At 50.2% G+C, this 60,948-nt stretch overlaps 4 protein-coding genes across 6 annotated transcripts in view; 2 read left to right on the top strand and 2 right to left on the bottom strand.

Annotated features, from left to right (window-relative positions):
• Positions 1–836: 836 nt before the first annotated feature.
• Positions 837–34,966, bottom strand: LOC133355793 (bromodomain-containing protein 9-like). Of its 2 annotated transcripts, none has more exons than XM_061573151.1 (17): positions 34,594–34,966; positions 31,072–31,526; positions 29,706–29,844; positions 28,462–28,519; positions 25,432–25,576; positions 24,684–24,794; positions 23,121–23,353; positions 22,357–22,543; positions 21,475–21,550; positions 20,657–20,764; positions 17,489–17,657; positions 16,693–16,804; positions 10,537–10,602; positions 9,642–9,729; positions 8,271–8,354; positions 7,074–7,298; positions 837–958 (listed from the first exon to the last, which is right to left on the bottom strand). In XM_061573151.1, exons 1-17 carry the CDS (start codon positions 34,640–34,642, stop codon positions 855–857), a joined length of 2,409 nt encoding a protein of 802 aa, XP_061429135.1. In that variant the 5' UTR covers positions 34,643–34,966; the 3' UTR covers positions 837–854. The 2 variants fall into 2 exon arrangements, with proteins under 2 accessions (XP_061429135.1, XP_061429136.1); XM_061573152.1 differs by having other exon boundaries at positions 10,537–10,599.
• Positions 34,967–38,983: 4,017 nt separating this feature from the next.
• On the top strand, positions 38,984–52,553 carry TRIP13 (thyroid hormone receptor interactor 13). 2 transcript variants are annotated; one of them, XM_061573206.1, is made up of 14 exons: positions 38,984–39,113; positions 40,789–40,933; positions 41,321–41,486; positions 42,324–42,453; positions 43,189–43,244; positions 43,350–43,440; positions 44,432–44,504; positions 45,095–45,158; positions 45,566–45,652; positions 47,825–47,931; positions 48,392–48,545; positions 49,510–49,619; positions 50,503–50,572; positions 51,409–52,553. In XM_061573206.1, the coding sequence occupies exons 2-14, from the start codon at positions 40,848–40,850 to the stop codon at positions 51,493–51,495; spliced, it is 1,281 nt and encodes a 426-aa protein (XP_061429190.1). In that variant the 5' UTR covers positions 38,984–39,113; positions 40,789–40,847; the 3' UTR covers positions 51,496–52,553. The 2 variants fall into 2 exon arrangements, with proteins under 2 accessions (XP_061429190.1, XP_061429191.1); XM_061573207.1 differs by having other exon boundaries at positions 39,026–39,158.
• A 1,211-nt stretch (positions 52,554–53,764) lies between these two features.
• MRPL36 (mitochondrial ribosomal protein L36) lies at positions 53,765–57,583 on the bottom strand. The gene is made up of 2 exons (XM_061573258.1): positions 57,477–57,583; positions 53,765–54,211 (listed from the first exon to the last, which is right to left on the bottom strand). The coding sequence occupies exon 2, from the start codon at positions 54,198–54,200 to the stop codon at positions 53,910–53,912; it is 291 nt and encodes a 96-aa protein (XP_061429242.1). The 5' UTR covers positions 54,201–54,211; positions 57,477–57,583; the 3' UTR covers positions 53,765–53,909.
• Positions 57,584–57,763: 180 nt separating this feature from the next.
• NDUFS6 (NADH:ubiquinone oxidoreductase subunit S6) overlaps positions 57,764–60,948 on the top strand; it is a 4,518-nt gene continuing 1,333 nt past the window's right edge. Inside the window, exons 1-2 of the mRNA XM_061573299.1 lie at positions 57,764–58,563; positions 58,594–58,787. Of these exons, the coding sequence (XP_061429283.1) occupies positions 58,614–58,787 (174 nt within the window). The 5' untranslated portion in view covers positions 57,764–58,563; positions 58,594–58,613. The remainder of the gene's footprint in view (positions 58,564–58,593; positions 58,788–60,948) is intronic.

Raw genomic sequence — 60,948 nt, 5'->3', positions numbered from 1 at the left:
TGCTCAGCACTACGATCCAATCAGCGTCGCCCACTACGATCCAATCAGCGTCGCCCGTTATGATCCAATCAGCGTTGCTCGTTATGATCCAATCAGCGTCACTCGCTACGATCCAATCAGCGTCGCCCGTTATGATCCAATCAGCGTTGCTCGCTATGATCCAATCAGCGTCGCTCGCTACGATCCAATCAGCGTCGCCCGTTATGATCCAATCAGCGTCGCTCGCTATGATCCAATCAGCGTCGCCCGTTATGATCCAATCAGCGTCGCTCGCTACGATCCAATCAGCGTCGCCCGTTATGATCCAATCAGCGTCGCCCGTTATGATCCAATCAGCGTCGCTCGCTATGATCCAATCAGCGTCGCTCGCTACGATCCAATCAGCGTCGCTCGTTACGATCCAATCAGCGTCGCTCGTTACGATCCAATCAGCGTCGCTCGCTACGATCCAATCAGCGTCGCTCGTTACGATCCAATCAGCGTCGCTCGCTACGATCCAATCAGCGTCGCCCGTTATGATCCAATCAGTGTCGCCCGTTACGATCCAATCAGCATCGCCCGTTACGATCCAATCAGCGTCGCCCGCTACGATCCAATCAGCGTCGCCCGCTACGATACAATCAGCCTCGCCTGCTACGATCCAATCAGCATCGCCCAGTGCGATCCAATCAGCGTCGCTCGACACAGCCATCGCTAATGGGCGCTCGCTACGATTCTACCCAACGTCCTCCGGCCCGTGACCTCATTGACGTCGCGTGTCCTTACGAACGGGCAGCAGAGTTGGGGGGGAAGGGTGGGAGGGGGACGACATCACAACGCCGGCGCCCGCCCGCCCACCCGCCCGCGTGGTGCCGCTACGACGCGGCGCTGTCGGAGCCCGGGGACTGGAGGAACTCGCGCAGCTCCCGGTCGATCTCGTCGTCTTCCACCTCGTTGGCGCTCAGCTGCGACGGCGACCCTGCCGGGCAGACGCGGGGGTCGCACCGTCACGGGGTTTTTTAATTGTACGTATCGGCTTCTTATTTTATGACCGCGATGTTCGTCTTTTGGTCTTCCTCACCAATTGCATTCAACGTTGTCCCGATCGTGGCAATCGCGCCGTGAAAATACGAGGAGAACAGCGCAATTGCGAGAAAAGTTGAAACGATTACGAGGCGTGGGAAACCACAGACAAGCGGAAGGCGGCCAGAACCGGGGCTAACAATTGCCCAAGCTTTGCGGTCCTATATTATGTGGGTGGAAACCCGAGTACACGGAGGACACCCAAGTGCGCGAGGGAGTGGGGGGGTAACCGCCAACCCCCGCACAGGTGGAGTACACTTTGGTTCTTTGAATAAAGTCACGTACAAAGAAATAATAAATTAAATAATAGCACACGACGTTTCGATTGCAACACAAGCAATCATCATCAGGTACAAATGAAAGAGAAAACAAACCTAGTAAAATATAATGCGATACAACACAGAGATGATTGCTTGTGTTGCAATCGAAACGTTGTGTGCTATTATTTAATTGATTTCTCTTCCCACGTGACTTTACCCAAAGAACCAAAGAGTCATTCCTGCAGTCACGAAAGCTCCCAATCAAGCTGGAGTGCAATCCGCTTGCTGTGCTGCCGTATCGCAGCAGGCCAGGAGGTGGCAACCACAGGAGGTGGCAACCACGATACTCCGTGGGAGGCGAGGGTTGGTGATCCCTCTCCACCCTTGGCTTATGGCCAGGGCACGGCACGTTGATCAATACGTTTATCTGTACGGGAATTTAGTGTTACACCCCTCACACTCATACCCATCCACCCACCCACCCATACCCACCCACCCACCCATACCCACCCACCCATACCCACCCACCCAGCCATACATACTCACCCATACCCATAGCCACCCACCCACACCCATACCCACGCACCCATACCCACCCACACCCATACCCACCCATCCACCCGAACTCAGAGGTCAGGGGTTTCAAGGCAGTGGAGCAGGCAGAATGAGCTGTCAGAGAGCAGCAAGGGGCAGAGATTCAGCGGCCGGGCACGAATGCTCACGCACTCAGACTCACGCACTCAGACTCACGCACTCAGGCTCACGCACTCAGACTCACGCACTCAGGCTCACGCACTCGGGCTCACGCGCTCAGGCTCACGCACTCGGGCTCACGCACTCAGGCTCACGCACTCAGGCTCACGCACTCAGGCTCACGCGCTCAGGCTCACGCGCTCAGGCTCACGCGCTCAGACTCAAGCACTCAGGCTCACGCACTCAGGCTCACGCACTCAGACTCACGCACTCAGGCTCACGCACTCAGGCTCACGCACTCAGGCTCACGCACTCAGACTCACGCACTCAGGCTCACGCACTCAGGCTCACGCACTCAGACTCACGCACTCAGACTCACGCACTCAGACTCACGCACTCAGACTCACGCACTCAGGCTCACGCACTCAGGCTCACGCACTCAGACTCACGCACTCAGGCTCACGCACTCAGACTCACGCACTCAGACTCACGCACTCAGACTCACGCACTCAGGCTCACGCACTCAGGCTCACGCACTCAGACTCACGCACTCAGACTCACGCACTCAGGCTCACGCACTCAGACTCACGCACTCAGACTCACGCACTCAGGCTCACGCACTCAGGCTCACGCACTCAGGCTCACGCACTCAGGCTCACGCACTCAGGCTCACGCACTCAGGCTCACGCACTCAGACTCACGCACTCAGGCTCACGCACTCAGGCTCACGCACTCAGACTCACGCACTCAGGCTCACGCACTCAGGCTCACGCACTCAGACTCACGCACTCAGACTCACGCACTCAGGCTCACGCACTCAGGCTCACGCACTCAGACTCACGCACTCAGGCTCACGCACTCAGACTCACGCACTCAGACTCACGCACTCAGACTCACGCACTCAGGCTCACGCACTCAGGCTCACGCACTCAGACTCACGCACTCAGACTCACGCACTCAGGCTCACGCACTCAGACTCACGCACTCAGACTCACGCACTCAGGCTCACGCACTCAGACTCACGCACTCAGGCTCACGCACTCAGGCTCACGCACTCAGGCTCACGCACTCAGGCTCAAGCACTCAGGCTCACGCACTCAGACTCACGCACTCAGACTCACGCACTCAGGCTCACGCACTCAGACTCACGCACTCAGGCTCACGCACTCAGGCTCACGCACTCAGACTCACGCACTCAGACTCACGCACTCAGGCTCACGCACTCAGACTCACGCACTCAGGCTCACGCACTCAGGCTCACGCACTCAGGCTCACGCACGCAGGCTCACGCACGCAGGCTCACGCACTCAGGCTCACGCACGCAGGCTCACGCACGCAGGCTCACGCACTCAGACTCACGCACGCAGGTTCACGCACTCAGGCTCACGCACTCAGACTCAAGCACTCAGGCTCAAGCACTCAGTCTCACGCACTCAGGCTCACGCACTCAGACTCACGCACTCAGGCTCACGCACTCAGGCTCACGCACTCAGGCTCACGCACTCAGACTCACGCACTCAGGGTCACGCACTCAGGCTCACGCACTCAGGTTCACGCACTCAGGCTCACGCACTCAGACTCACGCACTCAGGTTCACGCACTCAGGCTCACGCACTCAGACTCACGCACGCAGGTTCACGCACTCAGGCTCACGCACTCAGACTCAAGCACTCAGGCTCACGCACTCAGTCTCACGCACTCAGACTCACGCACTCAGGCTCACGCACTCAGACTCACGCACGCAGGCTCACGCACGCAGACTCACGCACTCAGACTCACGCACTCAGGCTCACGCACTCAGACTCACGCACTCAGGTTCACGCACTCAGGCTCACGCACTCAGACTCACGCACGCAGGCTCACGCACTCAGACTCACGCACTCGGACTCACGCACTCGGACTCACGCACTCGGACTCACGCACTCGGACTCACGCACTCAGACTCACGCACTCAGACTCACGCACTCAGACTCACGCACTCAGACTCACGCACTCAGACTCACGCACGCAGACTCACGCACTCAGGCTCACGCACTCAGACTCACGCACTCAGGTTCACGCACTCAGGCTCACGCACTCAGACTCACGCACTCAGACTCACGCACTCAGGTTCACGCACTCAGGCTCACGCACTCAGGCTCACGCACTCAGACTCACGCACGCAGACTCACGCACTCAGGCTCACGCACTCAGGCTCACGCACTCAGGCTCACGCACTCAGACTCACGCACTCAGACTCACGCACTCAGACTCACGCACGCAGACTCACGCACTCAGGCTCACGCACTCAGACTCACGCACTCAGGTTCACGCACTCAGGCTCACGCACTCGGACTCACGCACTCGGACTCACGCACTCAGGCTCACGCACTCAGACTCACGCACTCAGACTCACGCACTCAGGCTCACGCACTCAGGCTCACGCACTCAGACTCACGCACTCAGACTCACGCACTCAGACTCACGCACTCAGACTCACGCACTCAGACTCACGCACTCAGACTCACGCACTCAGACTCACGCACTCAGACTCACGCACTCGGGTTCACGCACTCGGGCTCACGCACTCGGACTCACGCACTCAGACTCACGCACTCAGGCTCACGCACTCAGACTCACGCACTCAGACTCACGCACTCAGGCTCACGCACTCAGACTCACGCACTCAGACTCACGCACTCAGGCTCACGCACTCAGGCTCACGCACTCAGGCTCACGCACTCAGGCTCACGCACTCAGGCTCACGCACTCAGGCTCACGCACTCAGACTCACGCACTCGGACTCACGCACTCGGACTCACGCACTCGGACTCACGTACTTAGACTCACGCACTCAGACTCACGCGCTCAGACTCACGCACTCGGACTCACGCACTCGGACTCACGCACGCAGACTCACGCACTCTGACTCACGCACTCAGACTCACGCACTCTGACTCACGCACTCAGACTCACGCACTCTGACTCACGCACTCAGACTCACGCACTCGGACTCACGCACTCGGACTCACGCACTCAGACTCACGCACTCAGACTCACGTACTTAGACTCACGCACTCTGACTCACGCACTCGGACTCACGCACTCGGACTCACGCACTCAGACTCACGCACTCAGACTCACGTACTCAGACTCACGCACTCAGACTCACGCGCTCAGACTCACGCACGCAGCATCACGCACTCAGGCTCACGCACTCAGACTCACGCACTCAGGCTCACGCACTCAGTCTCACGCACTCAGACTCACGCACTCAGGCTCACGCACTCAGTCTCACGCACTCAGATTCACGCACTCAGGCTCACGCACTCAGGCTCACGCACTCAGGCTCACGCACTCAGGCTCACGCACTCAGGCTCACGCACTCAGGCGCACGCACTCAGACTCACGCACTCAGGCTCACGCACGCAGGCTCACGCACTCAGGCTCACGCACGCAGGCTCACGCACTCAGGCTCACGCACGCAGACTCACGCACTCAGACTCACGCACTCAGACTCACGCACTCAGACTCACGCACTCAGACTCACGCACTCAGACTCACGCACTCAGGCTCACGCACTCAGGCTCACGCACTCAGGCTCACGCACTCAGGCTCACGCACTCAGGCTCACGCACTCAGACTCACGCACTCAGGCTCACGCACTCAGGCTCACGCACTCAGACTCACGCACTCGGGCTCACGCACTCGGACTCACGCACTCAGACTCACGCACTCAGACTCACGCACTCAGACTCACGCACTCGGACTCACGCACTCGGGCTCACGCACTCAGACTCACGCACTCAGACTCACGCACTCGGACTCACGCACTCGGACTCACGCACTCAGACTCACGCACTCAGACTCACGCACTCAGACTCACGCGCTCAGACTCACGCACTCGGACTCACGCACTCGGACTCACGCACTCGGACTCACGCACTCAGACTCACGCACTCAGACTCACGTACTCAGACTCACGCACTCAGACTCACGTACTTAGACTCACGCACTCTGACTCACGCACTCGGACTCACGCACTCGGACTCACGCACTCAGACTCACGCACTCAGACTCACGTGCTCAGACTCACGCGCTCAGACTCACGCGCTCAGACTCACGCACGCAGCATCACGCACTCAGGCTCACGCACTCAGACTCACGCACTCAGGCTCACGCACTCAGTCTCACGCACTCAGACTCACGCACTCAGTCTCACGCACTCAGACTCACGCACTCAGGCTCACGCACTCAGGCTCACGCACTCAGGCTCACGCACTCAGGCTCACGCACTCAGGCTCACGCACTCAGGCGCACGCACTCAGACTCACGCACTCAGGCTCACGCACGCAGGCTCACGCACTCAGGCTCACGCACGCAGGCTCACGCACTCAGGCTCACGCACGCAGACTCACGCAATCAGACTCAGACTCACGCACTCAGACTCACGCACTCAGACTCACGCACTCAGACTCACGCACTCAGACTCACGCACTCAGACTCACGCACTCAGACTCACGCACTCAGGCTCACGCACTCAGACTCACGCACTCAGACTCACGCACTCAGACTCACGCACTCAGGCTCACGCACTCAGACTCACGCACTCAGACTCACGCACTCAGGCTCACGCACGCAGACTCACGCACTCAGACTCACGCACTCAGACTCACGCACTCAGACTCACGCACTCAGACTCACGCACTCAGACTCACGCACTCAGACTCACGCACTCAGACTCACGCACTCAGGCTCACGCACTCAGACTCACGCACTCAGACTCACGCACTCAGACTCACGCACTCAGACTCACGCACTCAGACTCACGCACTCAGACTCACGCACTCAGGCTCACGCACGCAGACTCACGCACGGGAGGGGTAGCGGAACTTGGCCCTGAAGCCCTCAACGTCGTGGGGGCTTCCCCTTGCGTTGGCTGTCACAGCGAATAGGCCGCTTCACTGCCACGTCGTCGTTGCGGTCACTGACATCAATCCATACCCACCCACTCCCAATATACAGCCACCTATACCCACCTATACTCACCCACACCCACCCACACCCACCCCCACCCACCGAGCGAGGGAGTGAGAGGTGGTGGTGGCGGCGGTGGTGGTGGTGGTTGGGGCACGAGCCTCGGGGGTGGCACCTCCTCGGGGCACGGCCGGGCCCCGGTGCCGGCAGCCGACATGGCGACCATCATCTTCGTCATCGTCGTCGTTGTCGTCTTCGCCTTGGGAGCCACGTCGCCCGCGGCCACCGCGGCGGGGGCGGCAACGAGGCCCGCGGCCGGGCCGTCGCCTGGCGGGCGGGCGAGGGGAGGCCACCGCTAACCCGGTCAAATCGAGCGAGCGAAACGCTCGGTGAAATGATTAACGCGACGAATGAAGCGATCGACTGCTTCCGAGAGAAAACGATCGGTAAATAAATAAAGGCAACAACCGGCGAAACAATGAAGAAACATTTCCGCGCGCTCGTGGATTATGCGGCCGCGTTCCAACGTGCGTTTGTCGCTGAATGAGCGATAATGACGTCACGTTTGAAGCTGCACGATGGGATGGCATCACGTGTAACGATGTCACGGCCTTCGGACGCGAAGGTGTTTTGGGGTCGCGTTCTCTCAACGCAGCCGGTTTCCTTTTCGGGGGAGTCCCGAATAGCAACTGACAACTTCACACCAAAATTGGGTTCACATTGGGTCGTATTTCCAAAAGTTATCACGACTCCATGTTGTAGGCAGATATTAGGAATAAAACACTATGTTTAACGAGCACATATTTTAACAATCGGATGGACAGAGATATGGACAAAGATTCCGCATTCTCCAGACACTCTGGGTGGCTTCCCACAGTCATGAATTAAAAAATCTTTAGTTGGCAAAGGAGGGAATTTACACGAGAGGTGCATGCTTGGAAACTACACCAACAGACAGAGAGAGGAACACAATGGTTCGCAGGACGTACGCATCAAACTGACCGCTACTAGACAACATATGAGCCGTTAGAAAAGTAAGCGGACTTGGGCTGGGACACATGGCAAGGAGGGATGATTTGCCAGTGGTGAAGACTGGCGATAGAGTGGCAGCCAAAGAAGGGAGCATTCTCAAGAGCGTGTCCGCCGTGGAGATGGAGCGATACAATCAGCTCGTTCGCAGGTGCTGGGCGGATTGAATGTGATATCGTGCGACTGTGAGAGACGGCGACGGCCTGAAGAGTCCTTCATCCAGCAGTGGATTGATCATGGCCGATGATAAATGTGGTGACAAGGCCTCACCATGGTTGGCCCCAGGCACCTGCGGCTCCTGCAAGATGGCGGACGTTGGCCTGGCCTGTTGGCTCCCTTCAGCCTTCTCCTTGCCTGAAGAAAGAAGTGTCAAAATGCGCGGTGACATAGCGGGGCTCCAACGCACGCAATCGTGAACACGCGGCCGAGCAAACACACACACACACGTCTAACATATCAAAGATTTCCTGTATAGCCTTAACAGACTTTTAGGGCAAGTGCTGTTTGCGAGCACATATGAAGGAAGGCTGCCCTGGCACACGAGGGGGTGGGTGGCCAGCACCACGCCCGACCGCCTTTGTCTCCCCAGTAGCGATGTTTACACACCACACCAGGTACTCATTTGAGGCTGAGTCGACCTAGGGGAGGCCCAGGACCGGTTCAGATAATCGTCACTGGTGTTGGCCGTGAGCGGGAATTGAACCCGGGTCATTGGGTTCATAGCGCAGCGTGCTGACCACTACACTACCGCTCCCCACTACACACACACGCTCACACACATGGATGTGTTAAATGCTCACACGAGAAGTAATTCGAAAATCCGCCAAATAGGACGTTCACCACGGAGATGGAGCAATGAAATCAGCCCGTGTGCAGGCGGGTAGGTGGACCGTTACATGACACACGGCGGCGGCGGCTTGTAGGAGGCCTTCTTCAGGCAGCAGTGGATAGATCATGGCTGACGATGAAGATGACGATGATCGCGAGGAGGGCGGCCGCCCCTCCGCCGCGGTCGGAGCTGGAATGCGGAATTCAAATCTGGGTTGGACCCGACGGTGGCCACGTGGCGGTGGAGTGGCCCAGTGATTTGTCTTTTGCACTGTGATGGCCAACATCCTGAAACCTTCATCCGAAATCTCAACTATTTTATATTTTGCCAAGTAAGGCCCACTGAGCTACATGAACTGGCCATGAATGATAGCTCAACGAAGTGGCTTTACCACTTGGAAATGTACAGCTTATCATCGCGTGGAAATGTATAGCAGCCAAATACTCGAAACACACTTTTCTAAATGCGGAGGGAAAGGCCGGAGGACCCAGAGAAAAATCCACGCGACCACGGGGAGAGAGAGAGACACGCAAACTCCAAATATACAGCAGCAGGCGTCAGGGTTGGGATCAAACCCACGACCTCCTGTATACCAGGCGAGGTAGTTAACATCTCACCACTGTGACATCCGGCCAGCAGTAGATTTATCATGGCTGATTATGGCTGATTATGAAACTAAATTATTACGTTCTGCCACTCTGAAACCTGCCGTGGATGCGATTCCGCTATGTACGTGTGTTGAACTTCTTTCGCGCCGTGTGTAGCCAGCAGTGCTAATCGGAAGCGTGACAGTGCGCGCAACGTCCTCTTACCAAACGGCTCAAGCAGCGACAGTTCAAACGATGCAAAATCAACGGCGCTCGGGTGGCAGACTTTTCTGACGCCCGGGTCGGCCTTTATCTGCACGAAAGTAGTCAGAGCAAATAACCCGGGGTTAGTGCAGCGCCCCGCTCCTGTACCCAAGCCGGCAGGCCCACCATCCGATGAAAGGAAAAAAGGCACAGCCCCGGGCAATTGCTCGCTCGTGCCACCGCTGACGGAAGGGACCCTTGCCCACCACAGCGGAGCTCCACAGATTGTATTTGGTGCTACTCTCCCACGGCGACGCGGTGCATTCTGCCAGCCAGCCGGTGGGCGTAGCCGCACTTGACCCCCACCACACGTGACCTGCCGACTGATTTGACTGTGGTGGTGGTGGTAGTGGCGGTGACCCCATTCGTGCTGCTGCTGCTGGGTGGACAGAGTTCCGTTGCTGGGGGGATTTTAAGAAACTTTGCCCCCCCTGCTTTGTTTTACCCAGCAGGCGCCGGGAGATCGAGTCGAGCCGGGCGACACCTCCGGATCGCAGGTCCAGTAAGCCGACCGTTGCCCCAGGGCAGGTCGGCCGAGTCGATTAACAGGGAGCCTCAACTGACCCCGGGTTAGATTCCCGGCCATGGCTGGCATCAACATCTGAAGCAATCTTCCCCTGGTTTGACGGGGACTCAACTTAGTAGCTGGTGCGGTGTGTAAACATCACCACTGGGGAGACAAAGGCGGCCGGGTGTGGTGACGGCCACCCAACCCCTCGTGTGCTGTGCTGGCCTTCATAGGTGCTGCGTGTGCGTACTGTGTACAGCAGCCTGTGTGGGCCATACGGGGGGGGGGGGGGGGGGAGGGTATGCGTGTTCTTGTCTTTGGTGGTGACAGCGAGCGGTGGCGTCTCACCTGCGTTTCTTCTGCCAGGGCAGCGACGATGACCTGTTCCACTTTCTCCTTCTGCTGCTGCTGCTTCTGTAACGGCAGCGTGGGAATCTGCGGGTGAAGGTGTCACTGGAGTAACCCAGCACGTGATTTTCTCTCGCTCTAGGAGGGAATAAAACCTGTGCTCGTTACAAATTCTAATTTGTTAGGAAATTATTTACATGCCAATGCAGCTTGACATCTCGGCGTTCTGTTGACTGCGCCAGCCAATGGAGCGGCATTAATAGGTGTCTTTATTTGACTTTTTCAACTGTTCAAATTATTTTTGTAACATGTAAACATTTACATTTAAATATTTTCTCAAATTTCTTATCACGATCCCGCCATCCGTGTTATGTCATGGGCCGGGAAAAAAAATCCATCAGCTTTTGTTACAGAGCAGCAAAACCCACGGTGCCAGAGAACAGCCCGCGGAAGTGGACACTGCAGAGCTACCTCTGAAACCCCTTCAAGTGACCTCTCCACTCGGCGAGGGTAACTTTCGTCGCATGACAAGGAATCCGATTTTTTCTTTACTCACGGAGCAGAAACGTAGCCAAACTATGGGAAGAACTTCATTTAATTAAAGTGTTTGTTGTTGTTGCTGCGCAGTAATCGCCTGGACCGAGCCGATACCATCAACTCGTCGCGCTTGAGATCCGATGCCTACGTATTTACATCACGGACGGGTGACTGAAGCCCGGATTCCAACCCCGAGTCTTAGCGGTGCCGCCTCAGCGGCTCCGACCTCTGACCTCACCCAAGTGACCCCTTTCACAGCTGTTTTGACAACCGCAGCCTGCAGCGGTGGTGAGGGAGAGGGTGACCGGTTCGGTTGTCAAACGTTGGCCGGACGTTGCAGCGTTAACCGAGCCGGGTGTCGGGAATTTCCCACGTGTGTGCCGCGGTGACTTCCTGTTGTGAAAAACTTTCAAATGGGCGCTACGTGAGCGTTTTATTCATTAAAGCACCGTTCTTCGTCGCAAGGCCCTGGCGGCCCCTGGTGGCCTTTACTGCGGGCCTCTGATGTGCGGCCCCCAACGATACACAAAATAGAAAACACCCCCCATCATCATCATCATTGTGTTGCCAAACCCCAGCGGTTTCAAATGTGTGGCGGCCCTCACACTGATGATGTCCTTATCGGCGAAAGTGACCCCCCTCCACCCCCGCCTCTGAAAATGGGTGAAGAATACCGACCCAAACAGTGAGCGAACGTGAAACCACAGCCACGTATCGCTCCCTCCCCCTCTGCGGAGAAATCACGCAACCGAGTTTGTTCAGAAATGATCACTGCGGTGTAAAACTTTACTGCACGCGGTGCCTTTTGTTTTGAATTATCTCTTAACCAAAAAAAATTTGCATTCATTTTCGTTCCCATCGTAACCGGCACCGGTGCGTGAGTCGTCAGCTGTGCGTGGCTGCCTTGATGGACGACGCTGGGGGGGGGGGGGGGAGCAGATGAGCGAGGAGGCATCGTCTGCTGTCAAAAATAAGTTCAACAAATATTTTCAACAAATATTTACATATTTGTAAAAACAAATATTTACATATTTGTAAAAAAAAAAGTTAAACAATTATTTACATAGGTGCCTTTTGTTTTAATTATCTCTTAACCAAAAAAATTACATATTTTACATAATTGTTGAACTTTTTTTTTTTACATATTTGTTGAACTTCTTTCGCACCGTGCGTAGCCAACTGTGCTGAGCGGAGATGCAGGGTAAGAGACAACAAATAAAACACACAAACCAGCTCTAAAGAAATCAGTTTTCAATCTAAAAACATGCCGCATGTTTTAAATGGGACGCGCCACCATCATCATCATCATCAGCCATGCTCAATCCACTGCTGGATGAAGGCCTCCCCACGATTCTGCGATGTGGCAAGCCGTCCAGAGCCTGTTAAACTCAGCGAGCTGATTTCAATTGCTCCATCTCCTCCGCCGGACGTCCCTCTCCCCTTCGGCCACATTCCATTCCTTGGCTGCCACTTGACTTTTCGTCACGGTTTGAACTCCGTCCGTGTCAACCTGCGCAAGTTCTCTCACGCATGTGCTGCTCCCCCCCATGCCCCCCCTGCCCCCCTCTGTCCGCCAACGTAACTCCAAACACGAGCGGGCGTCGCGTGCCGTATCGGAACATTCCGAAGGGAACGCTTTGTCAAGGGGGCGGACAAATTGAGAGTGCCACCTTCTCAGTCAACATACCCACAGCTGACAATTAGGCGCGGTTTTACGTTCCGAAACACTGAAGGGCACTTACGCGGTTAATTAGAACGTCCCCGACAGCGAGCGGATGACGAACGACAGCCAATGTGTGCCGTCGCCCCATTAGGTGATGAGGGTTGAACTAAACTGAGGTCATTCTTGCAATTACGTCTAATTCAGATTAACGGGGCGGTGGTGATGCGGGCCGAGTCGGGCGGTCACGGGGTTTGCCACGGTGGCTAGGAGATGTTAACTACCTTGCCTGGTACGCAGGAAGTCGTGGGTTCGATCCTGACCCTGACGCCTGCTGCTGTATATTCGGAGTTTGCGTGTCTCTCTCTCATCATCATCATCACGGTGGCTAGGAGATGTTAACTACCTCGCCTGGTACGCAGGAAGTCGTGGGTTCGATCCTGACCCTGACGCCTGCTGCTGTATCTTCGGAGTTTGCGTGTCTCTCTCTCATCATCATCACGGTGGCTAGGAGATGTTAACTACCCTCGCCTGGTACGCAGGAAGTCGTGGGTTCGATCCTGACCCTGACGCCTGCTGCTGTATATTCGGAGTTTGCGTGTCTCTCTCTCTCTCATCATCATCACGGTGGCTAGGAGATGTTAACTACCTCGCCTGGTACGCAGGAAGTCGTGGGTTCGATCCTGACCCTGACGCCTGCTGTATATTCGGAGTTTGCGTGTCTCTCTCTCATCATCATCACGGTGGCTAGGAGATGTTAACTACCTTGCCTGGTATGCAGGAAGTCGTGGGTTCGATCCTGACCCTGACGCCTGCTGTATATTCGGAGTTTGCGTGTCTCTCCCTCATCATCATCACGCTGGCTAGATGTTAACTACCTTGCCTGGTATGCAGGAAGTCGTGGGTTCGATCCTGACTCTTACGCCTGCTGTATATTCGGAGTTTGCGTGTCTCTCTCTCATCATCATCACGGTGGCTAGGAGATGTTAACTACCTCACCTGGTACGCAGGAAGTCGTGGGTTCGATGCTGACCCTGACGCCTGCTGTATCTTCGGAGTTTGCGTGTCTCTCTCATCATCATCACGGTGGCTAGGAGATGTTAACTACCTTGCCTGGTACGCAGGAAGTCGTGGGTTCGATCCTGACCCTGACGCCTGCTGCTGTATATTCAGAGTTTGCGTGTCTCTTTCTCCCCGTGGTCGCGTGGATTTTTCACGTGGGCCCTCTGGTTTTTCCCTCCACATTTAAAACCAATGTCACTCGTCTCGAGTATTTGGCTGCTATAAATTTCCACGCGATGACAAGCCACTTCGTTCAGCTTTCATTTGTGACGGCCAGTTCGCTTCTGAAATAAGAGCTACATCGCTCACTGGGCCTCACCTGGTAAAATAAAAACACCTTAGTTAACATTATGGGACCTCCTTTGCCAGTATCAAAATATAAGAATAGGTTTTCCCCTCTCTGGCAATAAAACAGTTGTGTTAAGATGTTAAAACACCAAACTGAAACCTTTTGCAAGGAATCATGTCATTACACACACAACACACACACAGTACACACACACAGTACACACACACAGTACACACACGGTACACACATTACACATACACATTACACACAGTACACGCACACAGTACACACACAGTACAAACCGTATGCACACAGTACACGCAGAGCTCACAGAGTACACACACAGTACACACAGCACCCACACAGTACACAGAACGCACACAGTACACCCACACACAGTACACAGTATGCACACGGTACACAAGGTACACACATTACACACACAGCACACACACAGCACACACAGTACGTGCACAGCTCACAGAGTACACACACAGTACACAGAACGCACACAGTACACCCACACACAGTACACAGTATGCACACGGTACACAAGGTACACACATTACACACACAGCACACACACAGCACACACAGTACGCGCACAGCTCACAGAGTACACACACAGTGCACACAGTACGCACACAGTACACCCACACACAGTACACACACAGCACCCAACGCTGTCCCACATCCGAACATGCAGCCGCATGTGGAGTGAATTCAAGGCGCGTAACATGATAGATTTTGCACAGAAATAAGTTAGCCACACACAAACACATATATACAGATAGTCCCCGAGTTACGATGGTCCGACTTACGATATTTCGATCTTACGATGGCGATAGCGATATGACAAAATGGTAAAATAATTTAAATTTCGAGTGGCAGGCAAACGCAGCAGTGTACGAGGTACGATGCTGTATGTTGGGACGCTGCCGGGATGTTCTGTACGCATCTCCCGCCTGGTGCGATGCAGATAGGATTGTTTCCTGAAAAAACTTTCTATTAAATTGCAGTTCATATAGGTCGGCTAAGAATTGACCTTGTTTTTTTCACTTTACATTTTACTGTGCAATACAGTATTGTAATTAATAAATACATACAGTATATAGTTTATACAGTACGGTACTATAAATTGCTCTGTTTTGCTAAATGATCACCATTCTTTAAGACTCCTGAGTAGGTAGGGCCATCTTCGACTTACGATCTTTTTGACTTACGATGGGGTTGTCGTAACGTATCTCCATCGTAAGTAGAAGACTGCCTGTAATCGTGAAATCGCACAAACCGAACCCGCGTAGAGCGAGGGAAACCTGTGCCAGGGACATGGGAAAGCGCAGTGCCTTTAGCGTGGGAGCTCAGAAGTAGTTCTGGGATCTCTCGTTCTGTGGGCCATTCTCGAAGACACGGGGTGGGTGCACTGCCCTGTGAGGGATCCGATTGGATGCTTTCACCTCACGGCATGGTGCCAGGAGCACAATCGGAATGAGCTTGAAGAGACGAACAAAATGAAACTACAAGGGTCAAAATAAAATCGTGTAAGTCTCCCCGACACTTACTGCCTACGGCCAATCCCATACTCGATACATCTCGGAAGCGAAGCAGGTTTTGAGCGCTTGGACTGGCGAAGGCCATGCATACACAGGTGTGTTAGGTTACTGTGGGGCTACATTGTCAGCAGAGGGCATGAGGTGCTGACCAGTACGTGGAGTGGGAGCACCCATATCGAACAGGGAGGGTCCTTGCCTATAACTATAAACTATTTTATTTTATTTGACCAGGTAAGGCCCACTGAGCTGTATATTTATTCTTCTTGGTTCTTTCGGTAAAGTCACGTAGAAGGGAAATAATAAAATAATAAAAATAAAACATAATAAAATACAATTCTCACGACGTTTCGGCCACAACGCAAGCAGCCGTCCTCAGGTGAAGAACAGGGCTGTCGGAAAGACAGCGTCATCTACTGAAAGAACCAAGAAGATGAATCCCTGCAGTTAAGACAGCTTTAAATCGAAATGTATATTTATTCTTCAGAAGCGACCTGGCTATCGCGAGTGATAGCTCAACGAAGTGGCTTATCACGTGGACATTTATAGCAACCAAATACTCTTAAACCAATAAACTGGCAGTTCAGCGACATTGATTCAAGCGATCCTGAGCCTGCTGACGAGGCAGTGGACGTCAAAGCCGGTCCTCAGTTTTCTTGTGCTGAGTCAATGCTCCTAGAAGTCATCTTCTTGGTTCTTTCGGTAAAGTCATGTAGAAGGAAAATAATAAAATAGGTGACTTTACCGAAAGAACCAAGAAGATGAATCCCTGCAGCCACGAAAACTTTAAATCGAAATTTAAGCTCCTAGAATTATTCGCTCCCAGAAGGCCGTGGGACTGATGGGATGTGTAGAGAGAGAGAGAGATGCTGTGAAGGAGCTATATTATCCGCTTGTTTATTTTACGACGGTAAAGTTCTTCATAGGTTTTGTGAAGAATACTTTACGTCATGTTTCAGTATGCGGAGTGGACTGGCGAAATAACTGCGCGTGTTCATTGAAAAAAACAAATTTGCTACTCCCCGTTGTCCCACAATCCCTTGGGGTGGGGTCGTGACCTCGTGTAGCAGGCGCAGCGTGCGTGAGTGCTCCCCGCTGGTGAGGGCGTCGAGAAGATCATCCACCACACGCGCCGCGTACTCCCCACAGCCCTTGGCGAACTCCTGCAGACTGCACAAAGACAAAGATCCACCGTATAGCCTTGGACAGACTGTTGGGGCAAGTGCAGTTACTGCACCTCATGGGCCAGCACCACGCCTGGCCACATTTGTCGCCCCGATGCTGATGTTTACACACATCGCACCGGGTAATCATTTTAAGGCTGAGTCGACCCAGGAGCGGTCCCAGCACCGGTGCAGACATCCGTCACCGATCTCGGCAGTGACCGGGAGTCAGCTTGCCGGGTTCGTAGCGCAGTGCGCTAACCACTACGCTGCCGCTCCCCACTATACACCTGTAGGCTGTACATAGGCGCACGCATGCACACACGCACACACGCACACGTGTCACACATTCATTAGTTGATTGCGCACAGTCAGCGAAGGACCGTTGCGCCAAACCGCGTGACCTCTTGCGACAGCGTTTGCGTTGATTGCTCTTCGTGGCAGTACATCGACGTCTCAAGCGATTTGTTTGATCCACGGATCACCGGGGGGGGGAGGGCGGGCGACTATGTGGGCGACTATGGGGGCGACTATGGGGGCGGCACCATTCCTTTGACGGTCGCAGTCCACCTGGAACGTGAACCGCCGACTGGCACGCGGGCGTGCTCATCCGACCACGAGCCCGGCTCACCTTTGCCGCGCGGTACTCCAACGCGGGACCCCGCGGCCGCCGGCCTGGGCGAGGCCTCACCTGAGCGCGTACTGCACGGCGGCGTCGTCCCCGTAGGTGGAGTAGAGCAGCTGGGAGGAGGAGGCGGCGCCGTCGAGCAGGCCGGCGAGGGGGCCTTCGTAGGGCGGCGGCGGTGGCGGCGGCGGCACCGGTGGCTGCCCGCTGTAGGGGCCGTAGTTCAGGTACGTCACTGTCAGGGGGGGGGGGCGGAGAGGGGGGGGGGGGTTGAGTGGCTCCCACCGGGTAGGCGAGTCAGGTGGACACAGTGTGGAGGGGGGGTGCGTTAGGTAAATAAAAAAAGGTCGAGGTAAAGGCACGGCCCTGCAATTGCTCACTCGCGCCACCGCTGGGGTTGGCAAGTGCCTCCCCGCCGGATAGATGACAGCTATTTTAAACTGCCGAGGCAGCCGTGTGCATGGGGGGACCTTTGCATGAGAGAGACGGCGGTGGCTTGTGGAAGGCCTTCGTCAGGCAGCAGTGGATGGATCATGGCTGACGATGAAGGCGACGATGATCGCGAGGAGGGCGGAGTTCAAATCTGGGTTGAACCCGGCGGCGGCGGTGACGTGGCGGTGAAACGGCCGGGCGATTTGCCTATCACGCTGCGATAGCTAACATCCCTAAAACTAAACTCTTTGGTTCTTTCGGTAAAGTCACGCAGGTAAAAAAACAATAGATCACGACGTTTCGATCGCAACGCGAGCAATCGTCATCAGGTGGGACAACCACGGCAAGAAGAAACTGCTGAAGTAGGCGAGGGATCTGCCGTGGCACGAGGTTATATAGTGTAGTGTAGTGTGTAGTGTAGTGTATAGTGTAGTGTATAGTGTAGTGTATAGTAGTGTATAGTGTAGTGTATAGTGTAGTGTATAGTGTATAGTGTAGTGTATAGTGTAGTGTATAGTAGTGTATAGTGTAGTGTGTAGTGTAGTGTGTAGTGTAGTGTGTAGTGTAGTGTGTAGTGTAGTGTGTAGTGTAGTGTATAGTAGTGTATAGTGTAGTGTGTAGTAGTGTATAGTGTAGTGTATAGTGTAGTGTGTAGTAGTGTAGTGTATAGTAGTGTATAGTGTAGTGTGTAGTGTATAGTGTAGTGTATAGTAGTGTATAGTGTAGTGTATAGTGTAGTGTATAGTAGTGTATAGTAGTGTATAGTGTAGTGTATAGTGTATAGTGTAGTGTATAGTAGTGTATAGTGTAGTGTATAGTAGTGTATAGTGTAGTGTATAGTAGTGTATAGTGTAGTGTATAGTGTATAGTGTAGTGTATAGTAGTGTATAGTGTAGTGTATAGTGTAGTGTATAGTAGTGTAGTGTATAGTAGTGTATAGTGTAGTGTATAGTAGTGTAGTGTATAGTAGTGTATAGTGTAGTGTGTAGTGTATAGTGTAGCGTATAGTGTAGTGTATAGTGTAGTGTATAGTGTAGTGTATAGTAGTATATAGTATAGTGTAGTGTATAGTGTAGTGTGTAGTGTATAGTGTAGTGTATAGTAGTGTATAGTGTGTAGTGTAGTGTATAGTGTAGTGTATGGTGTAGTGTAGTGTATAGTAGTGTATAGTGTAGTGTATAGTGTAGTGTATAGTGTAGTGTATAGTAGTGTATAGTGTAGTGTATAGTAGTGTATAGTGTAGTGTGTAGTGTATAGTGTAGTGTATAGTAGTGTATAGTGTGTAGTGTAGTGTGTAGTGTAGTGTATAGTAGTGTATAGTGTATAGTGTAGTGTGTAGTGTATAGTAGTGTATAGTGTAGTGTGTAGTGTATAGTGTAGTGTATAGTAGTGTATAGTGTGTAGTGTAGTGTGTAGTGTGTAGTGTAGTGTGTAGTGTATAGTAGTGTATAGTGTAGTGTATAGTAGTATATAGTATAGTGTAGTGTATAGTGTAGTGTGTAGTGTATAGTGTAGTGTATAGTAGTGTATAGTGTGTAGTGTAGTGTATAGTGTAGTGTATGGTGTAGTGTAGTGTATAGTAGTGTATAGTGTAGTGTATAGTGTAGTGTACTAGTAGAGCACTAGTGTGTAGTGTATAGTGTAGTGTATAGTAGTGTAGTGTATAGTGTAGTGTATAGTAGTGTAGTGTATAGTAGTGTATAGTAGTGTATAGTGTAGTGTATAGTAGTGTAGTGTATACTGTAGTGTACTAGTACAGCACGCCGGTGTGTTGCAGAGCAAAGCCACAACATTTACAATCTGAGTACGATGTTTCGCCAGTAATTACAACCAGCTTCATCAGGCGACAGCCAGATTTGTAGAGAAGTCTTACTGTTTCGTTCCTTATATAGAGGCGTAGATGTGTTGACCACCCTTCTGCGCTCTTGCACAATGATGGGGGTGGATTACTGAGGCAGCGTACATTATGCAACTACAATTCCTTATAGAGGAAACGCATAGTAATTAACTGCTTACTAACCTATTGTATAATTATAATACCCCCCCCCCCCTTCCTCCGCCTCTGATTTCTGCACCTGATTGGGTTCCGTGATGGCGTCGTGCTACTGCTGCTCGATTTAAGACCAGAAGCAGATGGATGGCTTCACTATTCTGGCAAATCGCCCGATGATGCTGGGTGTAATTACCAGCGAAACGCCGTATTCAATTTGTCAATGTTGTGGATTTGCTCTCCAACACACCGGTGGGCTAAAGTCGTAACTAATTGGCGCATTCTATGAGATCTCTTTTACCAGTGGCAAAATATAGTAGTAGGTTTTTACCCTTTTAAACTGGTACAAAACTGACACCTTTATTCAAGGCATCATGTTTTCCATAACCACAACACAAGTAGTCAAAAAAGCAAACAAAAAGAAGCTTATTTTTGTTTGCTTTTTTGACTACTTGTGTTGTGGTTATTGCAAACATGATGACTTGAATAAAGGTGTCAGTTTTGTACCAGTTTAAAAGGGTAAAAATCTACTACTATAATTGGCGCATTGTTAACGTTGCAAACCCTATTGGCTGTGGCGGGCGATGAAGGGTTACGACACATTTAATCTTGCGCGATCAAACCCAATAACCTGTATTATGAGCATCATCATTGTTGGCCAAACATTCCAACATAGGACAGCAGAACTTGGGCAATTGGTGGCGCCTTTATGCTTGTCTATGGTTTTCCACGCCTCTGGTTCATTCTCTGTAAGGGGGTCAATGAAAATGTCACCGCCACCATCATGATCATCGCAGAGTCACGTTTCACACCTGGCCTGAGCTTTCCCCGTCGGTCGTCCCTGAAGCCGGGAGGCACCGGGATTCCTGGATGAATCTTTCCGACGAGAACGCCCATGTTCACCGGATACATCTCCTCCTCTTCACAGCCAAACACGCACGCACACACGTACACACACACGTACACATGCACACGTACACACGTACACACACACACACACGTACACACACACGTACACACACACATGTACACACACACACACAAGTACACACACACACGTACACACGCACGTACACATACACGCACACACACACATGTACATACGCACGTACACACACACGCACGGCAAATTACAACACGGGACAGGCCGCCACTGCTACTACAACCACCATAACCATCACTATAACCAACACCACTTCTACCACAACCACCATGACCATTACTGTTCCCACCACCATCACTACAACCACCACGGCAACTACCACCAGCACCACCACCACCACCACTGCCGCCAACACCACTCCAACCACCAGGACCACCGCTGGCTTCACGACGATCACCGCCTGGGCTAGGGGGTGTAGACAGACGCGAGCCCATTGTACGTCCGTACGTATGTTGAACTTCTTTCGCACCGTAGGCAGCCAACCGCGCCAATCGAAAGGTGCATCGTTTGGCACCGGCGCTCCGGGAGACGGAATCGGACCGGCTACCACTGGTTTGGAAGCCCGTGCGATAACCACTTCACGGTGGCGGTAGCGCTGTGGCCTGGCCGCGAGGCTCGGTCGGGGGGGGGGGGGGGGGGCAGGGGGGGACAAGGGCCCCCCACGAGGTCTCCGGGCGATGACGTTACCCTCGGTGTCCGGGTCCGAAGGGTTGACGACCGCCAGCGACGTGGAGCCACCGCAGTCCCGCCGGAGGAACCCGATCTGACACCCGCAGACCCCGGGCGCAGATCCGGGCAGGTTCGGGCAAACCCGGACAGATCGGGAGAGATCGGGAGAGATTCCAGGCAGATCCGGAAAGATCCGGGCAGATCCGGACAGAGATCCGGTGGCCACAGGGAGGAGTGGGAAGAGAGAGAGAAAAAGGAGAGTGAGCAGGAGGGGAAGGTGCAGAGAGTGGAGTGGGATATGACAATGACGCTGACGCTGACGCTATCTGTGTCTGGGAAGAGAGGAGAGATGGAAGGGGAGAAGGGGAGAGTGGAGGGAAAGGAGAGGGGAGAGAGAGCAGAGGGGAGAATGTAGAATGGAGAGGAGATTGGGGTGTGGATGGGAAAGAGTGTAGAGAGAGGAGGCAGAGATTGATGTCTTGGGGTGGCACAGGGGGCATTGAAGAGCAACTGCATGGAAGGTCCGAGTGGGTTGGGTGGACACACAGGAACGAGCGGGCTGGGTGGGACGAGCGGGCTGGGTGGGACGAGCGGGCTGGGTGGGACGAGCAGGCTGGGTGGACACACAGGGATGAGTGGAGTGGGTGGGACGAGCGGGCTAGGTGGACACACAGGGACGAGCGGGCTGGGTGGACACACAGGGATTAGCAGGCTGGGTGGGATGAGCGGGCTGGGTGGGTGGACACACAGGGACGAGTGGGCTGGGTGGGCACACAGGGACGAGCGGGCTGGGTGGGACGAACGGGCTGGGTGAGACGAGCGGGCTGGGTGGAATGAGCGGGCTGGGTGGGACGAAGGGCTGGGTGGCCACACAGGGGCGAGCGGGCTGGGTGGACGCACCTTGCTGCGGGGGCGGCCGTGCTGCAGGCGCTCGCGCGCCTCGTCGGCCGCGTGCTCGGCCAGCGCGGTGACGTCCTCCTCGCCCGTGCTGCTGCCCCCCCCCGTGCTGCTGCCCCCCGTGCTGCTGCCCGCGAGGCTGCACGCGCTCGACTCCGGCGTGTAGGCCGCCGCCGCCGCCGCGGGGAAGCTGGGACATGCGGGGCGGGGGGAGGAGTGGTGGGGGGTGGGGGGGCAGCGGGCGGCGGAGGGCACGACAACACAAACGGCGCGATACGCTCGCGCGACACACACACGCGCCGTGATACGCCCGTGCTCTCAAATGAGATTGTGCGGGTCAGTGGCGGTGGTGGAGGGAGCACCATCATTGCCACCACCCCACTGCCAAAGATACAGACAAAGTTCCCCTGTGTAGCCTTAATAGATTGTTGGGGCAAATGCTGTGAGCGAGCAGCGATGAAGGCCGACACGGCACACGAGGGGGTGGTAGGCTAGCACCACGCCCAGCCGCCTTTGTCTCCCTAGTGCTACTCGTACGAGTCGACGTAGGGGAGGCCCAGGACCAGTTCAAATAACCGTGAGCGGGAGTCGAACCCGGGTTGCCATTGCCATCACCAGCACTCCTACCTCCAATGCCATCACCGATGATAACGCCACCACCGTTATCATCACCATCACCACCACCGTCACGACCATTGCCATCGCAATTACCGCCACCACCACCATCATAACCATCATAACCACCACCGCCTCCCTGCCCCCGGCACCTCAGTGCGTCCCTGCCGGACTTGCGTGCTCGCCGGCCGGCCTCGGTGCGCTCGGCAGGCGAGAGGGAGCCGTGGTCGCTGTTGGCGCCGGCGCCACCACCGCCGCCGGGCAGCAACAACAGCAGCGGAGAGGAGGAGGAGCAGCCGCCACCCTCGCCGTAGATGGCGGCCTCCTGCGAGCGGTCCATGCTGTGCATGAACACCATGCTCCGCTTGAGCAGCAGCAGCTTCTCCTGTGGTGCCCACAGATGGGGTTAGGGTTAGGGGTTAGGGGCGACGTGCAAGGAGTGGTGATAGGGAGAGGTTTGGGTTAGATGTTAGAGGTTATGGTTCGGAGTGGAGATAGTTTTGGGTTAGAGGTTAGAGGTTAGGAGTGGAGATAGGTTTGGGTCAGAGGTTAGGGGTTAGGAGTGGAGATAGGTTTGGGTTAGAGGTTAGGGGTTAGGAGTGGAGATAGAGTTGGGTTAGAGGTTAGAGGTTAGGAGTGGAGATAGGTTTGGGTTAGAGGTTAGGGGTTAGAAGTGGAGATAGAGTTTGGTTAGAGGTTAAGGGTTAGGAGTGGAGATAGATTTGGGTTAGAGGTTAGGGGTTAGGAGTGGAGATAGGTTTGGGTTAGAGGTTAGAGGTTAGGGGTTAGGAGTGGAGATAGAGTTTGGTTAGAGGTTAAGGGTTAGGAGTGGAGATAGGTTTGGGTTAGAGGTTAGAGGTTAGGGGTTAGGAGTGGAGATAGATTTGGGTTAGAGGTTAGAGGTTAGGGGTTAGGAGTAGAGATAGGTTTGGGTTAGAGGTTAGGGGTTAGGAGTGGAGATAGGTTTGGGTTAGAGGTTAGAGGTTAGGAGTGGAGATAGGTTTGGGTTAGAGGTTAGAGGTTAGGGGTTCGGAGTGGAGATAGATTTGGGTTAGAGGTTAGGGGTTAGGAGTGGAGATAGGTTTGGGTTAGAGGTTAGGAGTGGAGATAGGTTTGGGTTAGAGGTTAGGGGTTAAAGGTTAGGAGTGGAGATAGGTTAGAGGTTAGGGGTTAGGGGTTAGGAGTGGAGATAGGTTTGGGTTAGAGGTTAGGGGTTCGGAGTGGAGATAGGTTTGGGTTAGAGGTTAGGGGTTAGGAGTGGAGATAGAGTTGGGTTAGAGGTTAGAGGTTAGGGGTGGAGATAGAGTTGGGTTAGAGGTTAGAGGTGATGGTTAGGAGTGGAGATGTGGATAGAGTTGGGCTAGAGGTTAGGGTTCAGAATGGAGACAAGGAGATAAGGCTGGGTTAGGATTTGGGATGGACACAGGGAGCAAGGGATAGTCTTGGGGTTATAGATGGAGATCAAGTTGGGAAAATGGTTGGGGTTGACGATGGGTTTATAGCAGAGGCGGTGTGTTTAAATGGCACCTGAAGGTATCTAAGAGGCAACTCTGTGATATCCACTTCCGTGGACCGTTCTCTAACACAGGGCAACGCCACATGAGCTTCTGCAATAATTGCCGAATAAACGTAACTTGCTGTCATCACATGACACCGATTTATAATTGGGGAAAAACAAGGCGAACATTTATTTTAATAAATATTTTTTTACAAACCTTGCACATCATCTTGAATCCCGTGTGCAGGAGCTTTCTGGCTGCCTTGTAGTACACGGTCTCCGGGCGGTTGTAGGTCATCGCATTGTCACACATCAGCTTGAAGTCCCCCTGTGGTGTAAAAGAGCTGCGGTGAAGCACGGCGGGTGGTAGGGAAGGACGTGTGTTTACGACTTTCGGATTATCCGGAGCAAAAGTCGAAGAAAAAAAAGATCGGACCGAGATGCGACGGTTAGGGCGATTCAGAAATGAAAGATCCAGAAATGAAATTTGCTTCGGATTGACTGCGGGAGTGCGACGTCACGAGAAGCGGCGGCGTAACTTGCATCGCGCCACTTCCGCGCTTTCACCAACGAAGCTGAAGTCACGAGGCGACGTCACTTTTTTCAGCACGAAGACGTTACATTTAATAACGTAAATGATCTGAAGATCTTTTTTAGATTTAAAGCTTTCGTGACTGCAGGGATTCATCCTATTGGTTCTTTCGGTGAAGTCACGTAGAAGGGAAATAATACAATAATAAAAAATAATAAAATTCTCAGGACGTTTCGGCCACAACACAAGCAGCCGTCCTCAGGTGAAGAAACAGAGCTGTCCCTTCTACGTGACTTTACCGAAGCAGATCTGAAGACCCAAAACATTTGTCTTCAACGCCAGGGCATTCATCTCAGCACATTTTTATTTTTATTTTAAAGAGCACCCCCAGCGGCAGCTGTCTCCGTGGGCACAACGTGACGGTGGCGCTGACCTTAAACTCGGTGAGCGACTGGTAGGCGTTGCGTTCGATCTTGTCCTTCATGCTGCTGAAGTCCATCGGGTGCTTGATGATCATGGAGTAGCCCGGAGCGATCATGTCCGTCACAGGCAGCGCGAAAAATCCGTGCGGGTCCCTCCTGGGGAAGGAAGGCAAACCACGAGAACGTCGCACGTGTGGCCCATCTACGGCGTGTAGTGCCGTAGATGGGCCACACTTACCGACAGTGGTGGACAGGGCCCATCTGCAGGTACCTCGGACCCTCAGGGGAGGGGCCACTGTGCAAGCCCAAGAGGGGAGGGGCTGCTGGGGGCTCAAGATCCCAGACAGCTAAGCCCCTTGGCGCCACCAACGGGGGGCTGCGAGGGATCTATGATCCCACGCAACCCCACCCCTCGATGGGCAAGGGGGATAAAAGGGCACCTCCCCAGCCGATCGGGGCCAGTCGCAGCTGAAGACCCAAGACCAGCCAGCTTAGGACCCTGGACCCCCTCGTCCCGCTTGTCCTTGTAAGGGCCGGGACGCTGTGCGGGCCAGTGGTGGGACTCTGGGACTCCCGGCTCTACGCCCTTGTAAGGGCGAGGTCCGAGGAAGCCAGAGTCGAGACCCGTACCTTGGCTGGGTCGGGTCAGGTAGCCTCCCGTGGGGTAATCGTAGCCGAAGGACCCGAGAGCGTAGCCAGTGTCAGGCACGCTAGAAGTAGGCTGTGTCAGTACTGTTGGAGTGGTGTGTTGTAATAAAGAAGTTACCTATGAAAAGTGTCTCCGGAACCCATTACACATGGAATCACATGCCGCTCATCCTTAACGTTTATAATTATCAAGGTCCACGCCTGTGTTGTATTTGTTTGCCTGTGAGATTGAAGCACTGCACGTACGCACGTTGAACTTCTTTTCGCGCCGTGTGTAGCCAACCATGATAATCAGAGGTGCAGGGGAAGGACAACAAACTATGGGTCTCTGTGTGAGTCTATGGGTCTCTGTGTGAGTCTATGGGTCTCTGTGTGAGTCTATGGGTCTCTGTGTGAATCTATGGGTCTCTGTGTGAGTCTATGGGTCTCTGTGTGAATATATGGGTCTCTGTGTGAATCTATGGGTCTCTGTGTGAATCTATGGGTCCCTGTGTGAATCTATGGGTCTCTGTGTGAGTTTATGTGTCTCTGTGTAAATCTATGGACCTCTGTGTGAATCTATGGGTCTCTGTGTGAGTCTATGTGTCTCTGTGTGAGTCTATAGGTCTCTGTGTGAGTCTATAGTTCTCTGTGTGAGTCTATGGGTCTCTGTGTAAGTATGGGTCTATGTATATTTCTACGTGTCTCTATGTGAGTCTATGTGTCTCTGTGTGAGTCTATGGATCCCTGTGTGATTCTATGGGTCTCTGTGTGAGTCTATGTGTCTCTGTGTGAGTCTATAAATGTTGAACTTCTTTCGCACCGTACGGAGCCAATGTTGCTAATCGGCGTTGCGGAGGATAGACAACTAACCATAAAAAAATCTGTTCTAAAGAAATTATTGTGTCAATCTGGACGATTTTAAAGTGCATAGCTACAGCGGATTCCTCATATCGGCAGGAAGAGCGTTCCAGACGGCCGCAGAAGCGCATCTGAAAGCTCGCGATGCAGTGACCCTCTCCGTTGGGTGGCTCGTAACAAAGGATCTTTCGACATTTACCGGTGGCTCAACGGAGTTGTGAAAATGCATTCCAGTCGATACCAACAGAGTCATATCGTAGACGGACAGGCGTGGAGAAGATAAGGGGGGGGGGGGGGGGTCCTGAGCAGCCTGTCACTTGAACGAGATTCTCAGCTGCAACTGACAGTTCACTCTTCCATACGCACATTGAGTGGCACCCTAACATGCGGCGGAACGTCAGACATCGTGCTGGAAGCTTCTTCGGTTTATAAATTCACTTTCTGAATAAGTTCCCAGCAGGGCGGCCCACTTAGAGCCGACTTAAGGATGCCATTCATAATCAACGTTTCTGGGTTTAGATCGCGTTATTTATAAATGTGTCGTAACCCTCCACCACCCGACACGGCCAATCAGTAAAAAAAGTGTCACGTTGACAGAAGACAAATAGTTCACTGCTTTAGCCCACCGGTGTGTTGAAGAGTGACACCACAACATTTACAATTTGAGTACGACGTTTCGCTGGTAATTACATCCAGCATCATCGTGGTTTCACGCTTTGAGTAGCACGACGTTTCGCTGGTAATTGCATCCAGTATCATCGGGTAATTCGCCAGAATGGTGAGGCTCTGCTCTGTCTCTCGGTCTTATCAAGTCATCAGGTGCAACGATTTGATCATTAACTCATCAACTCATCAGGTGCAACGATTTGAGGCGGAAGGGGGGGGGGGATTATTGTAATTGTATACTAGATTAGTAATTATTGTAATTGTATACTAGATTAGTAATTATTGTAATTGTATACTAGATTAGTAATTATTGTAATTGTATACTAGATTAGTAATTATTGTAATTGTATACTAGATTAGATTAAGGATGCCACTTTGTACCCACAGGGACAGCTGCCACTGGGGGTGCCCTTTCAAAGGTGTTTGATATGAAATGTAATGCGAGCCGCTCTGAGACCCCCCCGGCGTATAGGTGCGCCATACCAAAAACAAGTAATGATTACATTTCGATTTAAAGCTTTCGTGACTGCAGGGATTCATCTTCTTGGTTCTTTCGGTAAAGTCACGTATAATGGAAATAATAAAATAATAAAAATAAAACATAAATATGCTAAATAATTTTGTCAAGGCGCCCTTCCCCCCTCCATCCCAGCTAAAATAGTCGCTCCAAGCCTGGAGTGTGTCATCCAGACGCTGTCTTTCCGACAGACCTGCTCTCCACCTGAGGACGGCTGCTTGCGTTGTGGCCGAAACGTTGTGAGAATAATTTTATAATGTTGTATTTTTATTATTTTATTACTTCCATTCTACGTGACTTTACCGAAAGAACCAAGAAGAAGTAACGATTATTGTGACCGCGCTGACAACGATGACGGCGATGAAGTCACCTTTGAAGCTGCTGCAAAAGGTGTTCAAGTAACAGCTGCAGCGGTGTGAGCTCCTGGCCTGGGGGAGGCATTGAGAGCGGAATGATAACGTAGAGCTGCCTGCCAGCAATTCAAATCCAATAGATGAATAAACAAGTAAACCCGTAAAAACAAAGTTTTTCACTATAAATCCTTTATATGCGTGGCGGCTAGAGTCCTCTCGTCCTCTGGCTTGAGATGGCTGCCACCTATGGGTCAGATGATTGTCTGTCAGTATTAAGCAATTGGTAATTAAATATTTAATTTGTTTTCCCTAAACAGTGTAAAATTTTGGGAATTTTTTTCACGAACATTAATTGTCTCACACAACGAGCCTGTGTGCAAAATGTCAGCTCGATTGGATCACGGGAAGTGGGTTAAAAAACGAGCGAAAGATTTGCACGGTCCTAAGCAAGCAAGCAAGCACGCAAGCAAGCACGCAAGCAAGCAAGCAAGCACGCAAGCAAGCAAGCAAGCGAACTTAATATAAAGGATTTAAAAACAACAATACTCCTAAATTCAGGCCGGAGGAAATTTGTTTGGACGGCCCAAAACGTTTGGTTGTTTATGATTGGTCCGAAAAGGGAAGTGACGTCTCTTCCCCCCTCCCAACCCCCCCCCCCCCCTCAGAAAGTGGCGTCCACGTGGTATCGCACCACACGAGCACACTATGGAAACGCTCAGGAAGTCTCCCGCCAGAAAAAGTTCCGAAGTTGTCCTTAAAATATTCAATGATAGTAAATATGAAAGTGATCTCTAATCGACAACCGCAACGCAAAACAAAAAAATAAATCACAACCCAAAAAAAAATGGCAATAATTTTGACACGAAAGAATAATATCCCCTCACTGTTAAGACTCTAGTACTTGAGGTTAAGTCCGGTGCATCAGGTTAACTGAGAAAACAGTCACTTTCTTAAGAGGTGAGGTGAGGCTATTTTTTACGACTATTTTCGTGTTATTGAGTGATTGAACTGATAATCGGTTTTACCGAGTAATCAAACCGACAGTGGGCTAATCAAACCGATAATCGGGCTAATCGCTTCAATAATCATCGGACATCCCGGCTGTGGCCCCCTTGTCCGACTCGTAGAGCATTCAAGTTGATAATCGAGTAATCAAAGCCGCGATAATCCGCAATCGATGTTTTAAAATGATGGGCGTCACGGTGGCGGGTGAGCGAGTGAGCGAGTGGGCGAGTGGGCGAGCGGGTGGACGCGGCGGTGCCTTGGTCCTTGTTGCGGCAGGCTCGCAGGGGTCGCTCCGGCACCGGCGGAGCCTTCACCTCCACCTTCTTGGGTGGAGAGAACTCCTCGTCCGCGTCGCTGCCGCTCTGCTCCTTCTCGCGATGCTTCTTCTTCTCCACCTAGATGACGCGGCGGGGTCATGCGGCGGGGTCGCGCGCAGCGGGGTCGTGCGTGGGGTCACAGGCGGGGTCACAGGCGGGGTCACAGGCGGGGTCACAGGTGGGGTCACAGGCGGAGTCACAGGCGGAGTCACAGGTGGGGTCACAGGCGGGGTCACAGGTGGGGTCACAGGCGGGGTCACAGATGGGGTCACACGCGGGGTCACAGACGGGGTCACACACGGGGTCACAGGCAGGGTCACAGACGGGGTCACAGGCGGGGTCACACGCAGGGTCACATGCAGGGTCACAGGCGGGGTCACAGGTGGGGTCACAGGCGGGGTCACAGATGGGGTCACACGCGGGGTCACAGACGGGGTCACACGTGGGGTCACAGGCAGGGTCACAGACGGGGTCACAGGCGGGGTCACAGGCAGGGTCACACGCGGGGTCACATGCAAGGTCACAGGTGGGGTCACAAGTCGGTTTCAAAAGACAAAGATCCCCCATGTGTAGCCTCACCAGGCTGTTGGGGCAAGTGCTGTTAGTGAGCAACTACGAAGGCCGGCACGGCACACGAGGGGATGGGTGGCCAGCACCACGCTTTGTCTCCCTAGTGGTTATGTTTACACACCGCACCAGGTAGTCATTTGAGGCTTTTTGTGTTTAGTTTGTTGTCCTTAGCCCACACCTCCGATTAGGGCGGTTGGCTACGTACGGTGGGAAAGAAGTTCAACATACATACATCTACTTAAGTGTTAAAGGCTCCTATACACTTCTAGATTGAGGCTGAGTCGACCTAGGGGAGGCCCAGGACCAATGCAGCTAATCGTCACTGGTGTTGGGCGTAAGCGGGAATCAAACTCGGGTTGCTGAGTTTGTAGCACAGCGCGCTAACCGCTACACTACCGCTCACATGCGGGGTCACACGCGGGGTCATACGCGGGGTCACACACGGGGTCACAGATGGGGCCATGTGAGGTCACACTCGTGGGCACACGGGGTCAGAGGAGGGATCAAGTGGGGGGTACATGGTCGGCGATCGTGCTTGCTTGGTGATTATAAAAGTAATCAGTCTCCAATGTCTTTGTTTTAGATGTCAAAACCATCTCTAAATCCGCTGCCAGGTGAAGGCCCCGCAGCATTAACCGGGGCGGCCGACAGGGCTGCGACCGCGAACCTCTGCAACGAGCGGCAAACGCGCTACCGCGCGGCCGTCCCACCGTCACGGCTTGCGCCCCCCCACACCTTCCTGCGCCGGCGCTCCTCATCACCGGGCCGGCGCTCCCTCTCCTTCTCCGATTTCTTCTTCTTTTTTTTCCGGCGCTCGCGGTGCCGCTCCGAGTCTGCGTTCCGATCCGGCTCGGCGTCCGGCTCCGGTTGCGGCCCGTCAGTCGAGCCAAGCGAAGGCGAGGGCCCGGTCTTGGCGACGGCTGCGATGGTTACGGCGGCGGCGGCGGAGACTGGGGGCTGGCGCACCGGCGGCTCGTGCGCCGTGGCGGCGGTGGCGGTTGTGTTGGCGGCGTCGGTGTTCGCGGCGGTGGTCACGCTCGAGGCTGTTGTGGTTGTGGTGGCGGCGGCGGCGGTGGTGGATGCGGGTGCGGCCGGCGAGCTGGTGGTCAGAGATGCCACCGTGGCGCCCACCACCTTGAGCACGAGGCGGAGCGGTTTGTCCGTCCGCTCTGCGGCCTCACACAGACCGGCTGGCGACAGAAACACGGCGCCCGCTCGCTCTCAATGGGGTCGTCATCATCGACTGTCCCGCTAAACACATCAGGGTTGCCCAACGTCGGTTGCCGTTGGCCCAACGCGAAGCCCGACGGCCCGTCCAGATTCGGGGAAGATAGATGTTATTCTACGTTGTGTTCTGGTAACCCAATCGCATCACGAGGCCGGTCGAGATGACTGGGCAACATCGCAGAGAGGGAACGCGACTGGTTCACGTGACGGCAACAATTTTTTCGAATAAAGTTTGTTTTGTTTTTGGGTTAGATCTCGGAAATATAAATGCGTCGTTAAATCCGCCACCACCGGGCACAACCAATTACTAATGTTTGTCACGTTCTTTGGGCCTTTCGGTAAAGTCACGTAGATAGGTTCAAAGAAAATTACATTTTTTTCGTTATTTTTTGTTATTTTCTTTGAACCTATCTACGCGACTTTACCGAAAGACCCAAAGAATGTGAATTCCTGCAGTCACAAAAGCTTTAAGTCAAGATTTAATGTTAGCCACGTAAACAAAACGTGTCAATTAGTGATTACAGCACTTCAGCACACCGGTGTGTTGGAGAGTAAACCCACAACATTCACAATTTTTACTCAAATTGTAATTGTGAATATAATGGTCGCGAAAGCCTACGTGTCAAACTGGCTTGATTCAAAAGCGGTACTTCTGGGTAGAGGCTGTACCTCTACAGTGACCATCAGCCCACACCGCCTTGTTCAATGCCCCTGTAGATGGAATCGAACAAACAAACGTATATTATTCCTCTTCTTGGTTCTTTCGGTAAAGTCACGTAGAATGGAAATAATGCGTTGTGGCCAAAACGTCGTGAGAATTATTTTATTATGTTTTATTTTTATTATTTTATTATTTCCATTCTACGTGACTTTACCGAAAGAACCAAGAAGATGAATCCCTGCAGTCACGAAAGCTTTAAATCGAAATTTATATTTTTCCTCTAAACTAAAACAACTAAAATCTTGATATGAAGCTTTCGTGACTGCAGGAATCAGTGGGGACATAGTCAGCAGTTCACTCCTGCTGTATCTGTTCCACCTGATGACGGACGCTTGTATTGCGATCGAAACGTCGTGATTTATTTAATGTTATACCCACGTGACTTTACCGAAAGAACCAACGAGTATAAAACAACTAAACTATTTTTATGTGACCAGGTATAAGGCCCATTGAGCTATGTAGCTCTTTCACAGAAGCGACCTGGCTATCAACAAAGTACAGCTCAACTAAGTGGCTTATCACGTGGACATGTATAGCAGCAGCCGAATACTCTTAACGCACGTTTCTAATTGTGGAGGGAAAAAAGTGGAGGACCTGGAGAAAAATCCACGTAACCACGGGGATAAAATGCAAACTCCAAATATACAGCAGCAGGCGTCAGGGTCGAGGATCGAACCGACGACCTCCTGCATACCAGGCGAGGTAGTTAACATCTCCTAGCCAGCTTAAGACTTCAATCCCCGGTTCACTGTTGTATCACGTGATGGGCACCATAGCTCGACTCCACCTTGGAAATTTTCACCGCAACATTTCGGCAGTTACGCACACGGCAAGATACGGTACAAGACTTCTACAGTACTGGGATTCTGTGGACTGCAAACCGGTGGGACGTGCACAATCATGGGTGCGACTCAGAATCTGAGTTTTTACTTATACTGGATGAGGAATCCGATGAGCTATGAAGCTCTTTTCCCACGGGTTTCTAGTAGACGCACGGGGTCAGAACGTTCCAACAACAAACAATAAAACAAAATTCTAGATTTGAAGCTTTCGTGACTGCAATGATTCATACTCTTAGTTCTTTCGGTAAAGTCACGTAGGTAAAAAATGAAATTAAAATGAATGAAAATAAAACAATAAAATCACGACGTTTCGGAGGCAACACAAGTCTCCGTCATCAGGTGGGACCGTCACAGCCAGATGCAGAAAATCTGGCTGTGACGGTCCCACCTGATGACGGAGACTTGTGTTGCCTCTAAAACGTCGTGATTTTATTGTTTTATTTTTATTAATTTTAAATAACAATAAAAAAACACAATAGGAGTGCAAAGTATAGGAAAGGTAAAAAAATCACTTTATATAACAAAAAAAGACAAATAAAACTAAACTATTGCTTTTAAATCTTACCAGGTAAAGGTTGACTGAGCTACTAGCTTCTTTTTCAGAAGCGACCTGGCCACAAACGATAGCTCAACGAAGTGGGAATTCACGCCAGGTGAGCCGACACGGGCTACACGTGTCTCATGGGAAGATCAATCGACCGCTGTCCCGCGGTGCTGTGATGTAACAATCCATGTAACACCAGCGGCACGCCAGCTGAATTCATTGCTTCATGTCCACGGCGGTATATGGATATGCAAAGGATTGCTGTAGTACAATGTAATCATCGTCTGTTTTGAGATTCAGTAGAGAGCTGTGTTTTAAAATGCCCACTATAATGGCGAGTATCATCATCATCATCATGCCAGTTCCAATCACAAATAATTGTCATCATTATGAAAACCATCACCATGATTTCATTCATCACATATTGATAACTTTGATAACTCTGTTGACAAATCATGCCATCACCAGCATTATCATCATCATCATCACAACATCCACTATGATCAAAATCGCAATAATCATTCCGCTGATAACCATCCATATACGATGACCATCATTCCCTATGCTTGACGATGTCGTGCTGATGATGGATCGTAATAACCTTTCGAATCAAAATCATCTCAAACACTTATCTCCATCACAATGATTCATCACCACCGTCATGTTGACAATAACCCACGTGATGGTGATGCTAAGAACCTCATCGCGCTGATGATCCGATAATAAATATTACAACAATCACCACCTCAATCCCAATGATAATTAACTACCCTCATCACCGCTGTCATGTTGACAATCATCCACGTGATCGTGCTACTACTGATGGCATGCTATTGATGATGATGACACCATCACATCATCATCACCACCACCACCACCAGCCACGTGAACCCACAAAGAGATGAAATCATCACAATCCATACCTTTGTAGTCGCGTCTCTCCGATTTGTGTTTCTTGTGTTTTTTACCCATAACTGCCGATGCTGCTGCTGATATTGTCAATGTCTTCGCTTTGCTGCTGCTGCTGCTACTGCTGCTATTATTGTCATCATCACCACCGCCACCACCACCACCACCGCACTCACTGCCATTAAAATTCACATCTCCTACCGCTCGAAAACCCCGCTCCGAATTGCCTTCGGGCTCCGGTGAACGGGGCAAAGGTTTTCTCAGGCGCGTCGGGAGACTATCGAGACGGAGGGGAGCCGCGTGGGCCTTGAGGGAAGGAGCCCTCCTCCTCTCTCATCCCACCCGCGGCATTGTTTGGCAATAACACTCAGCGATGTGTGTGCGCGGTGTGCGATGCGCGGCGTGCCTGCGAAGCGAATTCTTTTGCGACGCTCCAATTGCGCATGGGCCGTCGTGCGCCCCGCGAAGGCAGAGTCGCGTCTCTCCGCCAGAGGGCAGCAGAAGGCAACAGCAATGGGGGGGGGGCAGCAGTAGGCAATAGCAATGGGGGGGGGGGGGGGGGGGCCGCAGAAAGCAATAATAATGGGGGGGGGGGCAGCAGAAGGCAATAGCAATGGGGGGGGGGGGGGTGGGCAGCAGTAGGCAATAGCAATGGGGGGGGGGGGGTGGGCAGCAGTAGGCAACAGCAATGGGGGGGCAGCAGAAGGCAATAGCAATGGGGGGGGATGGGCAGCAGTAGGCAATAACAATTGGGGGGGAGGGCAGCAGTAGGCAACAGCAATGGGGGGGCAGCAGAAGGCAAGAGCAATGGGGGGGATGGGCAGCAGTAGGCAATAACAATTGGGGGGGAGGGCAGCAGTAGGCAACAGCAATGGGGGGGCAGCAGAAGGCAATAGCAATGGGGGGGATGGGCAGCAGTAGGCAATAACAATTGGGGGGGGGGCAGCAGTAGGCAATAGCAATGGGGGGGCAGCAGTAGGCAATAGCAATGGGGGGGGGGGGGGGTGGGCAGCAGTAGGCAACAGCAATGGGGGGGGGGTGGGCAGCAGTAGGCAACAGCAATGGGGGGGGGGGGGTGGGCAGCAGTAGGCAACAGCAATGGGGGGGGGGGTGGGCAGCAGTAGGCAACAGCAATGAGGGGGGGTGGGCAGCAGTAGGCAACAGCAATGGGGGGGGGGGGCAGCAGTAGGCAATAGCAATGGGGGGGGGGGGGTGGGCAGCAGTAGGCAACAGCAATGAGGGGGGGGGTGGGCAGCAGTAGGCAACAGCAATGGGGGGGGGGGTGGGCAGCAGTAGGCAACAGCAATGGGGGGGGGGGGTGGGCAGCAGTAGGCAATAGCAATGGGGGGTGGGTGGGCAGCAGTAGGCAACAGCAATGGGGGGTGGGTGGGCAGCAGTAGGCAACAGCAATGGGGGGGGGGGGGGTGGGCAGCAGTAGGCAACAGCAATGGGGGGGGGGTGGGCAGCAGTAGGCAATAGCAATGGGGGGTGGGTGGGCAGCAGTAGGCAACAGCAATGGGGGGGGGGGGGGGTGGGTAGCAGTAGGCAACAGCAATGGGGGGGGGGAAGGACAGTAAGCACAATAATAAGGGGGGGGGCAGCAGTAGGCAATAGCAATGGGGGGGGGGCAGCAGTAGGCTATAGTAATAGGGGCGGCAGGAGTAGGCAATGCAATAGGGGCGGGGGGGGGGGAGCAAGGGGGGCAGCAGTCGATAATAACAATGGGGGGGCAGCAGGGGGCAATTGTCCGACAAGGGGCAGCGTGGGTGACGTCATAACCCGAGTCTTTTTTTTAAGGGGGGAGAAATGACGCAATCAGCTGCAACAACAACAACAAACAGCAAAAGTGATTTGAGAATTTAAATAATAAAGAATAAAACATAATCAAATAATTCTCACGACGTTTCGGCCACAACGCAAGTAGCCGTCCTCAGGTGGAGAACAGGTCTGTCGAGGAGACAGTCTGTCTCCTCGACAGACTTTACCGAAAGAACCAAGAAGATTAATCCCTGCAGTCACGAAAGCTTTAAATCGAAATTTAAGTGATTTGAGAAGTTTAAAAACGAACTTGGGTGATTGCGTCACGCGCTGCGTTGTTGGCGGTGCACGCACAAGCACAATTAACAATTAGCGAAACGAGTTACTCAACAGACGCGTCAATAATAGCGCTGCGTTTTAAACAATGTCCCTTCAAATTTCGATTTAAAGCTTTCGTGACTGCAGGGATTCATCTTCTTGGTTCTTTCGGTAAAGTCACGTAGAAGGGAAATAATAAAAAAATAAAACATAATAAAATAATTCTCACGACGTTTCGGCCACAACGCAAGCAGCCGTCCTCAGGTGAAGAACAGGTCTGTCGGAAAGACAGCGTCTGAATGAACACCACCAATGTCCCTTCAAACTCGCGCCACATTAAGAAGTGCTTTGAAGATGGGACACTGCCCGAAACGTCGATTATTGTTTCCTCCCCCTCCCCCCTTTAAAGGTCGCAGTGCTATTGCCGTGACGTCATGCGTGCGCGTGTACTGCAAATTGTTCTGTGACTGTTACGTCATCGTACGTTTCTCGTTTGATTACGTCATTTATTTTACAGATTCTGTAACTGAGATGTGACGTCGTGCAAACGCACGCGTATCTAAGGAGACGTCATCAGTTTCAAAGAAAAGTGAGATGGTGATGTCATGTCAGCATCATTGTCTGGTCCCATTGTTTACATTTAACCTGTACCTGAGATGTGACGTCATGCAAGAACACGTGTGCAAACCGATCTGTTTACAAATGCTATCTTATACATTAGATATGACGTCATTCTTTAGCGCACAAGTAGTGCAATGACGTCACGGATGTATTTGGGATGAGCGAGCACGCGCATGGAGCACATGACGTAATCCGCGAAGAAATAACCGGCCAAATATCAGAATGTTCTAGATTTGAAGCTTTCGTGACTGCAAGGATTCATACTCTTAGGTTTTTTCGGTAAAGTCACGTAGGTAAAAATAAAAAATAAAAATAATAGAAATGATAATAGAAATAAAATAATAAATCACGACGTTTCGGAGGCAACACAAGCTTCCTTCATCAGGTGTAAAAAGGCACAGCTAAATACCTACAGTTATTTTGCTCTATTATTATTTCGATTATTTTTTATTATTTATTTTTATTTTTACCTACGTGACTTTTACCGCTTACGACCGTGCAAATCTTTCGGTCGTTTTTTACCCACTTCCCGTGATCCAATCGAGCTGACATTTTGCACACAGACTCGTTGTGCGTGACAATTAATTTTCGTGAATTTTTTTTCTTCAAAATTTTACACTGTTTAGGAACAAAAAATTATATGTAATTACCAATTGCTTAATGGTGCCAATCAATCATCTGACACATAGGTGGCAGCCATCTCAAGCCAGAGGACTCTAGCCGCCACGCATATAAAGGATTTAGAGTGAAAAACTTTGTTTTTACAGGTTAATTTTGTATGCTATCGGCATACCCCATTTTCATTGATTTTACCCGAAATTACCTCTGTCACTTATGATTGCAAGTTGTTGCGAGTCAGTGACTGCTTTAGTGTTAAAATATGGTGCTTTATTTTTTAGGATAGTGTGTTTATAATATAATTTTACGTAGATATCCACATTTATTTAATATTTTTCTTCTGCAGTTTTTATTGAAAATGAAATATTTGATATCTCAAAAATGTGATAGACAAAAACTGATGTCAGATTTGGAATCAGCACCACAAATTACCTTAAAAGCGTTGGAATACCTTATGCCAGAAAAAGTGTGTTGACCAGTGTTACCGTCACTTTCTGTAAAGGAACGTCATTTGAAGCGACTTTGCCGAATAAACTATTAAATGCCCTTCGACCTTCCTCTGCGTTCGTGTAAAAATCCACCCACTCATGAATATTAATGAGGGGGGGGGGTGCCTCATGCGGAGTGACGTCACGCGGGGGGGCCTCATGTGGAATGACGTCACGCGGAGAGTACTCGTGTGGAGTGACGTCACGCAGAGGTGGGCCTCATGTGGAGTGACGTCACGCAGGGGTGGGCCTCATGTGGAGTGACGTCACGTGGGGGTGGGCCTCGTGTGGAGTGACGTCACGCGCGGGACACATTCTTGGCTTTTATTTTTTCGGTAATGGCACGTATGTGGAAATAAAATAAAATTTTAATAAATTAAATTAAAACACGACTTTTCTTATTATAGTAGTTAAATAGCGGCTACACCAGTGACTATTCAACTTCTAAAGGGAATTTTTTTGCAGGTTAATTATTTTAATGCGTAAAGTTAAATTAAGGTTCCCCATCAAACAAGTTAAATAGTTAATATTAATGAACGTATGAAACATTGTATTAATATAATGACGTAAATAGCGACTGGAACGGTGACCAATCACAGAGTTTCCCTTCGGTAACTCGCGCGCCGCAGTTGCCATGGTAACGGTCGAATTTGGCGGCAAAGTTGAAAGTAAAATAAAGTTAAAAGTGAAAAGTTTTAACGGAGACAAAACGCACAAACACCAGGAACTCGGTGAGAATCAAACGCTCAATTATAACAACAACAACATTGCTAGAGGTATCTTGTTCGCTGCGTTGATTAAGTGCGATGTGTAAACTTTGAATGCGTTCTGATCGCTGGTAAAGTAAAAACAACGCCGCACTAGGCCTTGGTTTGGGCCTAGCGAAGGCTTCGCTGATTACAGCGTAAACACTCTATAAACGTGTTAATTGCTTACATGTTGTCGTTTATTGTACGTATGCAGACCAATCGATGCCACAGCAGCTTGTGTTAAAACTAATGAATGCGTCCGCGTTGATAAACGTTAGTTTTTAGTATGTCGGCGATAGCGTGGGCTTTTAAACGGGATAGCAGAGTTGCGGTGATAACGTTTAATAAATGTACGAACATACACACAGCAGCTGGTGTTTATACCGCTAACGCGATGTGTGTTGCTTCAGTGTTTAAGTACTGTATAGTTTTCAAGTACCGTATAGGCTTATAGCCAAGTGGCTGATTGAAGTAAGCGGTTTAAGTTATTTTCTTCAATGCGACTTGTGTTTGACCCCATTCGATGTATTTCATAAAGCGATGTTCTTTACACGACACAAGTAAATTTCGATTTAAAGTTTTCGTGACTGCAGGGAATCATCTTCTTGGTTCTTTCGGTAATATATATATATATGCTTCAAGCATATATATATATATGCTCCTGAGGACGGCTGCTTGCGTTGTGGCGGACATATGCCGGAGTGAGACGTTTACTGACTGATCATGAAGGAAGGACGACTTTGGGAGACCTGTTTCATGCTGTACTTTTAGTAATGGGACCCTTTTGCTAAGCACGTAATCAAACGCAGACGTTATCAAAGCATATTTGCGTTTTTTTTACCACAAGTATGTGTGGTAGCGCAGATATGATACCTTGTAATTGGTGTCTACTTGGTATTTGAATATCTTAACAGCTGACTTGAAACTTTCGTGACTGCAGGAATTCATATTCTATGGTTCTTTCGGTAAAGCCACGTAGACGGGAAAATTATAATCAAATAATACAAATGAAAATAAAGTGAATACAAAATAATAAAAACATCACGACGTTTCGATCGCAACACAAGCGGTCGATGACCACCGCTTGTGTTGCGCTGGAAACGTGATTTTTGTTCACTTTATTTTAATTATTTTGTTGTGATTATTTTTTCTATCTTGTGACTTTATCTAAAGAACCATATAATGCCTTTACAGCTGTATAGTATTTACAGCAGATCGTGGTAAATCCTTGTTTTGTCATTAAATTCTGCCCCTTTTATTTATTCTACTTTTGTAATGACCCACGTCACTCGTGCAAATTGAGACTATCCCTGGTCTCTTGGGTTCTTAACTGGTTAAACAAATACACTTAACTTCAACTTCATCAAGCAGTGGATAAAAGACCGTGGTTGATGAGAATGATTGTTCATAATATAGGTTTTTGGGTCAGATCGCGTTATTTATAAATGTGTCGTAACCCTCCACCACCCGACACGGCCAAACAGTAAAAAAATGCGTCACGTTTTCAAAGGACAAAATAATTCACTTTATATTAAAATCGACACATTTATAAATAACGCGATCTGACCCAAAAACCTATATTATGAATAATATTGGTCGCGAAAGCCTACGTGTTAAATTGATAATGATTGTATTTTGATCACGGTTGTAATTGCAGCAAAAGTGAGTTGAGCCATCCTGCGTTTTTCTGGAGCTGTCGACCCTCAAATCACAGCAATGGAGGTGGGAACCAAGGACTTGAAGGACGCTCTTCCAAGACACCATCCCATTGTGCACGTGGAGGTCATCCAGAAATCCGACAGGTACAAAAACAAAGACCCCCCCCCCCCGTATAGCCATAACAGACTGTTGGGCAAGTCATTTTAGCCAGTACCTATGACGGCCGGCACAGCAACGAGGGTGTGGGTTTCCAACACCACTCACCGGCCGCCTTTGTTTCCCCAGTGTTGATGTTTACACACAGCACCAGGTACTCATTTGAGGTTGAGTTGACCTAGGGGAGGCCCGTGACCGGTCCAGATGTCCATCACTGGTGTTGGCCGTGAGCGGTAATCGAACTCGGGTGGCCGGGTTCGTAGCGCAGCGCGCTAAACTGCTACACCACACGCACACACGTACATAAAGCACTCGACGTGAGGTTTTGAGTCCTGGTATCTCCGCTGATATTTACGCCTCGATTATATCGACAGCACGGCAAAGATGGAGGTCGTGGTGTCACACGTGATGGAGCTGCTGAAGAGGCACCCGCTGGTGCTGTCTGACATGTCTTGGGACTCGTTTGAAGACAGCTTCCTCCAAACCCACGTCCGGTCGGTGTCCATCACGGACTTGGACCTGGAGTTCAATGACCAACAGGTCACACTTTTTCCCTTCTGTCTTCTTTCTTGTTGTGTTTTTTTATTCTTATCTTTTGTCATATACGATCCAGTCATGGTTCGGGATGGGGACAAGGTGACGCACGGGGGTCAGGTGAGGGCCACTGTTTTCAAATCATTCCGAGTATTTTTTGTTTGTTTCAAGTCGGAGGGATTTTCTGCTCAAGTGAACATTGAGGCATTGGTGCGCGCAACCGTTTACGGGCCTGAGCCCGTGTGTGGAAATTTCACAGTCTTGTGACAAGGGGGGCAAATCGCCCAGAATGCAGCTGATAATTGTTTGTTAACCAAATTACTGGATACACTTAACTTGGGTTATCTGTGTGCAGATTATCTGGGTTATGGATAAACCTGGCTTGTTACAAAAGGAAGATAAATACAAAAGTGTGTACGACGTTCATTTGTGTATTTTATGCACGTGCTGCTTCTATCACTTGCTGCTTCTAACTCGTGACTCGTTGACCGATGATTTTAAGAAACAAAAATAACAGACAACACTTTCTACGTCTTCTCCACCATCCTACGTACATAATACGATTTTAAAACCTAATTCACATTCATTATGTACGTTTTTGCAGCCACTTTGCAATCCAAATGCGCTTTCCTGGGTTGGACATTTCTCCTCTCATGCTTTCGCCACACACTACCGTGGGCATCTTCAGGAGTTGTCTTGGCTCCTGAAGATGTTCTGCTTCATCAACGTTTTTGCTTTACCTAGGTCATGCTATCTCCGCCTCCCCCAGATCATATAGAGTCCACTGTGTGTTTACCCGCCTCCTCCCACCCCCCCCCCCCCCCCCGTGTGCGCGCTATGCAGATGGTGGAGCTACTGCAAACACCTGTGGAGGTGCACGTGATCCAGCTGAATGACGAGGGGCCATCCATGGAGGAGCTGAACCAGGGTGACGAGAATCTCCCTGCAGCCCACCACTGGATCCTGCCTTCAAGTACACACCCTGACCCTAACACAGTGACGCTAGCCCAGACACTAACCTTTACACTGTAAGGTTAACACCCCCACCGCAACACTAGCCATGGGATTATTGCACTAACATGTAAACGGACGATAATCCAACATTGACCAGCAGTGGATTTTGCCAAGAAGGATGTGCTTACTTTTTAGTTATTTCGGTAAAGTCACGTAGAAAGAACCAAAAAGTATGATAATTGTTTTTTTACCCTTCTATCTGGCAACAAAACTGACACCTTTTTTACAAGGAGTCATGTTTGCATAGACCACAATACCTGCAGTCGTAATGCAAACAAAAAACATAACTCTGATAATGTATGCACTGTTCTTGAAGTTGATTGGTCCACACCCGAGACAGCTTTCTTTAGAGCCTAGTCTCACATGGTGCTGGACCAGATGACGCTAAAAGGCGCACAACTCAAAGACAGTGCACCATCAGAGTATGAGAGCTCGGGGTAAGCATTTACACCATTGGAACCTCATTTGCCAGTAAAAAATATGATAATTGTTCTTTTACCCTTATATCTGGCAACAAAACTGACACCTTTTTTACAAGGAGTCATGTTTGCATAGACCACAATACCTGCAGCCATAAGGTTCCAATGGTGAACCAAAAAGTAATTCCTGCAGTCACGAAAGCTCCAAATCAAGGATGTGCTTGTACATGTACCAGGCAGGTGGGTTCACGTCACGTGTTTTTGTTGTTGTGTAGCCGAATTCCATGGACTTTGGGAAAGTCTGGTCTACGATTCCGAGATCAAACTGCAGGTGAGCGAACGTTGCACTCTCGACACAAAATTGCAGAGAGTCTTCTTTTTTTAAACAGTTACGAAAAAAGTGATTGTTAAACCACAACTTGCCCTTTCGTCACAGCTGCTCAATTACGTGATGACGACACTGCTGTTCTCGGACAAGAACGTGAACAGCAACGTCATCTCCTGGAATCGCGTGGTCCTCCTGCACGGTTCGTTTTTGGCATTCGTTTTTTTTCTAACCAACGTTGAAAGCGTTAATTCATTAGCTCTGTCCGTCTGTCTGTAATGGGGGGGGGAGGGTCAGCATAGCTTTCGTAACGATCCAATATAAACGATATTTGAGTATAAAGTTACGTTGCTATTGCTAATTACTTATAACGTCGGTTTGTAATGTAACGTTATAACCGATTAAATACTTCTGAGACAAACGGATTATGGAAAGCATTACAGAATTAAATCCTTGTCTTTTTAAAATCAGGATCGGGCATGGAATTGTGTGCCCTCCGATGCAGGAAAGCGGTGTGATGCCCCAATATTATTACTCGAGCATTCTCGGCCGTAACTTTAAATGTTTACATTTGAAACTGATCAAAGCTAAGAATGTTAATGCTGAGATCTGATAGGTCACACATCTTGTTTTCTTGTCTGTCCGTTTCATCTATGCTAAGTCCGCTATTTACCTTAAGGATGCGTCCCTGAAAAATCCGACTTTAGGCGAAACAACCTAAATGGAAATCAATTTCACCACTGACTTAAATAAGTAAGTTAAGGATACGTTCCTGGGGGTTATCTTTTTTGGTCAAAATTTCAGAAAAATTTGCAAAAACATAACCAAAGAGATACCCCAAATGTTTTAATTAATAATATACGTTAATACAGAGTACTCACCAGAGATGGTGGCTGAGATTGCATTTGGAGGCCTGGCGTAGACTGAAGGGGAGTTTAGTTACAGTGCCAAGCAGTTGTAGACACTGAGGCATGATCACCCGCCCAGGGGCGCCATGGCGTCGTGCGTCGTAACGTATACAGCCCAAGCTATTACGTTCTTTCCTTTCAAATTTTCAAGACAGCTTTGTAGTAAATGGAGGCATTTTAAATCAAATTGCGTGCCATAATTCGTTGGCGATGTGATAGTGAAAAATAGTAAATAGGAGCGAGGACTTGATGCAAAATGATTTTCCCCGTCTTGTGCTGTTACAGGACCTCCGGGCACGGGAAAGACGTCCCTGTGTAAAGCCCTGGCACAGAAGCTCTGTATAAGGCTGTCGAAAAGGTAAGATTCTCCCATAAGGCCGTGCCCTTAATCTCACCTGAGCATTTGTTTTATGTCATCCTTATCCCGCACCTCCGCTTAGCACGGGTGGCTATGTACCGTGCGTGAGAAGTTCAACCATACCTTCGTTCATAGATGAACAGTGATTCACTTCCACCCCCAACACTTGGATGGATCCCACAATGAAAGGTCACTATGTAATGTTTTGCCAACACGTACTGACGAGCGTGGTCACGTCTGGTGACGCCACTACGAGCAACATGGCGGGCACAAGTGGCCTTCGTTTAGCAGTGGATTGAAAAGAGCTGTAAATTATTTTTGATGCAACTTTATCCAATTATCGCATTGTTATTTTTCGTCTCATTTGTACTGTCTTGTCTGCAATTTTTATTCGTCTCCTTCGTTACATCTCATTCTACCGAGCTCGCCTGTCGTGTTTTGATTTGTCTCGTTGTTACTACACATTCTGTCTCGCTCACTACATATCATTGCATCTTATTTATTATCTCATTTGTTCTGAACGTTAGCGAGCTTTGTTGCATGTATTGCGAGTGTATGAATCAGTTTTAATTCCCTGCTTTGTCCTCCAGGTATCGATACGGGCAGCTGATTGAGATTAACAGCCACAGCCTCTTCTCTAAATGGTTCTCGGAGGTGAGTGTCTCATCGCCTGTTGCACGATGAATTGTTTTTTGGGACGTCTCTCCTCATCCCTGTATTCCTTTTCTAGTAAAATGCTGCGAGGTGGCATCACATGTAGTAATGTCATTGGCAGAAGAGGGCAGACCCTCGCTTATTTTTAGTGTTGGGTTAACGCTTTTAACGCTGGCTCTTTGTCTCCAAGTTTTGAACCGCACAATCCATTTGGCCAGTTTTATCTTGGGTACGTCCCTTGTAGCGACGCATTTTATCCTCAAGCTTTGTTCATATTGGATCACCTTTGCAAGAGTTGGTGCCCCACTGTCACAGACAACTTCGGTTGAAAATGTAAACACCTGTGTGCGTCTTTAACCGTTAGCGGGCGAGTAATTGTGTGTTACTGCTGCGTTGCCGTTTCGCAGAGTGGCAAGTTGGTGATGAAGATGTTTCAGAAGATCCAGGAGAGCATCGACGACCAGGAGGCCCTTGTCTGCGTGCTCATTGATGAGGTTTGTTGGCAGTACAGGATACATTTATGCTGCAGTAGCAACTTGCTTATGTCTTCTTGGTTCTTTCGGTAAAGTCACGTAGAAGGGAAATAATAAAATAATAAAAATAAAACATAAAATAATTCTCACGACGTTTAGCTCATCGGATTCCTTCAGCGTCTGACGCTGTCTTTCCAACAGACCTGTTCTTCAGCGTCATTGAGACGCTGTCTTTCCGACAGACCTGTTCTTCACCTGAGGACGGCTGCTTGCGTTGTGGCCGAAACGTCGTCAGAATTATTTTATTATGTAACATTTTTATTATTTTATTATTTCCTTCTCTTCTACGTGACTTTACCGAAAGAACCAAGAAGATGAATCCCTGCAGTCACGAAAGCTTTAAATCGAAATTTAACTTGCTTATGGACAAGATCACGTCACCCCGATCCCCAGATGCCTCTGTTGGCTCCCAATTCAATTGCACATCAACTGCAATAGGGTTCTTCAACTCGTGGCCTGCTGACCACCAGTTGTGGGCCTCAAAGGCTCTTTGAGTGGCCCACTAGGCTATGGCACACCAAAAGGTATGGTTTATAGAAATAAACAATTTGCGTGTGGTCAGATTATTTTGCTGCTATAAATGTCCACGTGATAAGCCACTTGGTTGAGCCGTCATTTGTGGCCAGGTCGCTTCTGAAAATTAAGTTAATACTTCAGTGGGCTTTAGCTGGTAAGATACAAAATAGTTTCGTTTGATTTGTATATCTTTAAGTGATTTTTTTACATTTTCTGTACTCGGCACTCCTGTCGTGTTCTTGTATTGTTTGTTGTTTGAACGTTCTGACTTGCCCCGACTGGATATCTGTGAAAAAAGAGCTTCATAGCTCATCGGATTCCTTCAGTATAATATTCTGGTTCTTACACGTATAATGAAACGTCTACAAAGCACAAGTAAAAAGGGTGGAACGGAAGGGACCGAGCAAGGGAAGGAAAGAAAAGAAGCCACAAAGGGGTTCCGAAGGCACAAGGTTGAAATGGGAGGTTTTTACAGGAGACTTGAAAGCGGAGAGAGAAGACCAGGCAGAGTTGACCAGGGAAAGGAGTTCCAGAGAGTGGGGGCTTCGTAGCTAAAAGAGATGCAGTGTCACGAGAAGGATAAACATGGGAGATGGAGATGAGAGAGCTGTTGACGAGGATTGCAGATTCACGAGATGAAGCAAACTCCGGCCATCTCGATTACTGCCCCTCTTAACATCACGAATAGCTCGTGGCAGAATTGATCTTTTTTTTTTAAATGTGTTATGGGTTCGTGTCAACCCCACAGCCACTCAAGCAGGGGTTGGCAACCAAAGTAACAAGAAGAGCAATTTCTTTCGAATTTTGTAATAAACTCAATACAGTAAAACCTTGGATTGCGAGCATAATTCGTTCCGGAAACGTGCTTGTAATCCAAAGCACTCGTATATCAAAGCGAATTTCCCCTTAGGAAATCATGGAAACTCAGACGATTAGTTCCACAACCCAAAAATATTCATGTAAAAATGATTAATACAAAATAACTTTTTTTATATTTTTATTATTGAAATTTTATATAAAGTAATCAAATGTATTAATTACATTTAATCGTGGCTGGTGTGAGGGAGACGAGAGAGAGGAGGAGGGGGCCATTGTTGCAGTACAGTTACTAAAGAACAGTCACTACACTTGGACACAAAATAACAAAAATGCTTCTACGCACACACACACGTGGTCACAACACTACAGTAAACAGTCTACGCTCGCACGGATGTTGACTATACGAGTGAGGCACGCCGACTGAGACCGAGCATGGGAGACGATTACCCACAATCCCGCAGCGAGAGAGAGAATAACCATCGGCCCAGTTGTGATCACGTGACGCTGGCCAGACAAAACGTATACGTACAACTCGTATTGCAAGACCTCGCTCGTTTATCAAGTTAAAATTAATCAAAAAATGTTGCTCGTCTTGCAAAACACTCGCAGACCAAGTTACTCGCAATCCAAGGTTTTACTGTATTTCAATAGCTGCAATGCACGTGGACACGAGACGGTGGTCCTTGATAACTAACGTCACGAAGCAGTCCTTACGGAGCCGCCGCGTGTTGCCGAACCCCTGTGCCAGAGGCACTCTCAGTCCCCCAAACGAACTTTCCCGCTGCGTTTGCGCTGAAGGTGGAGAGCTTGACGGCGTCGCGCTCCGCGTCGCACTCGGGAACGGAGCCGTCGGACGCAATCCGCGTGGTGAACGCGCTCCTCACCCAGATCGACCAGATCAAGCGGTGAGACAGAATCGAGCGGTACACACACTGGGAACAGTCAACAGTGAAAATGGCTTCTTTAGAATCACTCTGGTTCTTTCGGCTTCTTTAGAATCACTCTCTGGTTCTTTAGAATCGTCATCAGCAGCAGCATCATTATCAGTGCAATTAGCAACATCAACATCACCAATATTGGCAACAATAGCAGCAGCAGCATAATTTTCACGATGAACAGCAGCAGCATAAGTGCGTCTTTGGATGTGCCTGTCTCGGTGTGTGTCTAAGTGCATGCACTTGACCCAACAGCCTGTGTAGGCTATACGGGGGATTTTTGTCTTGGTTGTATTTTATCGTCTAAGTTTGTGTGTATGCCAGAGTGTGCCGTGCCAGCCTTAATAGGTGCGTGCTCACCGTACTTGCCCCAAAAATTGTGGAGGCTACACGCTACACGAGGGATCTTTTGCCTTTTGTGTGCGGCTAGGTACTCCAATGTGATCATCCTGACAACGTCAAACATCACGGGGAAAATCGACGCAGCCTTCGTCGATCGTGCCGACATCAAGCAGTACATCGGGCCCCCCTCGGTCTTGGCCATCTACCAGATCTTCCTGTCTTGCCTCGTGGAGCTCATGAAGGTACGAGCAGCCAGCATCGTGCACCCGAGTGCAATCGTCACCCTAAATCTGCTTAATGCTTCCGCAACTGAATTGTCCGATGGAAAGCTTTTTTTGAAAGTTGTCTGAAAAAAAAAACTTCCGTTACAGGAGATGCATTTTCTTTAACGTCGGTTGATATTCACGCGGGTTTGTGTTCTGATTTCTCTTTGCTTGATGGTTCTACTGAATATGTACATATTGCTATTGTTGGTCAGCCTAGCAAGAAAGCACGACTCCCATCATGCCATGCATACATGTCATGCATACATGTCATGTGACCATCACATTGCACGTACAATGCTCTTGGCCATGTCTTGACCACCAACTGAAAAGATGGCCGAGAACGTGGTTATTATTTAGACCACTAACACAGAAAGAGTTGAAAGTGTGGCCGTCTCAAGCAGCAGTGATACAGAACTGAAAATTGGTTTTGTCCCCATTAGGACTCATCAGTGCAGTAGAGTAATTTAAGTTCAATGCCGTTACCTTGCACGCCCGCAAGCATCATCAGCAGTTGCTCAGATGAAACTGCGATTAGCGGAGACTCTTCCATCGGGGTCAGAAGGACCACGGGAAATCTGGCGATGCCTGAACCGCTTCCGTGCGGGTGTCGGCTGCTACAAAGCACATCTCGGTAACGTGGCAGCCATCTTGACCAAGCCCAGAACACGACCTGCATCTGCGCTAAAGAGCAGACGATGCAGACGATGCTTCGCCCATCTTCTGCAGTGTCGTTTGCTGGAGGAGCCACGGCTGATGATTCAAGCCCCATTACTCACCTTGCGTGGACATGTGCCGCCACCCACACGCGCTTGTCAGCGACATAACCTGGGTGCGATGGACACAAAATGAGCGGATGTCTGCTGTTGCCTCGAATAATCGAGAGTTGACTGTCGATGAATAAGCTGACCGGATCGAGGCTTGATCATGTGTGAGAGTGCAGAAGGGCATCATCCGTACACACCAACTGCTGAGCTTCCGGCAGCTGGAGATGATGAAATTTGCCGAAACAGACATGTCGCAGCCCAGCCTGTACCTCCACACCATCGCTAAGTGAGTTCAGCTCGCACCTCCTCCCAAGTCCTCAATTTGGGGGTGGCTAAGCATGCATAGGACATACTCTTAGTTCTTTCGGTAAAGTTACGTAGGTAAAAAATGAAATAAAAATTAATTAAAAATAAAAACAATAAAATCACGACGTTTCGGAGGCAACACAAGCTTCCGTCTTCAGGTGAAACTGACGGAAGCTTGTGTTGCCTCCGAAACGTCGTGATTTTACTTTTTTATTTTTAATTAATTTAATTTTTTACCTACGTGACTTTACCGAAAGAACTTAGAGTATGAATCCTTGCAGTCACGAAAGCTTCAAATCTAGAATGCATAGGACACACAGTGTAACCAAGGCCCCACCCCGCAGTGACAGCTGGCCCTGTGTAGCACAAGATGTACGCAGGACTGGCCTGTAAATACACATTAGTCTTTCAGTAGGAAGCAATTTTATTTTGCCGTTGTTCCTAATTCGGACGTTTGGCGAAATAAGGTAAAATTTCGCACATTTGGACCATTACCCCAGTATACAAGGCCTATTCTTTTTAAAAATGACATCACGCGATGTCTAACAGATTGTGAAAGACAGCTACGTATCTTTTGCTAATAGACGGGCAGTAATGAGCAGAACGGCCGCTGGGCTCAAAACACGATCCTCTGCAGTACGCGTTAAACACGCTACCACCACCACGCAGCTATGAGGTTCTTTTAGATGAACTGAAGTCCGTTGATTAGGCATGTAACGATGCGTCGATTAATCAGTTCTGATGATCGTGATAGGGGGAGGGTGTCTCAATACGGAAAGAGACATGTAATGAAAAGTCCATGTCGCTGTGATGAAACTGTTTGCGTTGTTTTTTATTTTCCTTCGTCAAACGGCAAAATGAAGAAAGAGCGAGGGCCTGAGTGGAAGGGTCCTGCGGAAACTCCCCTTCATCGCCCACGCGCTCTACGTTAAGGTTCGGAGCTTGATCGCACATCTTCTGCGCTAATTTCACACACACAGATCACACGCCCTTGGCTATGGCTCGCGCCAACGGGCACGTTTCATACGGCGTGTCCTCAGAATAACGCGGGCAGATGCACCGTCTCGTGCACAATAGGTTTCGTGGGACATATTCGGGAGATGAAAGTCGTAATTGCGAAGCTCAGTTTGATACTGGACAGGATTGCACATTGAAGTTTTCGCTTGTGATTTTCAGGAATTTTTTTGTTTTTTTTACCTTCATTGCATTTTATACGATGCAAAAAGAATCTAAAAACGCGACAAGCAGTGTAATTGGGGTGAATGACACTTTCTAGGGATGTGGTCGTCCTATGATGGATAGACTTGTATCCCGCCCCTCCCCCCCGCCAGAGGAATTTCCGCCACTGCCTCAGGTGATGAGCACCACCTCAATGCTCATCTAAGCAATAATTCGGTGACTTTGGTTTGTAAATAGTGTCAATGTAAAGTGTCAATTTTGTTCAGAAAAATACAACTTTTTATTTATTTTACCAGGTAAAGCCCACCGAGCTCTTCGGCTCTTTTTCATGAGCGACCTGGCCACAAATGGTAGCCCAACCAAGTGGCTCGTCATCACGTGGAAATTTTACGGCAGGCGAATACTCTAAGCGCGTGTTTCTAAATGCGGAGAGTATTAAAACTGGTGGACTCGGAGAAAAATCCACGTAGAAAAGGGGGCAACCCACCATGCAAACTGGCCTGGTATTTTGAGGGCGCACTGCAGTTTGAAGGGGGTTAAAACGCTGAAACACTTGACATGTCTTGAAAACAACTCGATTGTCCCTGCAGGAATCCACTACGACACTGTCATGCTTCCTGGAGGCGTTGTCGCAGGCCGTCGATCGTCAGTTCACCGAGCGCGCCAATCTCGCCTAGCGGACTCGGAATTCCGGCCACAAATTACGGGAACCGTGAATGACACTTGCCGCATTTGGGAGGTAGCTGCGGGGGGTGTCCAGTTACCACGTGAAGACGTCTTGTTTTTTTCTCGTGTTGTCATTTAAAATCTGTAACAATGTTATTAATTTAATCTTTTATTTTTTCTTTAAGGGTTTGTCCAGTGCAATAATGGACATTTGTTTAAATGCTTTTATAAAATGCAATTAAAACTTGTGCACCAAAGTTTAGGTGTCCGATTGCTTAAGTTTACCTTCAGTCTTGATTTGAAGCCTTCGTGAATGGAGGAATCCATACTCTTTGGTTCTTTCGGTAAAGTCACGTAGAGTAGAAAATAAATCACGACGTTTCGGGTGCAACTCAAGCGTCCATCATGCCGAGGCAGCAGGCCAAGCTTTCCCACCTGATGATGGATGCTTGTGTTGTGCCCGAAACGTCGTGATTGATTTTATTTTATACCTATGTGATTTTACCGAAAGAACCAAAGAGTTTGTGTTTACCTTCAGTGTTCACGATGATGGCTTGTGTAATGGACAAGCTTTGCGATGTTGGTTGCACAACTTTATACTTGAGATGTCCTTTATTGGTATCATTCACGTCAATCCACCGCTAGATGAAGGCCTCCCCACATCAACATCCCTTGTGGTGTTAAGATTTCATAAATCATCGTGCTCCTGCACGCGAGCTAAACTCACTCTATTTTCTGTGGTCTCCCTCTTTGAGTGCGTCAACTCCTCTCTTGCTGCCATTGGCACCAGTTGTCCACTAACCAACAATCCCCCCTTATGATGACGTCTTCAACCCAAATAAGTCTTTAATTTGCAACTGTCTTACCCATGTGTTCCTCTGTATCTTGGTGTAATTCCCAACATGTTGCACAATTTTTTTTTGCTTTGTACAATTTTCAGTTTGTTACATTTTCCTTGTTGTCATAGCAAATAACACATATCAAGATGCAACTATTACTGGTAGGAACCTCCTGGTTACACCAGCCCACAGGGGATTATTGTGTCCGTCCGTCCTGCATCAAAAAATGGGTGGGGCTGGGTGGGGAGGGTTGAGAGGGGCTGGGTGGGGGGTGGGAGGGGTGGGGCTGGGTGGGGAGGGGCTGGTCACCCCGTGGTGCCCTTATAAAACTCAACGTTAAACCTACTCACGCTGGCTTGTGCCCGCCCTCAGTCGGGCATATTTGCGGAATACACGACGCCGCCGTTGACCCTGCAGGCCATTGACCGAGCAACCCAACGTTCCTACCAGCTCCCTCCGCAGAAATGTGTAATTTGCAACTGTCTTACCCATGTGTTCCTCTGTATCTTGGTGTAATTCCCAGCATGTTGCCTTGCTTTGCACAATTTCCAGTTTGTTACATTTTCCTTGTTGTCTACATCATAGAAAATAACACATATCAAGATGCAACTATTTTATGGTGGCTCCATTTTGTGACTTGTACTATAGCAATTTACTTAATGTGATCGTGTTGCATGCAGACACCATCACATGGCAGGTCATGTGACCACCGTGTACCTCATTTCCAGGTGTCTATTCCTTATTTCGCTTTCATCCCACTCGTCTGTATTTGTGAGCCACATCTCTCGAAAGGCCATGGGGCTCGACGGGCCAGACGTGGCCCATGGGTCCCCTGTGCGCTATGCAGCAGCAGGTAACATGCACCCCGATGCTCACAGCACATTGGGATAACCACTGCACCAGTATGGTCATTCTAGATTTGAAGCTTTCGTGACTGAAAGGATTCATACTCTTAGGTTTTTTCGGTAAAGTCACGGAGGTAAAAAATAATATAAATAATAATAGCCCTGCCCCCCCCCCACCGTGCCATTTCCTGGCTACCACATTCAAATAAGCCCCCCCCTCCCCTAAACTTGTATTTAAGAGCTTGTCTCTTGGATTTTTCCTCACTTGATACAGTAAATCTAGCTGTGACGGTCCCACCTGATGACGGAGACTTGTGTTGCCTCCGAAACGTCGTGATTTATTATTTTATTAATTCAATAAATGCTTATTTATTTAGTTATTCCCTATGTGACTTTACCGAAAAAACCTAAGAGTACCAGTATGGTCACTTACCACCTTCCATTGATGGGCACAACGAACAAAAAAAACCTTCCAAATTTCACGTTTGCTCACATACAACACGTGGACACTATCTGGTAAACGAACCATTATTGGACTGGAGACATAACTGAAAGATAACTTGACTCGGTGAAGAAGCGAGGAGAAAAGCCGATAATCGTACATGCGAATGTAAAACATTTTAATTGAAGCGTTAAAGCATCGTTGCACGGCCTCGCGATTATTTACAAGCAGGCTGGCGTACAGCGATCACGAATGACGGGCGTGGCGGCGGCGGTGTTAAGACTCGGGCAGTGGCTCCGTCACCACTTGCGCTGCTTGTGACGCGGGTGCGTCTTGCAGACGACGCACTTGTGCCCGCGCCGCCGCACGAAGTAGCAGTCTTTGCAGCGCAGGCGGAGCACGCAGCGCATCTTGAAGCCGGCGACCGGCTGCATGAACGCGGGCGAGGAGCATGCCAGGGGCGCCAGCAGCGGCGGAGGAAATCGAGCCCAAGGAGCCCACGGCGCTGGCGAGCGGAGCGCGGTGCTGGCGGCCATGCCGAGGGAGGGCACGAGGCTCCGGAGGGAACGGAAGATCCCCACGTATGCCATGTGGCTGTGGTCTGCGGAAACAAAACAACGTTTTCATGAAATCTCTAAAAGCTACACAGGCTCATCCTTCCCCCCGGCACCTCCGATTAAGCTCGGTTGGCTACGTACGTTGCGCGAAAGAAGTTCAACAAACGTACAAAAGTACTCGGAGTGGAAGTTCGCCGCTAGCCTTTTGTGGTCTGGAGCAGACACAAAACACCGTTATTGTTTGTTGGTCGCGGAAGCTAGGCAAAGTTGAGATTGGCTCGTACTGTACTTATGTTGAACTTTTTTCACACCGTACGTGGACACAACCGTGCTAAGCGGAGGTGCCGACATTGGCAGTCGTTGGGCACGGAAAATCCACTCCTACGCCGCTTGGCGTCCGCGATTACAACCCACAATGTCAGACCTTAGAATGAAAGCAGGATTTTGAAACCGATTCTCCGCTGGAAGCAGATCCCCCCCCCCCCCACAAACACCAACAGCGATCTGCGGTCACAACCCACTGCAGCCCAAGCTGACAGCACCTGGCACACCAGGGAAGTCTACCATCGAAGTATCTGATTTAGAATATTTATGTTGGAGGAATCCGATGAGCTGGAAAGCTCCTCTTCACAGATGTCTAGTACAATAGGAGTGCGAAGAGCGTAAAGTATAGGAAAGGTAAACAATGAACTACATTTTTTATATTTTACCAAGGCCCGCTGAGCTAATAGCTTTGTCTTTCAGAAGCGGACTGGCCACAAGTGATAGCTCAACGAAGTGGCTTATCACGTGGAAATGTATGTCAGTCACATAAAAAAAAATCCACGCAACCACGGGGATAAAAACGCAAACTCCAAATATACAGCAGCAGGCTTCAGGGTCAAACCCCCGACCTCCTGTACACCAGGTGAGGTAGTTAACATCTCCTAGCCACCGTGATGATGAGAGAGAGACACGCAAACTCCAAATATACAGCAGCAGGCGTCAGGGTCTGGATCGAACCCACGACCTGCAAACCAGGCGAGGTAGTTAACATCTCCTAGCCACCGTGATGATGATGAGAGACACGAAAATCCAAATATACAGCAGCAGGCGTCGGGGTCGAGATCAAACCCACGACCTCTTGCAAACCAGGCGAGGTAGTTAACATCTCTCAGCCACCAGGCACCGGACTTGCTTTGCTTAGCTTTCAAGATCTGAGGAGACCGAGCGGCTGGTGGCTCAGCGGTGGAGCGATCAGGAAGCAATCGGAACGTCTCAGGTTCATATACTGGTCGACGGGTTGACTCAGCCCATCATCATTTCGGTGGTTAATAAAATTAGTACCGCTTTGTGGCGAAGTCAACGTTGGGTTTTTGTTTCTACGGACACGCTCGCCCCCGTCATAGGAATGTGGATTGTTTTACTTCCTACTACTTCCAAGCCTCTGGGGGGCTGTAAACGCGGAGGGGGGGGGGGAAACCTCAAGCGTCGGTGAGTCGCAAGACCGAAAATACAGAAGAAATTCAGTTCAATCGATTCAAGGCCCCAACTTCAAATCGCAACTCGAATCACCGAGAGGCATCGCCTGCAAGTGGGGCTCAGGGACCTTCCTCACTGCGTGAACAATCTCAGGCTTTGTATTCTTGGTTCTTTCGGTAAAGTCACGTAGAAGGGAAATGTTCTTGCTGTGGATTTCACACCTGATGATGATTGCTGCTTGTGTTGCAGTCGAAACGTCGTGAGAATTTTTTATTGTTTTATATTTATATTATTTTATTATTTCCCTTCTACGTGACTTTACCGAAAGAACCAAGAATATGAATCCCTGCAGAGGTCGCAACCGGGTACCCGGCCAGGAACGGGTACCCGGCCAGGAACGGGTACCCGGCCAGCAACGGGTACCCGGCCAGCAACGGGTACCCGGCCAGCAACGGGTACCCGGCCAGCAACGGGTACCCGGCCAGCAACGGGTACCCGGCCAGCAACGGGTACCCGGCCAGCAACGGGTACCCGGCCAGCAACGGGTACCCGGCCAGCAACGGGTACCCGGCCAGCAACGGGTACCCGGCCAGCAACGGGTACCCGGCCAGCAACGGGTACCCGGCCAGCAACGGGTACCCGGCCAGCAACGGGTACCCGGCCAGCAACGGGTACCCGGCCAGCAACGGGTACCCGGCCAGCAACGGGTACCCGGCCAGCAACGGGTACCCGGCCAGCAACGGGTACCCGGCCAGCAACGGGTACCCGGCCAGCAACGGGTACCCGGCCAGCAACGGGTACCCGGCCAGCAACGGGTACCCGGCCAGGAACGGGTACCCGGCCAGGAACGGGTACCCGGCCAGGAACGGGTATCCGGCCAGGAACGGGTACCCGGCCAGGAACGGGTACCCGTTTGCGACCCTGGTGCGGCCGGGTACGGGTAGGCCGTGAGTCACTGGTGAGTCACTGGTGAGTCACTGGTGAGTCACCGTTTGTAACTCATTTCGGGTACGGGTAGGGAACGGGTACCCGGCCGGGTACGGGTACCCATTTGCGACCCTGGTGCGGCCGTGTACGGGTAAGGAATCAAAACCCGTTTGCGACCTCTACTTCACAGATGTCCACGTCGGGGTGGGTAAGGACCAAGGCCGTAATTATGATATTGGGGGGGGGGACGGGACACACCCCCCCCCCTAATATTCAAATATGCTCAAAATGCCCCCCCCTCCAATATATTGCTATAAAATAGATTTCTGTTTATATGATTGTGGTTACGGTTGTACTTTGACATCTAATCTCTGCCATTGCATACAATGAAACAAGAAAAGGTAAAAAATAAAAACAGCAATGTAATACAATACACTATTAGACATTATTGTTAAAAATAAATAAATAAAAAGTCCATCCCATGCGTTAGTGAATTTTTGTTTATATATTTTAGGCAGGAAATTAGTTTTGAAATTTAGATTTTTTTTTCTGGGGGGGGGAGGGGGGGGAGACCCCCTGAAAGATTTGGTCTCCCCCAATGTTGACTCCATAGCTCCAGCCTTGGTGGTAAGAACATTCACAACGGCAAAGACGACCAACACACGATGGTCATGCGACATCCACGGTAAGCGAATCACCCAAACACACACACACAGAGAGAAACACGCCATCCCCGTCCCACCAGGCAAGGCCCCACCGAGCCACGCACTTATTGTTCAAAGCGGCCTTTGCCACAAACAATAGAGTGGCGTTCACATCATTAGGGACGTTAATTTCACAGCATTCAATCAACGACTCGAACAATGCCAACAACTGTTATACTAATTGTTGTTATTGTGACACGTGGCGCTCGCAACCCACCCGGCAATGACCTCGAAGAAACCTACACGGGTCCCGCTCGTCGCAACCGCGTGCGCAGATGACGGCATGTCCCCCTTCCCATCGCAGGTGACGTCATGTCTCCCCCCCGCCCATCGCAGATGACGTCATGTCCGCTCGCCGATGACGTCAACGATTACTCGACGGCCATCTTGGTAGGGGGGGGTTTAAACAAAACTCAATCGGAACCGAGGGGGTGGGGGAGGTGGTGGACGAAACCAACTCCGCGAAAGTTACGGGGGGAGTCACTCGCTGGGACCACCTCGTCTTCGGTGGACGAAACCAACTCCGCGAAACGTTGCGGGGGAGTCACTCGCTGGGACCTCCTCGCCTTAAAGTGGACGAAACCAACTCCGCGAAACGTTGCGGGGGACGTCACTTGCCGGGACCACCTCGTCTTAGGTGGACGAAACCAACTCAGTGAAACGTTGCGGGGGACGTCACTCGCCGGGACCACCTCGTCTTAGGTGGACGAAACCAACTCCGTGAGACGTTGCGGGGGCGTCACTCGCCGGGACCACCTCGTCTTCGGTGGACGAAACCAACTCCGCGAAACGTTGCGGGGGCGTTACTCGCTGAGACCTCCTCGCCTTTAGTTGGACGAAACCAACTCCGCGAAACGTTGCGGGGGACGTCACTCGATGGGACCTACTCGACTTTAGTTGGACGAAACCAACTCCGTGAAACGTTGCGGGGGCGTCACTCGATGGGACCTACTCGACTTTAGTTGGACGAAACCAACTCCGCGAAACGTTGCGGGGGCGTCACTCGCTGGGACCTCCTCGCCTTTAGTTGGACGAAACCAACTCAGCGAAACGTCGCGGTGACGTAACTCGCCGGGACACGCGTGGAGACCCCCCCCCCCGCCCCCATGTAAGATGGCCGACGTTTCAGGCTTCAGGAAGTTGAGTCAAGCTCAGCGTCGTGTGTGTGTGAGTTGGTGTCTGTCTGTCTGTGTCTGTGTGTGACCTTCATTGGTGCTGCTACTCTCCCATCGCAGCACTTGCCCCAACCAACGCACCGTTGAAGAGCTGCGACACGTGGGGTGAGGTGCGTGGGGAGGATCTTCGTGCTTTGTAACCGAAGCAAAAGCCTCTTCTTGAAGGAAGACGTCGACCGATGGCCTCCTGCGCGCTCTCCCGCGTGAGCTGCTTCGCTCTCGCCGCTTCGAGGGCCGCGGCCTCGGCCTCCAGGCCCGGGGGGGTCGGGCCCGTGCTCGGGGCGGGGAGCCTGAGGGGCCTCGTGGCGGGGCCCGGGGTTCAGGATGGGGAGAAGGTGACCCACACGGGACAGGTGAGGTTGTTGTTGTCGTCGTTGTAAAGTGGCGTAGAAGGGAAATAATAAAATATTAAAAATAAAACATAATAATTCTCACGACGTTTCGGCCACAACGCAAGCAGCCGTCCGCAGGTGAAGAATATGTCTTCTCGACAGACCTGGTCTTCACCTGAGGACGGCTGCTTGCGTTGTGGCCGAAACGTCGTGAGAATTGTATTTAATGATGTTTTATTATTTTATTATTTACCTTCTACGTGACGACTTTACCGAAAGAACCAAGAAGATGAATCCCTGCAGTCACGAAAGCTTTAAATCGAAATTGTTGTATTTGTTGTTGTCGTTTCAAGTTGGAAACATCGAGGCATTGGTGGCGCGCGCAACGGGTTTACAGCCCTGAGCCAGTGTGTGGAAATTCCACATTACTGTGACAAGGCCATATATAGTAATAGGTTTTTACCCTTTCAACTGGTACAAAAACTGACACCTTTATACAATGATAATTGTTTTTTACCCTTCCATCTTGCAACAAAACTGACACCTTTTTTACAAGGAGTCATGTTTGCATAGACCACAATACCTGCAGTCATAATGCAAACAAAAAACATAACTCTGATAATGTATGCACTGTCCTTGAAGTTGATTGGTCCACACCCGAGACAACTTACCTTAGAGCCTAGTCTCACATGGGTTGGACCAGATGACGCCAAAAGGCGCAGATGGAAGGGTTAAAAAACAATTATATGTTTTACTGGCAAATGAGGTTCCAATGGTGTAAACCTTTATACAAGGCATCATGTTTGCAATAACCACAACACAAGCAGTCAAAATGCAAACAAAAGGAAACAACTCTGATAATGATAATATGCACTGTATATAGTAGAAGTTGATTGATCCACACCCGAGACAGCTTTTCTTAGAGCCTAGTCTCATTTTGACTGCTTGTGTTGTGATTATTGCAAACATGATGCCTTGTATAAAGGTGTCAGTTTTTGTACTATATTTTGCCACTGGTAAAGGAGGTCTCATAAGGCCATATATATAACACACTATATGACAACCAATTGTAGACATCCCCACAAAGCGGTACTCGCTTTATCGACCCCCCCCACTCCCCCCCGGACCGATGATGGACCGAGTCATCCAGCAAACCCACGATTTTAACTCCGCAGCCTTAAGATCAGTTTCCAGTTTCATTAATTAGGTACGGCCCTGTGAGCCATTGGGCTCTTGAATCGGGTTCAACCGCAACAAACAAAAAAACAAGAAAACATCTTAAAGTGACCACGCAAACAGAAAAATCCATGAAAAACCAGCCTCAGGTTTGACAATCTCCACTGTTGTGGCCGTGCACTGATATCTTCACTGCAAGGCCCTTGGTGGGCCCCCTGGCAATGCACACAATGGTGAAGCCACCACACCACTTCTAGATTTGAAGCTTTCGTGACTGCAAGGATTCATATTCTTAGGTTTTTTCGGTAAAGCCACGTAGGTAAAAAATTAAAATTAATAAAAGTAAAATAAAATAAAAATCACGACGTTTCCACCACACCACCACCACCCATCATCATCATGATCGTGTTGCTGTTGATGTCAAATCCCCCAATGTGTTCGTCCTCTCGTCTGACACTGGTGGTGAGACTTTGGGCCATCAACAAGGCTGCCATCTCTGGTGGAATATTTGTTTTGCTGTTTTTTCCTGGATTTTTCTGTTTGCGCATAGTCACTTTAAGATGTTTTCTTGTTCATGTTTTAGTTTTTTGTTTGTTGCGGTTGCAGCCGATTCAAGAGCCGAATGGCTCACAGGGCTATACCTAATACGGTAAAACCTTGGATTGCGAGCATAATTCGTTCCGGAAACGCGCTCGTAATCCAAAGCACTCGTATATCAAAGCGAATTTCCCCATAGGAAATAATGGAAACTCAGATGATTCGTTCCACAACCCAAAAATACTGTATTCATATAAAAATGATAAATACAAAGTACCTCTTTATATTTTTATTATTTAAATTTAACATTAAGTAATCAAATAAATTAATTGAATGCAATCGTGGCTGGTGTGAGGGAGACGAGAGAGAGGAGAGGAGGGTTGTTGTGTAGGACGACTTTCACTTGCAGTACAGTTACTAAAGAACAGTCACTACACTTGGACACAAAATAAAAAAATGCTTTACCCAC

Source organism: Lethenteron reissneri, chromosome 52 (assembly GCF_015708825.2).
Source record: "Lethenteron reissneri isolate LAM-NWPU_2019-01 chromosome 52, ASM1570882v1, whole genome shotgun sequence".
In the NCBI taxonomy this organism is placed as follows: Eukaryota; Metazoa; Chordata; class Hyperoartia; order Petromyzontiformes; family Petromyzontidae; genus Lethenteron; species Lethenteron reissneri.
This window is presented reverse-complemented; position numbering and strand designations above follow the sequence as displayed.

Excerpts from the sequence above, each read along its gene's own strand:
- LOC133355793 (XM_061573151.1), bottom strand. The coding sequence starts at position 34,642 with ATGGGTAAAAAACACAAGAAACACAAATCGGAGAGACGCGACTACAAA. Across the intron at positions 28,520-29,705 it reads CTGCCGCAACAAGGACCAAG|GCCAGGAGCTCACACCGCTG; the intron begins GCACCGCCGCGT and ends TGCCTCCCCCAG. Across the intron at positions 10,603-16,692 it reads CGCTGCGCCTGCTACACGAG|AAGCAGCAGCAGCAGAAGGA; the intron begins GTCACGACCCCA and ends CTGCCGTTACAG.
- TRIP13 (XM_061573206.1), top strand. The coding sequence starts at position 40,848 with ATGGAGGTGGGAACCAAGGACTTGAAGGACGCTCTTCCAAGACACCAT. Across the intron at positions 43,245-43,349 it reads ATTCCGAGATCAAACTGCAG|CTGCTCAATTACGTGATGAC; the intron begins GTGAGCGAACGT and ends CTTTCGTCACAG. Across the intron at positions 50,573-51,408 it reads CCCACGCGCTCTACGTTAAG|GAATCCACTACGACACTGTC; the intron begins GTTCGGAGCTTG and ends TTGTCCCTGCAG.
- MRPL36 (XM_061573258.1), bottom strand. The coding sequence starts at position 54,200 with ATGGCATACGTGGGGATCTTCCGTTCCCTCCGGAGCCTCGTGCCCTCC.